This window comes from Triticum aestivum, chromosome 5A (genome assembly GCF_018294505.1).
Source record: "Triticum aestivum cultivar Chinese Spring chromosome 5A, IWGSC CS RefSeq v2.1, whole genome shotgun sequence".
In the NCBI taxonomy this organism is placed as follows: Eukaryota; Viridiplantae; Streptophyta; class Magnoliopsida; order Poales; family Poaceae; genus Triticum; species Triticum aestivum.
The window spans coordinates 67526741-67598829 of record NC_057806.1 but is presented as its reverse complement, the minus strand read 5'-3'; positions in this window follow the sequence as shown (position 1 = coordinate 67598829).

The following is a 72089-nucleotide window of genomic DNA, read 5'->3' as shown; positions in this document are numbered from 1 at the left end:
TGATGTCATTTGATGAAAGATATAAATGATGTGATGGACAAGCCCCATCCATTAGCTCAATGATGTGATGGACAAGCCCCATCCGTTAGCTTAGCATAATGATCGTTAAGTTTCATTGCTATTGCTTTCTTCATGACTTATACATATTCCTCTGACTATGAGATTATGCAACTCCCTAATACTGGAGGAACACCTTGTGTGCTATCAAACGTCACAACGTAACTGGGTGATTATAAAGATGCTCTATAGGTGTCTCCGAAGGTGTTTGTTGGGTTGGCACAGATCAAGATTACGATTTGTCACTCCGAGTATCGGAGAGGTATCTCTGGGCCCTCTCGATAAAGCACATCACTATAAGCCTTGCAAGCAATGTGACTAATGAGTTAGTTACGGGATGATGCACTATGCAACGAGTAAAGAGACTTGCCGGTAACGAGATTGAACTAGGTATAAGGATACCGACGATCGAATCTCGGGCAAGTAACATACCGATGACAAAGGGAATAATGTATGTTGTTGTGCGGTTTGACAAATAAAGATCTTCGTAGACTATGTAGGAGCCAATATGAGCATCCAGGTTCCTCTATTAGTTATTGACCAGACATATGTCTCGGTCATGTCTACATAGTTCTCGAACCCGTAGGGTCCCCACGATTAACGTTCGATGACAATTTGTATTATGAGTTATGTGTTTTGGTGACCGAAGTTTGTTTGGAGTCCCGGATGAGATCACGGACATTACTAGGAGTCTCGAAATGGTCGAGAGGTAAAGATTCATATTTTGGAAGGTTATATTCGGACATCGGAATGGTTTCGAGTGATTCGGGTATTTTTCCGGAGTACTGAGGGGTTACCGGAACCCCCCGGGGAAGTGTTGGGCCAACATGGGCGTAATGGGAGAGAGAGGGAAGCCCGCGTGGGTTGGCCGTGCGCCCCTCTCCTAGGGAGTCCGAATATGATAAGGAGTAGGGGCGTCACCCCCTTCCCTTTCCCTCTCCCTCTCCTTCCTATTCCCTCCGGTGGAGAAAGGAAAAAAAGGGGGGGCGAATCATACTTGGACTAGGAGTCCAAGTAGGAATCCCCCCATGGCGCGCCCCTCCTGACCGCCGGCCTCCTCCTCCCCCCTTTATATACGGGGACAGGGGGGCACCCCAAAGGCACACCAAGAAATATCTTAGCCGTGTGCGGTGCCCCCTCCACAGTTTAAGCCTTCGGTTATATTGTCGTAGTGCTTAGGCGAAGCCCTGCACGGATCACATCGCCATCACCATCACCATGCCGTCGTGCTGTCGGAACTCTCGCTCGACCCTCTATTAGATCAAGAGCTCGAGGGACGTCATCGAGATGAATGTGTGTAAACACGGAGGTGCCATACATTCGGTACTTGGATCGGTTCGATCGTAAAGACATTTGACTACATTAATCGCGTTAACCCAATGCTTCCACTTTCGGTCTACGAGGGTACGTGGACACACTCTCCCCTCTCGTTGCTATGCATCTCCTAGATATATCTTGCATGATCGTAGGATTTTTTTGAAATTGCATGCTATGTTCCCCAACAGTGGCATCGGAGCCAGGACTATGCATAGATGATATGCACGAGTAGAACACAAAGAGTTGTGGGTGATAATAGTCATACTGCTTACCAGCAATATCTTACTTTGATTCGGCGGTATTGTTGGATGAAGTGGCCTGGACCGACATTACATGACCACGTTCATGAGACTGGTTCTACCTACGTGCTTTGCACACAAGTGTCTCGCGGGTGTCTATTTCTCCAACTTTAGTTGAATTGAGTTTGACTACGGCCGGTCCTTGTTAAAGGTTAAAACAACACACTTGATGAAAAATCGTTGTGGTTTTGATGAGTAGGTAAGAATGTTTCTTGCTAAAATCCTGTAGCATCCACGTAAAACTTGCAACAACAAAGTAGAGGACGTCTAACTTGTTTTTGCAGGGCATGTTGTGAGGTGATATGGCCAAGACGTGATGAGATATAAATTGTTGTATGAGATGATCATGTTTTGTAGAAGTTATCGGCAACTGGCAGGAGCCTTATTGTTTTCGCTTTATTATATGAAATGAAATCACCAAGTAATTGCTTTACATTATCACTAAGCGGTAGCGATAGTCATAGAGGCAATAGTTGGCGAGATGACGACGAAGCTACGATGGAGATCAAGGTGTCAAACCGGTGACGATGGAGATCATGACGGTGCTTTGGAGATGGAGATCAAAGGCACAAGATGACGATGGCCATGTCATGTCACATATTTTTATTGCATGTGATGTTTATCCTTTATGCATCTTATTTTGCTTAGTACGGCGGTAGCATTATAAGATGATCCCTCACTAAATTTCAAGGTACATGTGTTCTCCCTGAGTATGCACCATTACTATAGTTCGTCGTGTCGAGACACCACGTGATGATCGAGTGTGATAAGCTCTATGTTCACATACAACAGGTGCAAGCCAGTTTTGCACGTGCAGAATACTCGGGTTAAACTTGACGAGCCTAGCATATGCAGATATGGCCTCGGAATACTAAGACCGATAGGTCGAAAGTGAATCATATAGTAGATATGATCAACATAGAGATGTTCACCATTGAAAACTACTCCATCTCACGTGATGATCGCACATGGTTTAATTGATATGGATCACGTGATCATTTAGATGACTAGAGGGATGTCTATCTAAGTGGGAGTTCTTAAGTAATATGATTAATTGAACTTAAATTTATCATGAACTTAGTACCTCATAGTTTTCGCATATCTATGTTGTAGATCAATAGCTCGCGTATAGCTTCCCTGTTTTATTTTTTATATGTTCCTAGAGAAATCCAAATTGAAAGTTGATAGTAGCGATGATGCGGACTGGGTCCATGATTTGAGGATTATCCTCATTGCTGCACCAAAGAATTATGTCCTTGATGCACCGCTAGGTGACAGACCTATTGCAGGAGCATATGTAGATGTTATGAAAATTTGACAAGCTTGGTATGATGACTACTTGATAGTTTAGTGCACCATACTTTACGGCTTAGAACCGGGACTTCAGAAATGTTTTGGACGCGATGGAGCATATGAGATGTTCCAAGGGCTGAAAATGATATTTCAGACTCATACCCGTGTTAAGAGGTATGAGACCTCTGACAACTACTTTGCCTACAAGATGGAGGAGAATAGCTCACCTAGTGAGCATGTGCTCAGAATGTCTGGGTACTACAATCGCTTGAATCAAGTGGGAGTTAATCTTCCAGATAAGATAGTGTTTGACAGAGTTCTCTAGTCACTATCACCAAGTTACTAGAACTTCATGATGAACTATAATATGCAAGGGATGAGGAAAACAATTCACAAGCTCTTCGCGATGCTGAAATCAGCGAAGGTAGAAATCAAGAAATAGCATCAAGTGTTGATGGTTAACAAGACCACTAGTTTCAAGAAAAAGGGCAAGGGAAAGAAGGGGAACTTCAAGAAGAATAGCAAGCAAGTTGTCACTCCCGTGAAGAATCCCAAAGCTAGGCCTAAGACTGAAACTGAGTGCTTCTACTGCAAAAGGAATGGTCACTAGAAGTGGAACTACCCTAGATACTTGGCGGATAAGAAGGATGGCGAAAGTGAATAAAGGTATATTTTATATACATGTTATTGATGTGTACTTTACTAGTGTTTATAGAAACCCCTCGATATTTGATACTGGTTCAGTTGCTAAGAGTAGTAACTTGAAATAGGAGTTGCAAAATAAACAAAGACTAGTTAAGGGTGAGGTGACGATGTGTGTTGGAAGTGATTCCAAGGTTGATAAGATCACCATCGCACACTCCCTTTACCATCGGGATTAGTGTTGAACCTAAAATAATTGTTATTTGGTGTTTGCGTTGAGCATGAATATGATTGGATCATATTTATTGCGATACAGTTATTCATTTAAGTTAGAGAATAATTGTTGTTCTGTTTACATGAATAAAACCTTCTATGGTCATACTCCCAATGTAAATGGTTTATTGAATCTCGATCGTAGTGATACACATATTCCTAATATTGATGCCAAAAGATACAAAGTTGATAATGATAGTGCAACCTATTTGTGGCACTACCGTTTAGGTCATATTGGTGTAAAGCGCATGAAGAAACTCCATGTAGATGGACTTTTGGAATCACTTGATTGTGAATCATTTGATACTTGCAAACCATGCCTCATGGGCAAGATGACTAAAACTCTGTTCTTCAGAACAATGGATCAAGCCACTGACTTATTGGAAATAATACATACCGATGTATGCGGTCCGACGAGTGTTGAGGCTCGCGGCGGGTATTGTTAATTTCTAACCTTCATAGATGATTTGAGAAGATATGGGTATATCTACTTAATGAAACACTGGTCTGAAACATTTCAAAAGTTCAAAGAATTTCAGAGTGAAGTGGAGAATCATAGTAACAAGAAAATAAAGTTTCTACTATCTGATCGCGGAGGTGAATATTTGAGTTACGAGTTTGGCCTTCATTTAAAACAATGTGGAATAGTTTCACAACTCACACCACCTGGAACACCACAGCGTAATGGTGTGTCCGAACATCGTAACCGTACTTTATTAGATATGGTGCGATCTACGATGTCTGTTATCGATTTACCACTATTGTTTTGGGGTTATGCATTAGAGACAACTGCATTCATGTTAAATATTGCACCATCTAAATCCGTTGAGACAACGCCATATGAACTATGGCTTAGCAAGAAACCTAAGCTATCGTTTCTTAAAGTTTGGGGTTGCGATGCTTATGTGAAAAAACTTCAGCCTGATAAGCTCGAACCCAAATCGAACAAATACGTCTTCATAGGATACCCAAAAGAAACTGTGGGGTACACCTTCTATCATAGATCCGAAGGCAAGATCTTTGTTGCTAAGAATGGATCCTTTCTAGAGAATGAGTTTCTCTCGAAAGAAGTGAGTGGGAGGAAAGTAGAACTTGATAAGGTAGTTGTACTTTCTCCCGAATTGGAAAATAGTTCATCACAAAAATCAGTTCCAGTGATGCCTACACCAATTAGTGAGGAAGCTAATGATGATCATGAAACTTCAGATCGAGTTACTACCGAACCTCGTAGGTCAACCAGAGTGCGTTATGCACCAGAATGGTGCGGTAATCCTGTTCTGGAAGTCATGTTACTAGACCATGACGAACCGACGAACTATGAAGAAGCGATGATGAGCCCAGATTCCATGAAATGGCTTGAGGACATGAAATCTGAGATGGGATCCATGTATGAGAACAAAGTATGGACTTTGATTGACTTGCCCGATGATCGGCGAGCCATTGAGAATAAATGGATCTTCAAGAGGAAGACAGACGCTGATAGTAGTGTTACTATCTACAAAGCTCGAATTGTCACAAAAGGTTTTCGACAAGTTCAAGGTGTTGACTACGATGAGATTTTCTCACTCCTAGTGAGGCTTAAGTCTGTCCGAATCATGTTAGCAATTGCCACATTTTATGAAATATGGCAAATGGATGTCAAACCAGTATCCCTTAATGTATTTCTTAAAAAGAGTTGTATATGATGCAACCAGAAGGTTTTGTCAATCCTAAAGATGCTAACAAAGTGTGCAAGCTCTAGGGATCCATCTATGGAATGGTGCAAGCATCTCAGAGTTGGAATATACGCTTTGATGAGTTGATCAAAGCATATAGTTTTATACAACCTTGTGGTGAAGCTTGTATCTACAAGAAAGTGAGTGGGAGCACTACATCCTTTCTGATAAGTATATGTGAATGATATATTGTTGATCAGAAATGATGTAGAATTTCTGGAAAGCATAAAGGTGTGTTTGAAAGGAGTTTTTCAAAGAAAGACCTAGGTGAAGCTGCTTACATATTGAGCATCAAGATCTAGGTCAAGACGCTTGATAAGATTTTTTAATGAGTATATACCTTGACAAGATTTTGAATTAGTTCAAAATGGAACAATCAAAGAAGGAGTTCTTGCTTGTGTTGGAAGGTGCGAAGTTGAGTAAGACTCCAAACCTGACCACGGCAGAAAATAGAAAGAGAATGGAAGTCATTCCCTATGCCTCAGTCATAGGTTCTATAAAGTATGCTATGTTGTGTACCTGGCCTATTGTGTACCTTGCCATGAGTTGGCAAGGGGGTACGGTAGTAATCCAGGAGTGGATCACTGGACAACAGTCAAAGTTATCCTTAGTTACCTAAAAGGACTAAGAAAATATTTCTCGGTTATGGAGGTGATAAAGAGTTCGTCGTAAAGAGTTACGTCGATGCAAGCTTTTACACCGATCCAGATGACTCTGAGTCTCAATCTGGATACATATTGAAAGTGGGAGCAATTAGCTAGAGTAGCTCCATGCAGAGCATTGTACACATAGAAAATTCGCAAAAATACATACGGCACTGAATGTGGCAGACATGTTAATCACAAGCAAAACATGATCACACCTTAGTACCCTTTGGGTGTTAATCACATGGTTATGTGAACTATTGGTGTTAAATCACATGGCGATGTGAACTAGATTATTGACTCTAGTGCAAGTGGGAGACTGAAGGAAATCTTCCCTAGAGGCAATAATAAAACTGTTATTTTATATTTCCTTATATCATGATAAATGTTTATTATTCATGCTAGAATTGTATTAACCGGAAACTTGATACATGTGTGAATACATAGACAAAACAAAGTGTCCCTACACTACTGCAGGATGGTACTAACGCGACACTTCGATCAGAGACCCTTCGAGAAACTATGTGCAATGCCATAATCGCAAACGGTGTTGTATGAAAACCGTCAGAAATGTATAAAACGTTTGCGATGACGGATGCATCAAACACGATTCAGGTTTTAGTTGTGTGTGCGATGAAGGGCATACGGTTCAGTTCAATTAACTTTTTGCGATGAGGTGGAACAAATGAAACGGGCAGCTAGATGAAGGCGTGTGCGATACACAACATACGGTTCACTCGGATGAACTATTTGTGATTAGGCAACACAAAAGAAACGGGCAGCCAGATGAAGGTGTGTGCGATATACAGCATACGGTTCACTTGGATAAACTGTTTGTGATTAGGCAACACAAAAGAAATGGTCAGCCAGATTAAGGTGTGAGGGATATACGGCATGTGGTTCACTTGGATGAACTGTTTGCGTTGACACAAGAGTACATAAACGGTTCAACTTAACAAGACGTGTGTGTTGTGCGATGGGATTGCATGCAGTTCACTCAGCCCTTGTCGTCAGTGTGTGACCTCTATGGCAATCGTTCGCTCCCCAGGCGCATCTTCATGTACTGTGGCAACCGTCCACCGACTCTTCGCCTTGCCCTCTCGATTTGGAATTGCTGTTGCACGCTAGCTCTTCCTCCTTCCTCCATTTTCCTTCACCCTTCCTTCTGCCATTGTTTGATCGTCTTCTCCATGGAGGGAACAAGCCGGAAATGACCCCGTTATTCTTGACCCGATCTGAATGATGACAGGATGGAGGAACTCATTGATCGGTGTGACATCATCACCTCGGCTAGCATGGCAGGTTCGTTCAAGACCATTCTCGACTCAACTAATAACATCATTACAAGGAACTGAAGGGTCCAGGAGCGGTTAGATCTCCCCTATCTTCTACACCGTGACCCTATTGACTGGTGCGGGGATGAGGGAAGCCTCGCCTGGTGTAAGTTGATGCCACTTGATAATGATACGTATGATGTTCAGATGCCAACGCTTGAGGGCATGGCTTGGGCAGGCGCAAATGGAGATTGGGTTGTTTATATTGGGTACGACTGCAAGTGGGAACTTGTGAATGTGTACACTCGTCACCGGGTTCCACTTCCAAAAATCTCAGACTGCCTGGAGGTTGAGCACACAGATGGTCTACGTGGTTCAAATACGATCATGGTAACTGCCGTCTATGAAAGATGGCAATTTGTCGAGTTCCCAACCGCTCTTGGGATTACACGAACTATGAAGTTGTTGCTATCTTCGACAAGCTTGTTACCTTCCTTACTTCCACGCCTCGATGGATATTGCTCAAAAATCAGTTTCTATACACGGATGAGTACTGTGATGCAATTCAATACAAGGATCCTGTGTTTGCTGCCACCACTCGTGGCACTGTTTTTGCATGGAATCCACATGATTTCGGTACGTTTGTCTTCCATCATAATTATAATTGTTTCGTCCACATGCATGAGGGTTACCTAGTTTCCCTTTATTCATTAAACTTCTTGTGTTTCCAAGGTCCTGTGGACATTCCACCACCTATACTTGAAAATTTTATTCACGAGCATGAGGACGAGCAGGACCCATATACTTAGTGGCGCTTGGCAACTTATTCCGACGGATCACCTCTTCTTGTCTGTATACGGGGCACTGCTGATGTTACTAAGGAAGTAGGTGTTGTCTCGTATGGTTGCACTCTCAGGACCTATTCCAACATCCGTTGCAGGGTATTCAGGATGGATACTGGTGTACTAGCGCCAACACCTTCTCCCTGGTTCAGTATTGAAAGTCTTGGAGGAAACTCGCTCTTTCTTGGACAAAACTATCCAATGATGGTGGAAGGCGATCCAGCTGCTGTTGACACAACATTACTACCATTTATGAGAAGCAATTGTATCTATACCTCGGACATTACTATGCTTCCCTACCATCCGAATTTGGGTATTGAAATAGGCCGCTTCAGCCTGGATGATCAGTCCTACGTTGGTCTCGAGATTGACAGTAGTTGGCCCTTCCCAGAGAATCACTTTTGGTTCAAAGCAAGCGTTTCCAACACTGACGAGTGGTTGAGATGAAGTTCATTTCATCGCTTTGTTATTTGTTGTGTGAGAAAAACTTGACTAGAATGTTTTGTTGGAAATGATCTATAATCCAACGTGTATCCTCGTTGTCGTTGTGGGTTGATGAGTTGTTGTATGTAATCAATTGTACATTTGCATATGCGTCCATGAACTCACGCCTGCTAGTGGTGTCCATATGAACAGTGCTAGTGATTTTAGTTGCAAAAATTAGATAGTGCTAGTGATTTGTAGCTGTATATTTTGACAAATCGCAGTGTTACAAGGTTGACAAATGGCAATGTTACTAGATAAACAAATGTCAATCTTTCCAGTTTGAGAAATGGCAACATACCCAAAATGACAGATATGCAAATCTTACCCAATTGTTTGTACGTGGTTGCACACGGGTCATGCAAAACAACCGTTTGCATTGAAGGGATGCAGAAATCTTGCTTGGCACATTTTCCCTTGGCTTCCTGGGGAAGCTGTCGGTTTGCATACGAGTGTTCTAACTAAAATGTTTGCGATGAGTGTTTTATATTTAAAAACCGTTGAGGTTTTTTTCAAAAGAAAATCGTTTCATAAGTCTGTACATTAAGAGAGAAAAACACAAGTTCATTCAAATCATATCTTTCATTCAGTCACACTGCGATTTTATATTCATATGATCGAGAATTCGAGATACAATATTAAAGCCCAAAAAAACTATTCCCGGCGGCGGCGGAGGCGGTGTTCCATGCCATCATTGTTGTTGTTGTCCTCCGGGGCGCCGTTGTTGAAGTCTTCAAGGCAGCACAAAATGTTCTTCACTTGTAAATCAAACATCATGTCATTGCGCGATCGACGAGCGGGGCACGGGAGGATGACAACTGGTGCCCCTGAGAGGTAGCGTCGACGGCAGCGTCCCATGCCGCTGAGGGGGGCGCGCACGGGCACGGGCACGAGCGCGGCGGGTGCAGCCAAATGCATGGGGACCGGCGCCGTGGTGGGTCGAGGGGCGCGCATGGGCATGGTGGATGCAGCCAAACACATGGGTGCCGGCGGCACGGTGGGTGGAGGGGCGCACACGGGCATGGGCACGGACGCTGGCGCTGGCATGTACACGAGCTCGCGCGGGTCCGCGGAGACCTCGCTGACGCCGGTGGCTTCCAACTTAGCGAAATTGCTCAGCGACCAGCCCGTCAATGCTATGGGGATGGTCGCTGGCGCAGGCGCGTGGATGGGAGTTGGGACGGGAACGGGGGCAGCAACCGCCGCGGCCAGCTCATTCTGGGCCATGTCCATGAGGCGCCATTCCTCCTTATTTTCTATCTCCTCCGGCTCGGAGTCGACTTCACCAAACTTGAAGACTAGTGGCAGATGATCATTCTGCGCCATGGCGGTGGAGGTCTGCGGGGGGGGGGGGATGGGAGGAAAACAGTAAGGCCGCCCATATTAAACAGCGGCACGGGCACCATTAATGGAGAGGAAGGCGGGCGGCGATGGAAGTCAAAGGGCTCGCTTCCCAATGATCCTGCGCAGCGTAAAGCTCGCACGCTTCCCGGTGAGCCTGCGCATTAGAGGACAGCTTGCATGCTTCTTGGTCAGCCTGCGCACCGGACTATGTTCGCACGCCTCCTCTCAGTCAAGGTCAAGCAGCTGTCCGCACGACACCTCCTGCAGCCATTAAAATAAATACACGTGGTGTCACGTGAATGGTTAACAGAACGCACACGCTTTGAATTATACAAACGTTTGAGATATTAAGTGGTAGCTATTTTTTGAAAATGCCTTTGTTGGCTGTCATTATTCGAGTGCGCGTTCTCTCAAAATGGACGCGAAAAATACCACATCATGTCGGGTGCCATTCCATGATAGCATGCCAAGTTTCATGAATTTCAGACGAGCTTTGGATTTACTAGAATTTAAAAACCAGGCATCTCAATGTATTGTCAGCAATCAACGGTGCCCCGGTGTTTGAAATTCATTCCCATTTATTGCACGGGACCTAAGCATGCACCCAAGGACACAGATATGATTTTTCAATCAATTTATATGCACTGGAGCATGTGCATGTAGTTCAAATTTGAATTATGCACACAAATGCATTGAAAACTCAGTTAATGCATAAAAATGTCCAAAAGAACACCGAAAAATCACAAAAATTGACACAACACTCCTGTTGTTCTATGTTGACATGAGAATATTTTTGGAAGCAATAAGAGGCAGTGGATATCGTTTCGTCCCCAAAGTTGGGACATTCCCTACCGAAACCATGATGCTTGTTGTGACAAACTTTGGTTTATGAGAAGCATATACCCAAACCTGCCCCAAACGGGACAAATTTTTTCCCACGACATGTTGATGCCGCTCCATGAAAGCATGCCAAGCTTCATGAATTTCAGACGAGTTTTGGATTTACTAGAATTTAAAAACGAGGCATCTCATTGTTTTGCCGACAATCAATGGTGCCCTGGTGTTTGAAATTCATTCCCATTTCTTGCATGGGATCTAAGCATGGACCCAAGGACACATATTTGATTTTCGACCAATTTATATGCACTGTAGTATGTGCATGTAGTTGAAATTTGAATTATGCACATAAATGCATTGAAAACTCAGTTAATGCATAAAAATGTCCAAACAAACCCCGAAAAATCCCAAAAATTGACACAGAACTCCTGTTGTTCTATGTTGACACAAGAAATTTTTTGAAAGAAATAAGACACAATGGATATCGTTTTGTCCCCAAAGGTGGGACATTCCCTACCGAAACCATCATGCTTGTTGTGAGAAGCTCTGATTTGTGAGAAGCATATACCCGAACCTACCCCAAATGGGCCAATTTTTTAACACAACATGTTGATGCCACTCCATGATAGCATGCCAAGTTTCATGAATTTCAGACAAGTTTTGGATTTACTAGAATTTAAAAACGAGGCATCTCAATGTTTTGCCGGCAATCAATGGTGCACTGGTGTTTGAAATTCATTCCCATTTCTTGCATGGGACCAAAGCATGCATCCAAGGACACAGATTTGATTTTTGAACCAATTTATATGCACTCAAGCATGTGCATGTAGTTCAAATTTGAATTATACATAGTAATGCATTGAAAACTCAGTTAATGCATAAAAATATCCAAACGAACCCGAAAAATCCCAAAAATTGAAACAACACTCCTGTTGTTCTATGTTGAAACGAGAAATTTTTTGAAAGCAATAAGAGGTAATGGATATCATCCCGTCACCAAAGGTGGTACGTTCCCTATCAAAACCATCATGCTTGTTGTGAGAAGCTTATACCCGAACCTTTCCCAAATGGGAAAAAAATTCACCACGGCATGTTCATGCCGCTCCATGATAGCATGCCAAGTTTCATGAATTTCAGACGAGTTTTGGATTTACTAGAATTTAAAAACCAAGCATCTCAACATTTTGCCGGCAATCAACAGTGCCATGGTGTTTGAATTTCATTCCCATCTCTTGCATGGGACCTACAAATTCACCCAATGCCACACATGTGATTTTTCATCCAACTTTGGTGCATTGGAGCATGTGCTTGTAGTTCAAATTTGAATTATGCACATAAAATGCCTAGAAAACCCAGTTAATACATAAAAATGTCCAAATGGACCCCGAAACATCCCAAAAATTGACACAACACTCATGTTGTTCTATGTTGACACAAGAAATTTTTTGAAAGCAATAAGAGGCAACGGATATCATTTCGTCCCCAAAGGTGGGATGTTCCCTACCGAAACCATGCTTGTTGTGAGAAGCTCTGGTTTGTGAGAAGCATATACCCGAACCTGCCCCAAATGGGACAATTTTTTTAGCACAGGATGTTGATGCCGCTCCATGATATCATGCCAAGTTTCATGAATTTCAGATGAGTTTTGGATTTACTAGAATTTAAAAACCAGGCATCTCAACATTTTGCCAGCAATCAATAGTGCCATGGTGTTTGAAATTCATCCCCATCTCTTGCATGGGACCTAGAAATTCACCCAAGGACACACATATGATTTTTCAACCAACTTTTGTGCATTGGAGCATGTGCTTGTAGTTCAAATTTGAATTATGCATATAAAATGCCTAGAAAACCCAGTTAATGTATAAAAAGGCCAAACGAACCCCGGAGAATTCCAAGATTGAACACAACACTCCTATTGTTCTATGTTGACACTAGGAATATTTTGAAAGCAATAAGAGGCAACGGATATCGCCTCGTCCCCAAAGGTGGTACGTTCCCTATCGAAACCATCATGCTTCTTGTGAGAAGCTCTGATTTGTGAGAAACTTATACCCAAACCTGCCCAAATGGGGCAAAATTTTCACCACGGCATGTTGATGCCACTCCATGATAGCATGCCAAGTTTCATGAATTTTAGACGAGTTTTGGATTTACTAGAATTTAAAAACGAGGCATCTCAATGTTTTGCCGGCAATCAATGGTGCACTGGTGTTTGAAATTCATTCCCATTTCTTGCATGGGACCTAGAAATTCACTCAAGGACACACATGTGATTTTTCAACCAACTTTGGTGTATTGGAGCATGTGCATGTAGTTCAAATTTGAATTATGCGCATAAATGCATTGAAAACTCAGTTAATGCATAAAAATATATGAACGAACCCGAAAAATCCCAAAAATTGACACAACACTCCTGTTGTCCTATGTTGACATGCGAACTTTTTTGAAAGCAATAAGTGGCAATGGATATCATCCCGTCACCAAAGGTGGTACATTCCCTATCGAAACCATCATGCTTGTTGTGAGAAGCTTATACCCGAACCTGTCCCAAATGGGACAAAATTTTCACCACGGCATGTTCATGCCGCTCCATGATAGCATGCCAAGTTTCATGAATTTCAGACGAGTTTTGGATTTACTAGAATTTAAAAACCAGGCATCTCAACGTTTTGCCGGCAATCAACAGAGCCATGGTGTTTGAATTTCATTCCCATCTCTTGCATGGGACCTAGAAATTCACCCAAGGCCACACATGTGATTTTTCAATCAACTTTGGTGCATTGGAGCATGTGCTTGTAGTTCAAATTTGAATTATGTACATAAAATGCCTAGAAAACCCAGTTAATGCATAAAAATGTCCAAATGAACCCCGAAACATCCCAAAAATTGACACAACACTCCTGTTGTTCTATGTTGACACGAGAAATTTTTTGAAAGCAATAAGAGGCAACGGATATCGTTTCGTCCCCAAAGTGTGGGACGTTCCCTACCGAAACCATCATGCTTGTTGTGAGAAGCTCTGGTTTGTGAGAAGCATATACCCGAACCTGCCCCAAATGGGACAAATTTTTTTAGCGCAGGATGTTGATGCCGCTCGATGATAGCATGCCAAGTTTCATGAATTTTAGACGAGTTTGGGATTTACTAGAATTTAAAAACCAGGCATCTGAACATTTTGCCAGCAATCAACAGTGCCATGGTGTTTGAAATTCATCCCCATCTCTTGCATGGGCCCTAGAAATTCACCCAAGGACACACATGTGATTTTTCAACCAACTTTGGTGCATTGGAGCATGTGCTTGTAGTTCAAATTTGAATTATGCATATAAAATGCCTAGAAAACCCAGTTAATACATAAAAATGTCCAAATGGACCCCGAAACATCCCAAAAATTGACACAACACTCATGTTGTTCTATGTTGACACAAGAAATTTTTTGAAAGCAATAAGAGGCAACGGATATCATTTCGTCCCCAAAGGTGGTACGTTCCCTATCGAAACCATCATGCTTGTTGTGAGAAGCTCTGATTTGTGAGAAACTTATACCCAAACCTGCCCAAATGGGGCAAAATTTTCACCACGGCATGTTGATGCCACTCCATGATAGCATGCCAAGTTTCATGAATTTTAGACGAGTTTTGGTTTTACTAGAATTTAAAAACCAGGCATCTCAACGTTTTGCCGGCAATCAATAGTGCCCTGGTGTTTGAATTTCGTTCCCATCTCTTGCATGGGACCTAGAAATTCACCCAAGGACACACATGTGATTTTCCAACTAACTTTGGTGCATAGGAGCATGTGCTTGTAGTTCAAATTTGAATTATGCGCATAAAATGACTATAAAACCTAGTTAATGTATAAAAAAAGGCCAAACAAACCCCAAAAAAATTCATTCCCATTTCTTCCATGGGACCTAAGCATGCACTGAAGGACACAGATTTGGTTTTTCAACCAATTTGTATGCACCGGAGCATGTGCATGTAGTTTAATTTTGAATTGTGCACCTGAAATGGCTAGAAAACCGATTTAATGTATGAAATGTCCAAACGAACCCTAAATAATTCCAATTCTGTTACGACACACATACAGTTGCATGTTCACTGCAAATAAAAGGTATAGCAATTCAAACACCATCCATTGCCACTGTGACCCCATTATGTAATTCAAATCAAGATGAAAAATCAAGTAGATCGCACACAGTTTATTATCAGCAACCATGTGAAATGTAGTACAAAATATCTTGGAGCACCGTCGGTGTATAGTACACCTATGGCTTACGCGAGAAGGTGCGTCGGCTACAGTCCATAGCCGGTGTGTCAAGCACACTAGATCGCTCCCCCAAAACTCCCGCCTCTGCATCCCTCTCTGCTTCAGTCCCTTGATTCAAATTTCCAATAGCCCCGGCATTTTACTCCCGCCTCTGCATTCCTCGCAATCTCAAAAATATCTGCTCGCCCTTGATCCAAATTTTCAGTAGCCCCGCCTTGTTACTCCCGCCTAGTAAAATTTTCAGTTGCCGCAATATTTCCTCAAACATAACCTTCGCTCACACAGACACACACAACCCTCGAAACCATTGGTAGGTCGCCGCCATCGTTGGCGCCTCCATCCTCAACCTCTGCCTGTGTGCCGGGGAGCTCGAGTAGCCAATGTCCAAAAAGAGGTTTATCGCGGCCTTTTCGCCCGATGCCGGCGAGGTGGCCGCCGAGGAGTCCCCGTCATCATCCGCGGGCCCGATCCGCCGTCACCGGTCCCTCGATCCGCCCGCCGCCATGCCCCTACGCCAGATCGAGGACTTCTCTGTCCTCCCCCGGACCTGGCAGCCGACAAAGTCCTACCTCGGGGTCCGGCAGCGGCGGTGGGGGACGTGGGTCGCCGAGATTACAAATCTAGAGACCCACACCTGCCGGTGGCTCGGTAGCTTCCACACGGCTGAGCTCGCGGCCATGGAGTACGACCGCTGGCAGGTCCACTACCACGGCGTGGCGGCTAGGCTCAATTTCCCCTTCGGCACACGTCCGGTCCACCTCGTTCCGTCAGAGCCAGGGGTGGTGAGCTCGGCTATGGCGTGGGAGGACCGTGAGGCGTGGGAGCGTCTTGAGGCCGAGGCCGCCAACGAGGCCTACATTAAAGAGCTCCGCCGGCAGCACCTGGAGCTCGTGGAGACGGAGCGGGCGATCTTTGCCGGCGCGAAGGGTGGTGAGGTTATCGCGCTCTCCTCCGAATACGAGGTCGAAGGCGGCGAGGATGGCGGCACGGAGGGCAGCAAGGTTATCGCGCTCTCCTCTGATGGCGAGGTCAAAGGCGACGGCGACGACGGCGCGGAGGGCGCCGAGGTGGGCCCCCAGGACGAGGAGATCGACATCGACGAGTGGAGGAGTGCCTTCCCCAATGACCCCGACAACGGTACTGGCCCGGACCCAGCTCGCGGCACACCGTACATGACAAGGAAGGATTGGCTCGACCTCTACTTCGACCGGAAGTAGTTTAGCTTAGTTTAAATTTATGTTTTATGTTCGGTTATGCAAACCTATCTGTGTTTATGTTTGAATGCATGCTACTTTCGGTTGAACCTGCTTTGAACTTGATCAAATTGAAGTTTACAACCTTAAGTTTAGGGGATCGACTAGAAAAGGCCAAAAATTGCTGGAGTATATATATATCCACTAAGGGTTTTAGTCCTTTAACTTTTTAAGGATCTCCTAGAGATGTCCTTATCCACTAATTGAAGCTATTTGTTGTGCAGTTCAATTTCATCAATAACAGTTTCAACAATACCACTATGAATTACGATATTTGGTTGCTGTTAAGGATATTGCACTTAACATGCCTTTTCGTTTTTCAATTGTTGTTTAGCAACATGCATTGTACTGAATGACTAAATATGCAATCCCAGGCTACATAGCAACAAGGAAGAGTGCTACCTTAATGTTCTGATGATGTCTAGATATACATGTAATAAAATCTTATATAATGGGATGAATGGAATGTTGTACTACATTATTTTTCAATTGTTGTTTAGCTTCTAATATTAACTTGGTGCTTTTAGGTACATATATCATTGCCAAAGATCCACACTTCGACCCTTTCTGCGCATGGGGCAAAGAGATATTCATGAACCAGCATCAAGTGAGGAAACTGATAAAGATTTTTACTAAAATGTGTAAAAAGATGTCAATCAAACTATTTGTTTACACTTTATGCAAGACAACAGTGAACTGCAGGATGGTAAGTAAGAACCCTGTAGCCTTCTTTTTACTGCCCGTAATGAGTTGTGTTAGATGACAATATCTGAATCTTTTTTCTTTTGCAGTGCATCCTGAAGCAGTTTACTCAAGATTACCTCTCAAACTACATGATTGGCAGCCGGCCATCACAAGGGGTTGGACTAGAGTCCTGCATGCCTTCTGCATCCAGGAGAGCACAATAGGGCCATTCTGCTTCACCTTGTTCAGCAAATGGAATGTCTGTCGCCTCTTTCTTTACCATCTGTAATAGTACAATTATAGAACCCTAGTACATCATTCTTTATTTGGTGCTTCTGTAATTCTTAAATATATGTACCTGTGAATCGAATAATGCATTGGTTGTTTGAACCTGATGGATGTGAATAAAGCTATATCCTACTTTCAAGTTTAAATTAGGTACAATTTTAAATAGCAGTAATTAAATTAGGGTGAAATTACGTTGTGCAGGTCATTACAGCACACACGGTTGGTAAAACACAAACTTTTGTGATATACACCATAATCCGAGATGGTTCATAGAGAGGAAACGTGTTCAAGCTTGCACACAGTTGCCATTCGCAAAGCATGTGTGATGTCAGACACTATCACATACGGTGCCAGAAAACTAAATGTGTGTGATTTTCTACCTATTGTACACGGTTTATAATCATGAACTGTTTGTGATGTGCCAGTCATCGTAAATATCCCGTGCCTGGAATCTGCCTAGAATCTGCCTGGAAAGCTCCCGTGCTTAGAATCTGCCTAGTTTTAGGCAGAACCACAAAACTCCGACTGCGATGGCAATGCGAGAACAAACGAGTAGCAAGGATGAAGCGTTTGGGATATTCGAGATGTCGGAAACGGTTATATATAGGGACAACTGTATGCATCAAGGCTCCCTATCCCCGACGGTTTCTGGGACGTGTGGGAAGGACCCCCCTATCGCCCACACTCACTTGGAGACGGTTCCATATGCCGTCGCGGAAAGGGGTTAAAAACCGTTTGTTTAGGACCGACGCGCACCGGTGCTAGTATGCCTTTACTTGACTAGCTTGTTAATCAAAGATGGCTAAGTTTCCTAACCATAGACATGTGATGTCATTTGATGAATGGGATCACATCATTGGGAGAATGATGTGATGGGCAAGACCCATCCGTTAGCTTAGCATAATGATCGTTAAGTTTTATTGCTATTGCTTTCTTCATGACTTATACATATGCCTCTAACTATGAGATTATGCAACTACCGAATACTGGAGGAACACCCTGTGTGCTATCAAATGTCACAACATAACTGGGTGATTATAAACATGCTCTACAGGTGTCTCCGAAGGTGTTTGTTGGGTTGGCATAGATCAAGATTAGGATTTATCACTTCGAGTTTTGGAGAGGTATTTCTGGGACCTCTCGGTAATGCATATCACTATAAGCCTTGCAAGCAATGTGACTAATGAGTTAGTTACGGGATGATGCACTATGGAACGAGTAAAGAGACTTGTCGGTAACGAGATTGAACTAGGTATAAGGATACCGACGATCGAATCTCGGCCAAGTAACATACCAATGACAAAGGGAATAACGTATGTTATTATGCGGTTTGACCGGTACAGATCTTCGTAGAATATGTAGGAACCAATATGAGCATCCAGGTTCCTCTATTGGTTATTGACCGGAGATATGTCTCGGTCATGTCTAAATAGGTCTCGAACCCATAGGGTCCGCACGCTTAACGTTCGATGACGATTTATATTATGAGTTATGTGTTCTGGTGACCCAAGATTGTTCTGAGTCCTGGATGAGGTCACGGACATGACGAGGAGTCTCGAAATGGTCGAGAGGTAAAGATTCATATATTGGAAGGTTATATTCAGACATCGGAATGGTTCTGAGTGATTTGGGTATTTTTTTCAGAGAACCGAGGGGCTACCGGAACCCCCGGGGAAGTGTTGGGCCCACATGGGACTAAAGGGAGAGAGAGGGAAGCCCGTGGGGGTTGGCCGCATGCCCCCTCCTAGGGAGTCCGAATAGGACAAGGAGGAGGGGGCGGCACCCCCTTCCCTTTCCCTCTCCCTCTCCTTCCTATTCCCTCCGGTGGAGAAAGGAAAAGGATGGGGGAATCCTACTTGGACTAGGAGTCCAAGTAGGAATCCCCCATGGTGCGCCCCTCCTGGCCACCGGCCTCCTCCTCCAACCTTTATATACAGGGGCGGGGGGGGGGCACACCAAGAAATCTCTTAGCCGTGTGCGGTGCCCCCTCCACAGTTTACTCCTCCGGTCATATTGTCGTAGTGCTTAGGCGAAGCCTTGCGCGGATCACATCACCATCACCGTCACCACGCCGTCGTGCTATCGGAACTCTCCCTCGACGCTCTACTGGATCAAGAGCTCGAGGGACGTCATCGAGCTGAACATGTACTAAACACGAAGGTGCCATACGTTCGGTACTTGGATCAGTTGGATCGTGAAGATGTTCGACTAGATCAATCACGTTAACCTAACGCTTCCGCTTTCGGTCTACAAGGGTACGTGGACACACTCTCCCCTCTCGTTGCTATGCATCTCTAGATAGATCTTGCGTGATCGTAGGAATTTTTTTGAAATTGCATGCTACGTTCCCCAACAAAGTAAGGGGTGGTTCAACATGGGCAAAGATGCCATTTCCACTTCTACCACTAGACCAAGGAACTTTATCACTAGTAGCTTCCCCCTTGTCGGAGTTAGCATCCGTCACCTTGTTAGAGGGATCACCCACTTTCATTGGTGCGGTGGATAATTTAAGACCTTCTAAAAACTTGTTGAACATGCCTTCTACCTCGGTCGTCATGGAGGTTTTCAATGTGTCCAAAGCCGCATTGAACTCCTCACGAGATACCGAGGATCCCCCATCGGCCATAGACGAGGACGGAATCACACCGGGGTGCTCCTCCCCACCGTTTACGGTGTCAATCATACTCTTCGTACGGTAAAGTCCTTAATAAAGAGATGAGGCTCTGATACCAATTGAAAGGATCAATATAGTTGACTAGAGGGGGGGTGAATAGGCAACTAACAATTTTTAGCTTTTCTTTACCAAATTAAACATTGCATCAAAGTAGGTTGTCTAGATATGCAACTAAGTGAGCAACCTATATAATGCAACAATAACAAGCTCAAAAGCAAGCAAGGGATACAACACAATATAAGCTTGCAAAAGTAAAGGTGAGTGATAAACAAGAGTGGAACCCGGTGGAGACGAGGGTGTGTTACCGAAGTTCCTTCCCTTTGAGAGGAAGTACATCTCTGTTGGAGTGGTGTGGAGGCACAATGCTCCCCAAGAAGCCACTAGGGCCACCGTATTCTCCTCACGCCGTCACACAATGTGAGATGCTGTGTTTCCACTATTGGTGCCCTTGGAGGCGGCGACCGAACCTTTACAAACAAGGTTGGGGCAATCTCCACAACTTAATTGGAGGCTCCCAACGACACCACGAAGCTTCACCACAATGGAATATGGCTCCGCGGTGACCTCAACCATCTAGGGTGCTCAAACACCCAAGAGTAACAAGATCCGCAAGGAATTAGTGGGGGGATCAAATTTCTCTTAGTGGAGCTGTAGATCGGGGCCTTCTCAACCAATCCCTAGAAAATTAACAAGTTTGATTGGCTAGGGAGAGAGATCGGGCGAAAACGGAGCTTTGAGCAACAATGGAGCTTGGGAGGGAAGAGGTCAACTCTAGGAGGAAGAAGCACCCCCCTTTATATAGGGGACCCAAAATCCAATTGTTTTCTTCCCATCCCGCAGCTAAGCAGTACTACCACTTAGGCGGTACAACTCTGCACAGGCGTAAGACTACACAGAGTGTATCTATGGTAGTGCCGCCACAGGGGTACTACCGCTGACCCGGGCAGTACTACCGCCTTGGGTCTTAGTCCTGGAGAGGCAGCGGTAGTAGAGGGTGCCAGGTGCGGCAGTACCATGCCAAGTGGTACTACCGTCCTAGTGCCACTCTACTACCGCTTGAGTCAGAGTGGGAGTAGAACCTTGCATATATGGAAACCCCGCAAGCGGTAGTACGGGTTGTAGTACCGCCAAATGGTACTACTGCCCTACTACCATGAATTACAAACAGGCAGCCAAAAGTTGCACGCTCGGGGAAGCCCTAAGCGGTACTACCAAGGAAGTAGCGGCGTTACTACCGCACAAGCGGTACTACCGCTGGCAAGATGTTGAAAAGACCACATAAAACATAGGAAAGGCTTGGGAGATGGGAAGGAGGCTTGGGTGCATATGGGGTTGTGTACATGTTGATTCCACCCATACCTTTCTGAAGCGGACCCCCTCTTAATAGTACAGATTTCCTACGACTCAAATCCATCGAAAAGAAACGAAGAAAAAATGTCGTCTTCGAAAGGCTCTGAGGGGCATCGAATCGTCTAGTGCCTAGACATGAGATATCTAAAATGCTCAATGCACACGATTAGTCTGCAAATGCATTTTCATCAATCACCAAAACCACTTAGGGAGAAATATGCCCTCACACCCAGGATTAAGGTCAAATGCTACCACCAAAGTATGAGAAGAAAGTTGGTAGCCTGGAAAGAAGAGAAAGAAGAACCCACTAGAGGAAGACAATGGAACTAGGATGGGGAGACATGGCATTATTGGACAACCGTCTTCCTGTGGCGCTTCAGGGTAGACGAGCTAGCGGTGGAGGACATGATGGCGATGGCCACGGCGCCAAAGAGAGGGAGAGAGAAAGTAGAAGATCTAGGGATTGTGGAATAAGGAAAGTATAAACTCCCGGGGCCACATTTCTTAAATTCTCAACCGCAAGCCACGGGAAATCTCCCGCGTGGGCCCTCGATTCGATGTGGCGGAGGTCAAAGCGCCACGCGAGCTGGTCAACGGCGGTGAGATGAAAAAGGACCTCGCATGAACAACTTAGAAAGATTTAGGACCCAGGTATGCATTTTGAAAGAATTAGGCCCAGCCGACACTTTTGCGAAAGAATTAGGACCGCGCTTACTCATATTTATATTTGAATTATTATTGCATTGACCTCTTTCAATTATTGTAGAATTGTGATTTGTATGTTGAATTATTTTTAGTAATCCATGCATACAAAAAATGAGCAGAGGAATTTGGACGCCCATGATTGGGTGGCCGGCGCTCTGCCCGCTGTCCGCGGACACGTCTGGACGTGTTGGTGGACATTTGACGATGTCCATTTGGAGATCCGCGTTGAAGTTTCCCTAAGGACGCCTAATAAGTAAAGTAATAGGTCATCGGTGATGGAGCAAGCTGTCTGGAATATGTATTCACATCCTAGGAATGCAGCGATGAGGCTCTCCTTGTCCAACAGGGCCACCTAAAAGAGGGTCTACCGCCCTTGTCGGCGTCCTGGGAATGGGGGTACCAGACTTGCCTGCCTGCGGCCCAGGGCGTGGCTCCAACAGCGGCCTGATACGACCCATCTTCCTCAACAAACACTCAAGACCCTCGCGAGGCGGATGACACCAAGACCTCCTCAGGGGCAGCCTCACTAGGCTGGCTCACGAGGAGTGGAGAGAACAAGCGAGGGGCACCTCGTGAGGTTTCCGTGACGTGAGCCATGACGACCAAGGCCAGGCGGGCGCCGGCGCGTGCAGAGTACCAGTTGCCTCTTTGGTGCTAAAGAGGCAGGCGTAGGCGAGGAGTCCCGAGGCATCAGGCAAAGGTTTCCATATCGGTGCAATGAGACCAAGACTGGCAGGACTGCAGGACGAAGGTCATCACGGAGCCCACAACGGCGTCACCACCAGAGCCTTTGGCAGGCGAAGACCACCTTTTGTCAGGATAACTTGTACTAGTTGTCCCCCTTCAAATTAGACGTTATGGGATCCCTTCCCGCCTAATATTTGGGAAGAGGACCCGGGCCTCCATAAATAGGACTAGCCACCACCTTAGGAGGGGGACTCATCTTGGACCGGATCCATTCCACCAAGGCAACCACACAAGATCATCGAGCTCGAGAACACCTCTCCTCAGGAGGCTGTTCTTCCCTTGTACTTGTTCATCCCCAGCCTACAAGGCAATCCACCACACCACACGGGAGTAGGGTATTACACCGCAATGGTGGCCCGAACCAGTATAAACTCTTGTGTCTCTTGTTCCTTGGGTTCAGCGAGCTATGCTTTGAGATCGTGGCGAGAGCGTGAGCTAGGGGGAGAGAGATCTTTGTGCGCACCCCAGAGTTCAAACCTCAAGGGTTTTGCTGGAACCCATAATCTGACATTTGGTGCGCCAGGTAGGGGTGCGCTGAAGCCTCTCTTCCGTCAGCTAATCCGCCAACACCCTGCGGTCTCGATGTCTGGTGACCTGAGGACCAACGCCGACTAGTGGGCTGCTAGGCCTATCAGGGAGGCACCGTCCGCCCAAGGAGACCTCAACTGTGTGTTCCAGGCGGCCCGCACACCGCCGAACACAGCGGGACGCGGGCGGCGTGGACCGACGCCTTCCACCCTCACACCGCGGCATGCGCGGGCCGCCGCAAGATCCTCAAGCTACGCAACAGCGATGGCACCACACACCCGACCGGAACAGGCGAACATGCGAGCCGTGCTCATGGTGGCGCGGGAGCTGCTGCGGTGCCGTCTGATGGAGAGCGGCCGCGACGCGTTGCTGGAACGCATCGCCGAGCTGCTGGATGCTGCCGCCAGGGGTACGCCGCCTTTCTGCTCCCTACTTACATCTCAGGTTGTGGCCAGGTCGCACAACGGGCCTCATTGCGCCCGCGTGCTCCCAGGTGCACCAGGAGGGCTCTCCAGCGTCAGCACAACCACCGGTGCCAGACATACGGTCACTCCCTTGCCTCCCCCGGGTGGCGTAGGTATGGGCGTTGCTCCTCACGGTCCCAATCGAGCGCCACCTTACAGCCACCAGGGAGGCGCACCATGCTCGGCGGCATGGGGCATAGGGGGCCTCGGCGGAGGTTCCGGAGAGGCAGCTCAGGAAGCCTATGTGCCCTACATGGTGGATCAGGAGTACACGCCAGAGGACGACCCCTGCACGTTCCTCGAGCCGGGCTGGGAAGAAGAGATTTTGGAAGCCGAGGCCTTCCATGAGACACCTAGGAGCCTCGCCAACCCCGCCAACAACAACCACCACAAGTTACCATTGATATCTCAGGAGCAGGCTTATCCTAACCACGGGTCGCAGGTGGACCAGGCCGTAGCGGTGGACGGCGACGCAAGCGTGGCAGCCCCACTTGTCGGTGTCAAAACCGGCGGATCTCAGGTAGGGGGTCCCAAACTTTGCGTCTAAGGATGATGGTAACAGGAGGCGGGGGACACAATGTTTACCCAGGTTCGGGCCCTCACGATGGAGGTAATACCCTACTTCCTGCTTGATTGATCATGATGATATGAGTATTACAAGAGTTGATCTACCACGAGATCTTAGAGGCTAAACCATAGAAGCTAGCCTATGATTATGATTGTTGTTGTCCTACGGACTAAACCCTCCGGTTTATATAGACACCGGAGGGGGCTAGGGTTACACAGAGTCGATTACAAGGGAGGAGATCTACATATCCGAATTGCCAAGCTTGCCTTCCACGCAAAAGAGAGTCCCACCTGGACACGGGACGAAGTCTTCAATCTTGCATCTTCATAGTCCAACAGTCCAGCCAAAGTATATAGTCCGGCTGTCCGAGGACCCCCTAATCCAGGACTCCCTCAGTAGCCCCTGAACCAGGCTTCAATGACGATGAGTCCGGCACGCAGATCGTCTTCGGCATTGCAAGGCGGGTTCTTCTCCAAATCTTGAGTACCTGTCGGAATGAGTGGTGTCCAGCTTCCCATGAATGTTCCACTCCTCGACTTCTGTGCTTTAATAATGGCTATCTTCCACGTGTCGAGCGAATGGGAGAAGTCGGGGCATTTTTACATTTGCCATCCTAACCATGTGAATAGATCATCTATTTAAAGAATCGAGTATCCATCGGAGCGCGCCCGGAAAAGTACATCCTATCATGGCCGGCCATCGCAGCTCCTCCTCTCGCTCCCGTAGCACTAAGCCAGGCAATTGGGAGAAGTGTTCCGTCCCCCACAGCCAATTAGTAGAGTTACAGACCCAGGGGTTTCTCCCTCCTGCGTATATGGTCCCCGTCCGAGTCAGACTAGCCACTTATAACGGCGGGGAGCAACCGGAGAGCTTTCCCAACCCATCCATGGGGAGCGGGTATGCCTTGTCCCTTACTTACTGAGGGGACTCGGATTTCCAATACATCCGTTCCTCCGCAGGCTCCTGGAGTTCTACGACCTCCAGCTGCATAACTTTACTCCCGCCTCCATATTACACATCACCGGCTACGTCGCCCTTTGCGAGCTGTTTCTGGGCTGCGAAGCTCATTTCTAGCTATGGAAGAGGCTATTCTGCCTCGTACCCCGTACATAGGAGGGATCAATATATCAAGTGGGCGGAGCCGAAATATGGCGCATCGCCAGGATCGGATACCTGTCCGGTACTCCGAAGAAGTCATCCGAAGACTGGCCTTCGGAGTGGTTTTATATGGAGGATGTCCCCCTTCCGGACCCTATTCGGATGGGCCTCCCTGAGTTTAATAATGCCCCTTTGAAGAAACGCCGCAGCTGGCGCCCTCGGAGCCCCCAGGAGGAAGATAACAGAGAGGTCCTTTACCTGATGGGCAGGATAAAAACGTTGGCCAAATCAAGACTGACAACAATCGAGGTTATGTCAGTATGTATAATGCGGGGGGTGTAGCCACTTTAGTATCGGGGGAAACCCATGTGGAACTTCAATGGAGAAGACGATGCCACGCACTGCGGCCGTAAAGGTCTGGACTCCGTTGCTGCTCTAGCGAAAATATTGTCCGATTTATTCAAAGGAGAGGAAGAGGAGTTCATCTGCATTAAGCCACGGGACGGATTCTCCATGTACAACCCCCCAAACAGGGCGAGCTTCTACTTTTACTCCAGACCTTCCCGCATTCTTCATCATAAATATTTATCTTGCTATTTTATAGCAGGAAATGCGAAAAGCTGTGAGGGAGGTCCACAGCCCGTCTCCACAGCCAGAGGAGCCTGACCGGGCCCTCGACCCCGGACTCGAAGAAGATCCGGATATATTTATGGAGCTTACCAACAGGACGTTCTATCAGTTAAGCTGTGACGGTGCCTTGGTGGCCATCATAGCCGATTATCTTGGCCTGCTCCCCACATCGCATGTAAGTAAAACCAGAGTCCCAACTTCCGAGAAGGATCCCTTTTTTGCACTTCACCCACCGCACACATATGGTGTCTTACTGGGAAGGCCCTCGGGACGCCATGCCGAACCCGCGGTGGCTCACCAACGTGGGGTGTCGAAGCCGGATAGGCTGAAAAGAAAGGCGGTCAGTATTGAGACGCCGTCGCAGAGGTATGAAAAAAGAACCCTGCTCCGTGGTTATCGTCTTTAAAATATAATAACATCCATGGTTCTTGGTAGAAAAATGCTCGCTAGACCGTGTTCGGAGAGCCTGCCGGCCATGCCTCCACCAGCCGGACTCCAGAGCCGGTCTTAGGGGCTAACGTGGGGACAACACCGGATGTTCCTCCTACAGAGGATGCTGATAGACTGTCCGTTACGAATTCCGATGTGGAGAGTGCCATGAATCACAGGCGTCGCCGGGCCATACTCCGCGACCCTGGTTTCTCCGAAGAGGCGTTCGATGCCTTCAACTCGGGAGACACGTACATCCGAGCAGCTCAAAATGGTCTTGCCAGAGCCATGGACCAGTATGTAAAGGATATACGGGTAAGAAAATCTGATAATTATCTATATCAGTAGCCCCTGAGACTTGAAACAGAGCACAACTGATTTCAGGATTATTATATGTGTTGGTTCTTACGGAGAAGAATACCCAGTTATCTCAAGAGCTGGAGGAGTGCAAAGCCCAGCTATGGGCTGCAGTTGCCGAAATGAAGGAGTCCAAGAAGGCCCCATCTGGTAACACTTGTTCTGCTCAAAAAGAATGAAATGATATGTACCAGTTAGTATTTGGCATGCATGCAAATCTAATAGTTGATTCTACAGATGATCCCGAAGTAAATCTGAAGGTCGTCCGAGGGGATGAGCAACATTCTCAACGACAGCTAGAGGCTGGCGAGCGGGTGTTTACACGGGTTAGGCAGGAGAAAAACGATCACCAAGATGCCAATATCCAGCTGGGCGTTGAACTAAAAGATGTTCGGGCCCAGCTAGCTGACTCCGTAAAGGAGAATAAGGAGCTTCGACGTGGCATTTTTAGTAAGTGCTCAAACGAACTTTTATGTAGTACAACGAAGAAACTAGCTAACAGAGTTATATCTATAGGTATGCTGACGGGTTGTACCGAAGAGGAGATGCCCGGGTCTGCGGGCGATCTTCTGCCAGAGCTCTCACAACTGCATGAACAAGTTCGCCAGGTGATGCAGGACATTGCCCAGGCCTTGTGGCCATTCGCCTCCCTGCCAGGAGGCATGGGGGATCTCGTAGAGATGCTCAAGGGAGCGCGGCGGCGCTTCCGATTATAGAAGATATCTGCCTGCTGACAAGGTGCAAGGGAAGCATGGGCCATGGTGAAGACACGATATACCAAGGCTGACCCGAACCACATGACCGAGGTCGGACCTGTGGGGTATGATGGGAAAGAGATCCCCGTTAGTCTGGTGTATGACCAGGTAGAATTAGCCGCAAAGTATTCCCAACAGGATTGTAGGCTAGACAGCCTGTTGGATGGTATAGAAGAAGAATTTAGTCAGTCTAAGTGACTGTGTACTTCAAGTGGCATATATTGTCCCTAGCCGGATTGTAAATCGTTTGTCATGGCGGACCTTTTCGCTTCGACCTCCGGACTCTATAGTCCGGAGTGTATCCGAATACCCGCATAGTTATGTAAAAACCGGGGTACGCGTGGAAACCAGGCATAGGGGTCATAAGAGCTTGAACAAACAAGTACCCAACTAGCTATGTTATATTACATGGATAGTAAGAAACATCTTCCAGGGAGAATAGTTCCGTTAAGGGTTCCTTTCCCTGGGTACGCATGCATTAATGTGCATGTTCGAACTGCGAAATGAGACGCAGGATATAAACATCTGGGGGCATGTATTGCAATAAGTAAAAGTCATCTTTTGTTCACTGTCCGAATATTCCCTTAAGAACGCTAGCTTTCGGCTTCACCCAGTCTGAGGTACACATCTGGCTGACCCGGCAGTAACAATGTCAGAGGTGCTCCCCTTATGCCCTAGCCGAAATAATGGGAACGTAGGGCATAAACACAAGAGCCAGGCAACCCAGCTTGGCCAAAACTTAAGTCATATCGACGCATATAATGGCGAAGAAAAGGTACATGTGGAAAAGTAACACATGTGCAGGGAGCATAGAGCCCGGAATGTAATTATATTGAGCTTCTATATAAGAAGCCCCCAGGTATAATGAGCACGCATGGCGCGTCAAGATTGTGTAGTCAAGACACATTTTATCCTTTTAAGGCCATGAAGAAAAAGGGACGAAGGAAAGAAAGAAAAACAGATAGCGGATATATATATATATAAGGGCGGAGGTAAGGAGACGAACACAGAGTCTGGCACTAGGCGTAGAACCTTCGGAGTCTGGCCGCGTTCCATGGGTTTGGCTCGAGTCGATTGTCCGGTGCATCCCGTAGACGGTACGCTCCACCGGTTAGAACTTTGTCAATGACGAAGGGACCTTCCCATTTGGGCTTGAGCTTGTCCTTTTTCTTCTCTGGTAGGCGTAGAACGAGTTCGCCAATGTTATAAGTTTTGGCCCGTACTTCTCTGCTTTGATACCGTCGAGCCTGTTGCTGATAGAATGCGGAGCGGGCTTTTGCAACATCACACTCCTGCTCCAGGGCGTCTAAACTATCCTGCCGATCAAGCTCGGCTTCTTTCTCTTGGTACATGCGCACTCGAGGTGACTCATGAATGATGTCGTAGGGCAGTACCGCCTCTACGCCGTACACCATAAAAAATGGTGTGTATCCGGTAGAGCGGTTCGGTGTGGTCCGCAGCCCCCATAGTACGGAGTCGAGATCCTCAACCCAGTGTGTATCTGATTCCTTCAAGGATCGCACTAATCTGGGTTTAATGCCGCTCATAATAAGACCATTTTCTCGTTCGACTTGACCGTTTGTTTGGGGGCGATAGACGGAGGCATAATCGAGCTTAATGCCCATGTTGCCACACCAAGTTTTTACCTCGTCAGCTGTGAAGTTCAAGCCATTATCGGTGATGATGTTGTGGGGGACACCATAACGGGGTATAACCCTGGATATGGAGTCTATCATTGGTCCGGACTCGGCCATTGTAACTGGTTTGGCTTCTATCCATTTGGTGAATTTATCCACCATGACCAATAGGTACTTTTTCTTATGGCTTCCTCCTTTAAGGGGTCCAACCATATCAAGCCCCAGACCGCAAAGGGCCAAGTGATGGGGATTGTTTGGAGAGTAGTAGGTGGCATGTGGCTTTGGTTTGCAAAGATCTGGCAACCCACGCAATGTTGGACGAGGTCCTGTGCGTCTGCTCAGGCTGTCGGCCAGTAGAAACCTGTACGGAAGGCCCTACTTATAAGGGCCCAAGCTGCGGCGTGATGGCCGCCGAGTCCAGCATGAATTTCTGCCAAAAGTTGCCATCCTTATTCTTCGGAGATGCACCTTTGAAGTACTCCGGTAGCGCTTTTCTTATAAAGCTCTCCCTCATGGACCTTGTGGGCTATAGACCGCCGCACAAAGCAACGCGCCTTGTTTGGGTCCTCAGGGAGTTCTTACCTATTTAGGTAAGCCAAGAAGAGTTCTGTCCACAAGGCGATGAAAACCATAATCACGTGGTCCGAAGGTGTTATTTCGGTGGCGGAGCCCCCGATTACGTCAGAGTGTTCGGGATCTGGTGTTGTGGTCGGATCCGGGCTGTTGTTGCCCGTCTCCCCTTCCGACACCACAGATGGCTTAAACAACCTTTCCAAGAAGATATTAGGTGGGACGGGGTCGCGCTTAGCGCCAATGCGGGCGAGGATATCCGCCGCTTGATTGTTTTCTCGGACCACATGGTGGAATTCGAGCCCCTCGAACTGAGCTGACATTTTGAGGACGGCATTGCGGTAAGCCGCCATTTTTGAGTCCTTGGCATCAAAGTCTCCATTTATTTGAGATATTGCGAGGTTTGAATCCCCACACACCTCTAGGCGTTGAATGCCCTTGGAGACTGCCATCCGTAGACCATGCAAGAGGGTCTCATATTCTGCTGCATTTTTGGAGTCTGTGTATAATATTTGGAGTACGTATTGGACTGTATCTCCGGTGGGGGATGTCAGAACGATGCCCGCCCCTAGACCAGCCAGCATCTTAGAGCCGTCGAAGTGCATGATCCAATTGGAGTACGCACCATACTCTTTAGGGAGTTCGGCTTCTGTCCATTCGGCAACGAAATCAGCCAGTACTTGCGACTTCATGGCTTGCCGTGGTTTGTATATTATGTCGAACGGGAGGAGCTCAATAGACCATTTAGCAATCCGGCCCGTGGCATCGCAGTTATTTATTATGTCGTTGAGTGGTACCTTAGAGGCCACCATAATTAAACACTCTTGAAAGTAGTGTCATAGTTTTCGGGATGCCATGAAGACCGCGTATGCTATCTTTTGATAATGTGGGTACCGTGATTTGCATGGAGTGAGGATAGTGGATACGTAGTATACTAGCTTTTGAAGTGGGAACCTATGTCCCTCCGTCTCTCGTTCAACGACGAGCACTGCGCTTACAACCTGGTGTGTTGCCGCTATATATAACAACATTGGTTCGCCGACATTTGGCGCGGCCAAGATTGGGTTGCTGGCCAAGAGGGATTTTATTTCTTCCAATCCGGTTGTGGCCACATCTGTCCACTCGAAGTGTTCAGTGCGCCGAAGAAGGCGATAAAGAGGTAATGCCTTTTCTCCCAGTCGGGAGATAAAGTGGCTTAAGGCAGCCACGCATCCAATTAATTTCTGGATTTGCTTGAGGTCTATTGGGGTAGCCAACTATGACAGAGCTGGGATTTTAGCCGGATTTGCTTCAATTCCTCTATTGGAAACGATGAAGCCCAAGAGCTTTCCGGCGGGCATGCTGAAAATGCATTTTTCCGGATTGAGCTTGATGTCATATGTTCGGAGATTGTCGAACGTAAGCCTTAAGTCGTCTATTAAGGATTCGACATGTCTGGTTTTAATGACCACATCGTCTACGTATGCCTCCACTGTTTTGCCGATTTGTGCTTCCAGGCATGTCTGAATCATGCGTTGATAGGTTGCACCGGCATTTTTGAGCCCGAAAGGCATGGTGGTAAAACAGAAGGGGTCGTATGGGGTGATGAATGCCGTTGCGGCTTGATTGGACTCCGCCATCTTAATTTGATGGTATCCGGAGTATGCGTCGCGGAAACACAATGAGTCGTGTCCTGCGGTAGCGTCAATAATTTGATCGATGCGGGGGAGGGGGAAGGGATCCTTGGGGCAAGCCTTGTTAAGGTCCTTGAAATCGACACATAGGCGCCAGGATTTGTCCTTCTTTGGTACCATCACCAGGTTCGCTAGCCAGTCCGGGTGTTTTATTTCTCTAATGAATCCGTCCTCGAGTAACTTGGCTAGCTCTTCTCCCATGGCCTGTCGCTTAGGCTCTGAGAAACGCCGAAGAGTCTGTTTGACCGGCTTGAATCCCTTTAGAATGTTTAGGCTATGCTTGGCCAGCCTGCGTGGGATTCATAGCATGTCTGAAGGATTCCAGGCGAAGATGTCCCAATTCTTGCGCAAGAACTCCCGTAGTGTGGCATCTGTTGTGGGGGTCAGCTGTGCTCCAATGGATGTTGTTTTTGTAGGGTCCGTTGGGTGGACCTGGAATTTCACTGTTTCGTCCGCTGGTTTAAAAGAGGTGGATTTGGGTCTTTTGTCGAGTATCACGTCGTCCCTGTCCACTGTGGAGTGCAGCGCAGTTAATTCTTTGGCCGCAAGGGCTTCGGATAATGCCTCGAGGGCCAGTGCAGCAGTTTTATTTTCGGCGCGGAGTGCTATGTACGGATCACTAGCTAGAGTGATGATTCCATTTGGCCCGGGCTTCTTGAGCTTCATGTACCCGTAATGGGGTATAGCTTGGAAGATCGTGAATGCCTCCTGCCCTAAAAGGGCGTGGTATTCGCTACTAAACGGGGCCACTTGGAATGTAATTTCTTTGGACCTATAATTCTCCGGCGTGCCGAATACCACATCTAGTGTGATTTTTCCCGCACATCGTGCCTCCCGACTAGGGATTATTCCTCTGAAGGTCGTGCTGCTTTGCTCAATGCGGCAATTGTCTACTTAAATTTGCGAAGAGTCTCCTCGTAGATGAGGCTTAATCCACTGCCGCCATCCATGAGCACTTTAGTAAGCCGGAAGCCGTCCACAATTGGACTAAGGACCAAAGCGGTTGGTGCTCGGGCTGTTCAGAATTGAGGTTCATCACTGGCATTGAAGGTTATAGCTGTGTCGTTCCATGGATTTATTGTTGCAACATGGCATACTTCGGCGAGGCTGCGGAGTGCTCGCTTGCGCTTATTATTTGAGGTGAAAGTCTCGAAGACTCTCAGTAATGTATTGTTATTTTCCATGGGATGGTGCTCTGTGGTATGGTTGATGAGGAGGTCCTCGCCGCGCTTGGCCAGCTGCAGGAGTATCCAACACGCTCTAAGGCTATGTGTTGGTATGGTATCCGGTGTACTATGAATTTTGCATGGTCCATTGAGCCATCCCTCCAATACGGTTCCTCGCCCTATAGTGGGCTTTGGTTTCTTTGTAATTGGATCGGGTGACTTACGAGAGTACACCCTTTTAGCTCGGACGGAGGGTTTAGTGAGAGCCGGAGGATCCCAGAATTTTATTTGGGTTTTCCTAGCACTTTCCATCACACAGTACTTCTGTACTAGGGCCGCCAAGTCAGCGAAGTGTACTATGTCACAGCGACTTATGGCGTTGAGGATTCCCCTTTCCGTGCAATTTTTGCAAAAGAATGAAATTGTTTCTTCCTCGCGACAGTCCTTGACCTTGCTCATTACAAGGAGGAACCTGGCCCAATAGTGATGTACTATCTCTTGGGGCTCTTGTCTAATGTGGGAAAGATCACTTATGTGAGGGTCGGTGGGTAGATTTTAGTCCAAACCCTGACCCGATCAAAGACCCAGGGGCAGAGGAGTTTCCGAGCTTGGCAGTTCGGGCTCCGGGACGTTGCCCCGTAGTTCTGGCCTGCTACTCGATTCTAGGTTCGGAGCTTGGGCCCTGTCCTCCCGTAGACGGGTATCCGGCTCGGAGAGCTCGGGAATCCGAACATAGTTTGTCCTCAAAATTGAGGAAAAATCACTGCATCGCTCCTCCACCACCGCTATCTGATGGGTGACCGGCGGAGAGTTAATCTCCCTTTGGTCGGGTTTAAGCCTGATCCGATCATAGTCCGTAGTGACTCCCAAGGCAGCGATGCGATCCAAGACCTCGTTCAAGGAAGAGAGCTCCATTGGATCTATCTGCTCGGTGAATCCCGAGTCGACGTGGAGGCCGAATGGGCGCGACAGCCGAACGGGCGGTCATGACGAAGCCGCCTAGTCGAAGAGTTTGGCCTACAGCCAGGGCTCCCCAGAGGTAATGTTGTCCTTGAGAACCAAACGAGCCATCAGGCCTTATTGTGACGGCATAGTGGAACTCTCAATGAAAGCACCAATGTCGGTGTCAAAACCGGCAGATCTTGGGTAGGGGGTCCCGAACTATGCATCTAAGGCTGATGGTAACAGGAGGCGGGGGACACAATGTTTACCCAGGTTCGGGCCCTCACGTTGGAGGTAAAACCCTGCTTCCTGCTTTATTGATCTTGATGATATGAGTATTACAAGAGTTGATCTACCACGAGATCTTAGAGGCTAAACCCTAGAAGCTAGCATATGATTATGATTGTTGTTGTCCTACGGACTAAACCCTCCGGTTTATAGACACTGGAGGGGGCTAGGGTTACACAGAGTCGGTTACAAGGGAGGAGATCTACGTATCCGAATTGCCAAGCTTGCCTTCCATGCAAAAGAGAGTCCCACCCGGACACGGGACGGAGTCTTCAATCTTGTATCTTCATAGTCCAACAGTCCGGCCAAAGTATATAGTCCGGCTGTCCGAGGACCCCCTAATCCAGGACTCCCTCACCACTCCAGCCAGGGGCAGCCCACTGGGGGCTGCACGGAAGGGGTTCGGAGCAAGGCCCTTGCACATGTCGTGCGGGGCAAGGTGTCTCCTGAAGGTAGGTCCTCTACCGGAGAGGCGCCGACGAGCCCTCCCCCCGGCAGAGGGCCCGTGGTCGCCGAGGGTGCCGCTAGCTGATACATCTCCAACGTATCTATAATTTTTGATTGCTCCATGATATATTACCTACTGTTTTGGACTATATTGTGCTTTGCTTTCCACTTTTATATTATTTTTGGGACTAACCTATTAACCGGAGGCCCATCCCAGAATTGCTGTTTTTTTGCCTATTTCGGTGTTTCGAAGAAACAGAATATCAAACGGAGTCCAAACAGAAAAATCCTTTTTGGAACGTGATTTTCTTCTCGGATAAGACTAGGAGACTTGGACCCTACTCCAAGAAGTACCGGAGGCGGTCACGAGGGTAGGGCCCCCCCCCCTACAGGGCACGCCCCCTGCCTCGTGGGCCCCTCAGTGCTCCACCAACGTACTCCTTCCTCCTATATATACCCACGTACCCCCAAATGATCAGAACAGGAGCCAAAAACCTAATTCCACTGCCGCAACTTTCTGTATCCACGAGATCCCATCTTGGGGCCTGTTTCGGAGCTCCGCCGGAGAGGGCCGTCATCACGGAGGGCTTCTACATCATCATAGCCCCTCCGATGAAGTGTGAGTAATTTACCTCAGACCTTCGGGTCCATAGTTAGTAGCTAGATGGCTTCTTCTCTCTTTTTGGATCTCAATACAATGTTCTCCCCCTCTCTTGTGGAGATCTATTCGATGTAATCTTCTTCTTTTGCGGTGTGTTTGTTGAGACCGATGAATTGTGGGTTTATGATCAAGTCTATCTATGAACAATATTTGAATCTTCTCTGAAATCTTTTATTTATGATTGGTTATCTTTGCAAGTCTCTTCGAATTATCCGTTTGGTTGGCCAACTAGATTGGTAGTACTTGCCATGGGAGAAGTGCTTAGCTTTGGGTTCGATCTTGCGGTGTTCTTTCCCAGTGACAGAAGGGGCAGCAAGACACGTATTGTATCATTGCCATCGAGGATAACAGGATGGGGTTTATTTCATAGTGCATGAATTTATCTCTCTACATCATGTCATCTTGCTTAAAGCGTTACTCTGTTTTTAACTTAATACTCTAGATGCATGCTGGATAGCGGTCGATGAGTGGAGTAATAGTAGTAGATGCAGAATCGTTTCGATCTACTTGTCATGGATGTGATGCCTATGTACATGATCATGCCTAGATATTCTCATAACTATGCTCAATTCTATCAATTGCTCAGCAGTAATTTGTTCACCCACCGTAGAAAACTTATGTTCTTGAGAGAAGCCACTAGTGAAATCTATGGCCCCTTGGTCTATTCTCATCATATCAGTCTCCATCACTTTTATACTGTTTTGCTATTTACTTTGCTTTTACTTTTTACTTTGCATCTTTATATCAAAAATACCAAAAATATTCTATCTATCAGATCTCACTCTCGTAAGTGACCGTGAAGGGCTTGACAACCCCTAATCGCGTTGGTTGCGGGTAGCTATCGCTTTGTGCGGGTACAAGGGACTTGAGCGTGGGTTCCTACTGGATTGATACCTTGGTTCTCAAAAACTGAGGGAAATACTTACACTACTCTGCTGCATCATCCCTTCCTCTTCGGCGAAAACCAACGCAAGCTCAAGACGTAGCAAGAAGGATTTATGGCGCCGTTGCCGGGGAGTCTACGCAAAAAGTCAACATACCAAGTACCCATCACAACCCCTATCTCTCGCATTACATTATTTTTCCATTTGCCTCTCGTTTTCCTCTCCCCCCAATTCACCCTTGCCGTTTTATTCGCCCTCTCTATCTCCTTCTCCTTCTTCTCCTCTCTTTTCCGCTTGCCTTTTTGTTTGCTCGTATGGTTGGAATAGTCGTTTATTTATTACTAAATAGAGTACCTAAGATCTATAGATCCTCATCCACTTGCTAATCTTTTTAAGAGGTCCAATTATGATAAACCAATTGCTAGTGAGTTTTGGTGCACTAGATTATCTTTATGAAGTTTTGCTTGAAATTCGTGAATCTAAAAAGTGTGATGAATTACCTCATGAAGCGATTCACGATAGATCTTTGAATAGAAAGCCTGATTGCAATTATTCTATTATAAATTCTATTAATTTCAATTGTGCTAATAATATGCAAAACCCTAAGCTTGGGGATTCTAGTTTTGCTATGTCCTCTACTTGTTGCAATGATCATGATTGGGGTGATTCTTCTTTCGATCTTGAAAATTTATTTAAACCCCATGATGAATATGAGATTGATTATAATGTTTGCAATAATATTGAAAGTGGGTTTGGAAGAATGTCAACTTTAGATCCCACATATTTGGAGAATGTTCAATCTTATGAAGTTTTTAATAAAAGTGGGTTTGGAAAGGTCATGACTTTAGTTAATGTTAATCCCACTATTTGGGAAGAGTGTCAACTTTGCATGCATGAGGATCATGTTGAAAATATTTTATGTGATAGCTATTTTGTTGAATTTTATTATGATCCTACATGTAATTATTATGAGAGAGGAAAATATGGTGGTAGAAATTTTCATGTTACTAAATTACCTCTCGTTATGTTGAGATTGCTATTGTTTCTTTCCGTTTCCTTGCATATGCTAGTTTTTGCTTGCCTTGCTAATTTGTTTGTCTATAAGATGCCTATGCATAGGAAGTATGTTAGACTTAGATGTGTTTGTCATGTGTTTTATGATGCTCTCTTTGTGCTTCAATTCTTGTCTTTCATGTGAGCACCATTAAATATTATGCCTAGCTATAAGGCTTTAAAGAAAAGCGCTTGTTGGGAGTCAACCCAATATTTATCCTTGCTGTTATTTAATTAATAAATTATTTAGCCTCTGTTTTGGTTGTGTTTTTTGTGTTTAATTAGTGTTTGTGCCAAGTAGAACCGTTGGGAAGACTTGGGGAAAGTCTTATTGAACTTGCTGTAAAAAATAGAAACTTTAGCGCTCACGAGAACTACTGTAATTTTTATTTGAAGAGTGCTATTGTAACGCCCTCGATGCGGCTATATCTCCCACGTGTCGAAGCACGACTTAGAGGCATAACCGCATTGAAAGCAATTCCACAAGTGAGGTAATCTTCACACAACTCATGTAATATATAAGGGACAGAGATACATAGTTGGCTTACACTCGCCACTTCACACAATTACATGAATAAAGCATTACATCATCCAAATACCATCAAGGCCCAACTACGAAGCCAAAATAAAAGAAGACTACCCCAAATGCTACACAGATCCCCGATCGTCCCGACTGGGCTCCACTACTGATCAACTAGAACGAAACAACACAAAGGACAAGATCTTCATCGAGCTCCTCCTTGAGCTTGGTTGCGTCACCTGCACAGTTCAACGGCACCTACAAACTTGTTTTGGAAGTATCTGTGAGTCACGGGGACTCAGCAATCTCGCACCCTCTCAATCAAGACTATTTAAGCTTATGGGTAAGGTAAAGGTATGAGGTGGAGCTGCAACAAGCGACTAGCATATATGGTGGCTAACCTATTCGCAAAAGAGAGCGAGAAGAGAAGGCAAAAGCATGGTCGAACAACTATGATCAAGAAGTGATCCTAGAGCAACCTATGTCAAGCGTAACTCCAACACCGTGTTCACTTCCCGGACTCCACCGGAAAGAGACCGTCACGGTTACACACGCGGTTGATGTATTTTAATTAAGGTCAACTTCAGGTTTTCTACAACCGGACATTAACAAATTCCCATCTGCCCATAACCGCGGGCACGGCTTTCGAAAGTTCATAACCCTGCAGGGGTGTCCCAACTTAGCCCATCACAAGCTCTCACGGTCAACGAAGGATATTCCTTCTAGCGGGAAGACCCGATCAGACTTGGAATCCCGGTTACAAGACATTTCGACAATGATAAAACAAGCCCAGCAACACCACCCGAATGTATCGACAAATCCCGATAGGAGATGCACATATCTCGTTCTCAGGGCACACTCAGATTGTCTAAACTTCCGGTAGGCCAGCCCAGAGTTGCCCCTGGTGGCCACCGGCGGCTGATGAGGTGGACCAACACTCAGAGGAGCATTGGCCTGGGGGTTAAATAAAGATGACCCTTGAGTCCGCGGAACCCAAGGGAAAAAGAGGCTAGGTGGCAAATGGTAAAACCAATGTTGGGCATTGCTGGAAGAGTTTTATTCAAGGCGAACTGTCAAGGGGTTCCCATTATTACCCAACCGCGTAAGGAACGCAAAATCCGGGAACATAACACCGATATGACGGAAACTAGGGCGGCAAGAGTGGAACAAAACACCAGGCATAAGGCCGATCCTTCCACCCTTTACCAAGTATATAGATGCATTAATTAAATAAGAGATATTATGATATCCCAACAAGTAAACATGTTCCAACAAGGAACAACATCTCCATGTTCCAACAAGGAACAAACTTCAATCTTCACCTGCAACTAACAACGCTATAAGAGGGGCTGAGCAAAGCGGAAACATAGCCAAACAACGGTTTGCTAGGACAAGGTGGGTTAGAGGCTTGGTTCAACAATATGGAAGGCATGATAAGCAAGTGGTAGGTATCGCAGCATAGGCATAGCAAAAGAGCGAGCAACTAGCAAGCAAACATAGAAGTGATTTCGAGGGTATGGTCATCTTGCCTGAAATCCCGCAAGGAAGAAGAACGAGTCCATGAAGAAGATAAACAGACGTAGTCGAACGGTTCCTCACAAACGCGACATTATCGGAACCAACCCGAAGAAGCAACACCGGAAATAAGCACACAACATAGTAAACAACCAACACATAGACATGGCATGATGCACAAACAATTATGATGCATGTCCAGTCTAATGAAGCATGGCATGGCAAAGTGCACAAACAATCCTACAAATTAAGTGGAGCTCATTATGCAACGGAGTGGCATATTGAAGAAAACACCACATGACTTATTTAGTTCTCTCTCGTTATGTACCCAACAATATTAAATGTTGTTAAACATGGCAAGAGGGTGAAGCAAATGAAAACTACCTATCTAGGCAAGTGTAAATGAGGCCGGAACAACAAAACAACAAGTCCAGAAAATCCTCATATGCATAAATTAGGTTTGGTACTGTTCTGCCCTAAACACAATTTTAGATTTGTTAAACATGCAAATCAAGTACACCATGTAAATCTAGGCATTTTTCTACCCCATTTACATATAAAGTTTATTAAATTCCGAGTTACAGTTATTTAGATATGAATTAAATCATTTTAACATGGCATAGGGACAAACTTAATCAAACATCATTTTAAACATTTCAAACATAGATGAAAGTGGCATATTATTAAACTAGACAAAATTCTAAGCAAGTTTCATATATAACTTATTTTGATATGATGCGCCGTTTGTGAGTTGTTAAATGCATGATCTAGAGGCACTTTTTTGCAAAACAGGAATTCGCTGGAAAAGGAAGAAAAAAACGTTCAGGCAGGAAAAAAATAGAACTGGGCCGAATCTGGTGCGCTGCTCACACTGGTCCCAGAGGAGAAGATGGGCCGGCTCGGTTTGGTGGAGGGGGAGGCTGGAAGAGGCACTAGGCCTACATGCTGCAGACCATCGATGACAAGTCAACAAGGAAGGAACGGGCGAGCGGGCAAGCGGGCACCTTGCCCTGTTCTCGTTAGAAAACAGAGCCATGGCAGGGACTCGACGACGGCGGCACGACGAGGGACTTGCACGGGCGAGGGCGAGCAGGAACCGGCCGGATCTGAGGCTTGGTGGCGGTGGAGCTCCGTTCTGAGGGCAGCCCGCGGCAGATCGGCGCGCAGACAAGGCTGGGCTTGCCGTCTTCGACAGTCATAACAACGGCAGCAGCAGGGAAGCAGGCGAGGTCCTCGCTCGAGGCCTCGAGCGCGTGGACGAGGATGGCTGCGGCGCTGCTGGTGGCTTGCTCGCCGGGGATGGCGCGGGCCGCGGCAGTGAAGGCAAGGGTGCGACGGCGTAGCCACTACAGCTTGGTGGCGGCTGACTTGGAGAAGAGGACGGTCATGGCATCGAGGCGGAGCTCCTATGGGCTTCCTGGAGAAGACAAGGAGCAGGTGAGAGAGGGAACCAGAGGGAATGGGAGAATAAGAAGGGAAGGAGAAGCAGCGAGTGGGCCGGAGCAGTGATCGGAGTTGGAGATGAGGTGGAGCGGCGCTGATCTCCGACGAGGTGGAACTCCGGCGTGGCATGCGAAGACGACGGTGAGGCAGAGGACGCGTGGATGTGGGGATTCTCGCCGGTCGTCTCGATCCAGTCGGGCGCGGGGACCTAGTGCCCTAGCGACTGCTGCGCTCGTGCAGCTCGCGTAGCAAGGCGCGGTGGCAAGGAGGGTCTTGGTGGGGATCGGGAGGAGATCCCGATGTGGGAGAGGAGTGGCGGCGGGGAGGGACAAGCCTCCTAGGTTTTAGGGTTAGGCTAGATTTGGTAGGTGGTGGTCTATTAATATAAGGAAAAGAGGGAGTTTGGATCCTCTGATCGAAATCGGACGGTTCAGAAAGAATAGGCTAGGGAGTCTAAATAATAAAACGGTGATATTTTGTAGACGTTAGGGGATGATCCGTACACAACGGTAGAGACAGCCCGGGTCGGGTCCGGGAAAATTTTCGGACGCGCGCGCGAGGAGGGCCGCGGGCTGACGAGAGAGGTTAGGTTGGACCTGGCGGTAGGTAGTGGGCTGTGTAGACGGTCTCGAGCTAAGAGAAGAGAAGAGAGGGAGGCCCGACGACTGTTTCCGGAGACCGAAAACGTCCGACGTTAGACCGACTATAATGTCGCTATAGTTATCCGTTGGGCTATCAAATGAACTCCGAATGCGATGAAACTTGGCAGGCGGCCTACCTACCACATAACAACACCACATGCCAACTTTCAACCCATTCCGAGAACATTTCCCGGCCACTTAGAAAATAATATTTCAGACGTGCTGCGGGCGCGTGCAAGTGTGTCTGGGCTCAGAACGGACAACGGACGGAACTGGGGGAACCCGGGCGGATGCAAGTTTTGAAAACATGATGATGCAATGCACATGATGACATGACAAGATGCAACACGCAAGCAAATGACATGGAAACGACGGCGAATAACTGGGAGACAACTGGCACAACGGTCTCGGGGCGTTACAGCTATTTAGTTAATTCTTTTTGCAGATGATTAATAGATAAATTTCTCACGTCCAGCAATTTATTTTAGAATTTTTGGGGTTCCAGATCTTGCGCTAGCTACAGATTACTACAGACTATTCTGTTTTTGACAGATTCTCTTTTTCGTGTGTTGTTTGCTTATTTTGATGAATCTATGGCTAGTAAAATAGTTTATAATCCATAGAGAAGTTGGAATACAGTAGGTTTAACACCAATACAAATAAAGAATGAGTTCATTACAGTACCTTGAAGTGGTGTTTTGTTTTCTTTCGCTAACGGAGCTCACGAGTTTTCTATTTTGAGTTTTGTGTTGTGAAGTTTTCAAGTTTTGGGTGAATTCTTTTGATGGATCATGGAACAAGGAGTGGCAAGAGCCTAAGCTTGGGGATGCCCATGGCATCCCCAAGATAATCTAAGGACACCAAAAAGTCAAAGCTTGGGGATGCCCCAGAAGGCATCCCCTCTTTCGTCCACTTCCATCGGTAATTTACTTGGAGCTATATTTTTATTCACCAACATGATATGTGTTTTTCTTGGAGCGTCTTGTATTATTTGTGTCTTTGTTTGTTAGTATGCTACAATCATCCTTGCTGTACACACCTTTTTAGAGAGCCATACTTGAATTGAAATTTGATAGAATACTCTATGTGCTTCACTTAAATCTTTTGAGCTATGTAGTTTTGCTCTATGCACTTCACTTATATCTTTTGAGCGTTATAATCTTGCTCTATGTGCTTCACTTAGATCTTTTAGAGCACAGTGGTGGTTTGTTTTAAAGAAACTATTGATCTCTAATGCTTCACTTAAATTATTTTGAGAGTCTTAATAGCATGGTAATTTGCTTAATATAAATATGCTTGGTGTTCAAGATATGTGAAATTTTCTTTTGAATGCGTTGAATACTAAGAGAAGATTGAAGCATGATAATTGTTTTGAGATATGGAGGTGATAATATTAGAGTTATGCTAGTTTAGTAGTTGTGAATTTAAAGAATACTTGTGTTAAAGTTTGTGATTCCCGTAGCATGCACGTATGGTGAACCGTTATGTGATGAAGTCAGAGCATAATTTATTTATTGATTGTCTTCCTTATGAGTGGCGGTCGGGGATGAGCGATGGTCTTTTTCCTACCAATCTATCCCCCTAGGAGCATGCGCATAATACTTTGCTTTGATAACTTCTAGATTTTTGCAATAAGTATATGAGTTCTTTATGATTAATGTTGAGTCCATTGATTATATGCACTTTTTCCCATCCTTCCACCATTGCTTGCCTCTCTAATACCGCACACCTTTCGCCAGTATCATACACCCACCATATACCTTCCTCAAAACAGCCACCATACCTACCAATCATGGCATTTCCATAGCCATTCCGAGATATATTGCCATGCAACTTTCCACCGTTCCGTTTATTATGACACGCTCCATCATTGTCATATAGCTAGCATGATCATGTAGTTGACATCGTATTTGTGGCAAAGCCACCATTCATAATTCTTTCATACATGTCACTCTTGATTCATTGCATATCCCGGTACATCGCCGGAGGCATTCATATAGAGTCATATTTGTTCTAAGTATCGAGTTGTAATTGTTGAGTTGTAAGAAAAATAAAAGTGTGATGATCATCATTTTCTAGAGCATTGTCCCAAGTGAGGAAAGGATGATGGAGACTATGATTCCCCCATAAGTCGGGATGAGACTCCGGACGAAAAAAAAGAGGCCATAAAAAAAAGAGAAAAGGCCCAAATAAAAAAATGAGAGAAAAAGAGAGAAGGGACAATGTTACTATCCTTTTACCACACTTGTGCTTGAAAGTAGCACCATGATCTTCATGATAGAGAGTCTCTCATTATGTCACTTTCATATACTAGTGGGAATTTTTCATTACAGAACATGGCTTGTATATTCCAATGATGGGCTTCCTCAAATTGCCCTAGGTCTTCGTGAGCAAGCGAGTTGGATGCACATCCACTTAGTTTCTTTTGATGAGCTTTCATATAATTATAGCTCTAGTGCATTCATTGCATGGCAATCCCTACTCACTCACATTGATATCTATTGATGGGCATCTCCATAGCCCGTTGATACGCCTAGTTGAAGTGAGACTATCTTCCCCTCTTTTTGTCTTCCCCACAACCAGCCTTCTATTCCACATAGTGCTATGTCAATGGCTCACGCTCATGTATTGCATGAAGATTGAAAAAGTTTTGAAAAAGTTAGAGTATGAAAGAGTTGCTTGGCTTGTCATCGGGGTTGTGCATGATTTAAATACTTTGTGTGGTGAAGATAGAGCATAGCCAGACTATTTGATTTTGTAGGGATAACTTTCTTTGGCCATGTTATTTTGAGAAGACATAATTACTTTATTAGTATGTTTGAAGTGTTATTATTCTTTATGTCAATATGAACTTTTGTCTTGAATCTTTCTAATCTGAATATCCATACCACAATTAAGAAATTTTGCATTGAAATTATGCCAAGTAGCACTCCGCATCAAAAATTCTCTTTTTATCATTTACCTACTCGAGGACGAGCAGGAATTAAGCTTGGGGATGCCTGATACGTCTCCAACGTATCTATAATTTTTGATTGCTCCATGCTATATTATCTACTGTTTTGGACTATATTGGGCTTTATTTTCCACTTTTATATTATTTTTGGGACTAACCTATTAACCGGAGGCACAGCCCAGAATTGCTGTTTTTTTGCCTATTTCAGTGTTTCGAAGAAACAGAATATCAAACGGAGTCCAAAAAGAAAAATCCTTTTTGGAACGTGATTTTCTTCTCGGATAAGTCCCAGGAGACTTGGACCCTACTCCAAGAAGTACCGGAGGCGGTCACGAGGGTCGGGGGCGCCCCCCCTACAGGGCGCGCCCCCCTACCTCGTGGGCCCCTCGGTGCTCCACCGACGTACTCCTTCCTCCTATATATACCCACGTACCCCCAAACGATCAGAACAGGAGCCAAAAACCTAATTCCACCACCGCAACTTTCTGTATCCATGAGATCCCATCTTGGGGCCTGTTCCGGAGCTCCGCCGGAGAGGGCCGTCATCACGGAGGGCTTCTACATCATCATAGCCCCTCCGATGAAGTATGAGTAGTTTACCTCAGACCTTCGGGTCCATAGTTAGTAGCTAGATGGCTTCTTCTCTTTTTTTGGATCTCAATACAATGTTCTCCCCGTCTCTTGTGGAGATCTATTCGATGTAATCTTCTTCTTTTGCGGTGTGTTTGTTGAGACCGATGAATTGTGGGTTTATGATCAAGTCTATCTATGAACAATATTTGAATCTTCTCTAAATTCTTTTATGTATGATTGGTTATCTTTGCAAGTCTCTTCAAATTATCCATCTGGTTTGGCCAACTAGATTTGTAGTTCTTGCCATGGGAGAAGTGCTTAGCTTTGGGTTCAATCTTGCGGTGTTCATTCCCAGTGACAGAAGGGGCAGCAAGACACGTATTGTATCGTTACCATCGAGGATAACAAGATGGGGTTTATTTCATAGTGTATGAATTTATCTCTCTACATCATGTCATCTTGCTTAAAGCATTACTCTGTTTTTAACTTAATACTCTAGATGCATGCTGGATAGCGGTCGATGAGTGGAGTAATAGTAGTAGATGCAGAATCATTTCGATCTACTTGTCATGGACGTGATGCCTATATACATGATCATGCCTAGATATTCTCATAACTATGCTCAATTCTATCAATTGCTCAACAGTAATTTGTTCACCCATCGTAGAAAACTTATGTTCTCGAGAGAAGCCACTAGTGAAACCTATGGCCCCCGGGTCTATTCTCATCATATCAATATCCATCACTTTTATATTGTTTTGCTATTTACTTTGCTTTTACTTTTTACTTTGCATCTTTATATCAAAAATACCAAAAATATTCTATCTATCAGATATCACTCTCGTAAGTGACCATGAAGGGCTTGACAACCCCTAATCGTGTTGGTTGCGGGTAGCTATCGCTTTGTGCAGGTACGAGGGACTTGAGCGTGGGCTCCTACTGGATTGATACCTTTGTTCTCAAAAACTAAGGGAAATACTTACGCTACTCTACTGCATCATCCCTTCCTCTTCGGGGAAAACCAACGCAAGCTCAAGACGTAGCACTAGCGTCCCCTTTTCCCCTTGGCATCGTCCTGGTTTACGGACGCCCCAACGGTGGTCGAGGGTGGCGCAAGGCGGGGCCCTCGTCTGGCGATATGAAGCAAGGCTCGCACCTGTGAAGGTCTCCGCCCGTGACACTCTCAGATAATAATGAGTGGGGTTGTACATGCCCCGGAGTCTCTGGAGAACCGGCCTCGGGCCTCGGGGGCTCCCGCCCACATCCTAGTGGAAGCACCGTGCTCAGCGCTGGCCGTCAACATTGTCCCCTGATATGTCTCCGTCGTATCTACTTTTCCAAACACTTTTTCCCTTGTTTTGGACTCTAACTTGCATGATTTGAATGGAACTAACCCGGACTGACGCTATTTTTTCAGCAGAATTACCATGGTGTTATTTATGTGCAGAAACAAAAGTTCTCGGAATGACCTGAAACTTCACGGAACATCTTTTCGGAAAAAATAAAAAATCCCTGTAGAAGATGAAGACCAGGGGGCCCACCACCTGTCCACTAGGGTGGGGGCGCGCCTGCCCCCCTAGGGCGCGCCCCCTACCTCGTGGGCCCCCTGGAGTTCCTCCGACCTCAACTCCAACTCTATATATTTGGTTTCGGAGAGAAAAAAAACAAAGAAGAAGGGTTCATTTCGTTTTACGATATGGAGCCGCGCCAAGCCCTAAAACCTCTTGGGAGGGCTGATCTGGATTCCGTTCGGGGCTCCGGAGAGGGGAATCCGTCACTATCGCCATCATCAACCTTCCTCCATCACCAATTTCATGATGCTCACCGCCGTGCGTGAGTAATTCCATCATAGGCTTGCTGGACGGTGATGGGTTGGATGAGATTTATCATGTAATCGAGTTAGATTTGTTAGGGTTTGATCCCTAATATCCACTATGTTCTAAGATTGATGTTGCTATGACTTTGCTATGCTTAATGCCTGTCACTAGGGCCCGAGTGCCATGATTTCAGATCTGAACCTATTATGTTTTCATCAATATATGAGAGTTCTTGATCCTATCTTGCAAGTCTAAAGTCACCTATTATGTGTTATGATCCGTTAACCCCAAAGTGACAATAATCGGGATACTTACCGGTGATGGCCATAGTTTGAGGAGTTCATGTATTCACTATGTGTTAATGCTTTGGTCTGCTACTCTATTAAAAGGAGGCCTTTGTAACACCCCGGATATGATTTACCCAATATGTACTCCAACTCTTGCCGTTTCCGGCGTTAAGTTATTTTATTTTCTCGGGTTCGGGTTTTTGTCTCCGTGTGTTGTTGTCATTGTCATGCATCTCATATCATGTCATCATGTGCATTGCATTTGCATACGTGTTCATCTCATGCATTTGAGCATTTTCCCCGTTGTCCGTTTTGCATTCCGGCGCTCCGTTCTCCTCCGGTGGTCATTTCTACCTTTCTTTCGTGTGTGGGGATTAAACATTTCCGGATTGGACCGAGACTTGCCAAGCGGCCTTGGTTTACCACCGGTAGACCGCCTGTCAAGTTTCGTACCATTTGGACTTCGTTTGATGCTCCAACGGTTAACCGAGGGACCGAGAAGGCCTCGTGTGTGTTGCAGCCCAACACCCCTCCATTTTGGCCCAAAACCCACCAAAACCCTCTCCATCATCTAGAGTGTTCGATCACGATCGCGTGGCCGAAAACCGCACCTCATTTGGACTCTCCTAGCTCCCTCTATGCCTATATATACACCCCCCCTCCAAAAATTCGCGGTGCAAACCTACCCTAACTCATCATCGCGCGCCGTCGGACACAACCGCCACCGACGGACACGTCCGGATCCGCCCCGCCGCCGCCACGTGGCGCTCCGCCATTCGCCCGCGCCCTCGCGCCCACATCGCCGCCGGTCGGCCCGCCTGGGCCCGTGCGTGGCCCTCCCCGGCCCGGAGCGCAGCGCCGCCCCGCGCCCTCCTCCTTCCCCGCGCCCGGCGGTCCTCGGTTCCCGCAACCTCAGATCCAGATCTGGAAACCCTAGGGGTTGTTGTTTCCCTAAGTCCCTAAATATTTTGCCCTTGTTCATCGCATCGTAACTCCGCATCCGTAGCTCCGTTTTGGGCATATGGCATATCAAAATCATTTCATCTAGAGAGTACATCATTTCATCTCATTGCATCATTTTCATTTGAGTTCATCTTGATGCCCGAAATGCTGTTGGAAGAGTGCTATTTGGGATAATTGTCAGATCTGCTGCTCCATTTAGATATTTGTCATTTTTGCCGTGATTATTGTGTGCATGATATGCCCCTGAGCTCTACATTAGTTTTGTTATATGTTTGGCCATCTATCCAGAGGTGCAACCCATGTATTTTTGTGATGTGTGTGGTGACTAGCACAAGCTTGCAAAGTGGTGCATTCGTTAATGCTGATTTCAGGGACTTAGTAATTCCACTAAGTCCTTGACCTGTTTATCTCAATATGTCATATGTTCATGTTGTTTCCTAGTGATCCGTGCCTCTTTTGAGGATGATCAGTAAGGATGTTTTGTTAATCTTGTAGTGCTCTATCGATCCATGTCTTTGTTTGAAATTATGGAGTAACCTAGCTTGAGTCAATCGAGCTCTACTTTTGCCATTTCATGAATCTAGGCAGATTGTCTACTTGTTAGCGATTTTGCCGAGGATGTTGTAGTTGATCCGTGCATTCTATGTTATTGTTCTTGCCATGTATAGCTTGTATAATGTGCATTCTTTATGGGTGTATTCTTATATTGTCATGACATGCTCTGTAGTGAGTGCATCGAGCTCGTAAACATGCCTACTTGATATCTGTTTTGCATGTTCCAGTTTTCACCATGTCTGAGAACTGATTATGTTTTTGCCATGTTCACATGCTTGCAAATGTATTTTATGATCCCTTTTGGCTCAAGGTAACTAAGGGACTTTTGTTAAGCTCTTTGAGTAGCTCCATTCCATGCTTTACTTTGCCATGTTCAGGTCCTGTAGCATATAGTTTTCATGCCCCAAAGTGTGCTACCTGATCTGAAATTCCAGACAAGTGTTAATTTCACTAAGTCTGAAATCTGTTTACCAAATGCATTTTTGCCATGCTTGTTTGAACCTGTTAATGGATGAATTGGTCGTAGCTCAGTGTTCCTCTTTTGTTAAGCATCATGAATGGATCCCTGCCCTGTATTTTGTTGCCATGTTTGGGTGATGTAGCATGTCCATCTTGTTGCATTTAGATGGCTACTTGATGTATATCGCAGACCGGTGCCATATTTGAATTGCTTGCCATCTCCAAACCGTGACTCCGATTCCGGCGTTCTTTATATTGTTTTCAAGCAATTTCATCTCACCTTTCCAGTGGCACACTTGGATTTCCATGTTGAGTCCAGGTTCATTTATTCCTTGTCAAATCTTGCATATGCATCACATATCGCATCCCGCATAGCATACCATCTTTGCATCATATTGTTTGAGCTTTGCACGTGGTTGATTGTGTCCTTGTTGCTTGTTTGTCTTGTTTGGGTAGAGCCGGGAGACGAGTTCGCTAATGAGGAGCCCGTTGAGTTTTCTTTCGAGGATCCAGTCAACTCTGACAACTTTGCAGGCAGGATGATCATACCCTCGAAGTGACTACTATCTTTGCTTTGCTAGATGCTCGCTCTTTTGCTATGCCTATGCTACGATGCCTACCACTTGCTTATCATGCCTCCTAAATTGCCATGTCAAACCTCTAACCCACCATGTCCTAGCAAACCGTTGATTGGCTATGTTACCGCTTTGCTCAGCCCCTCTTATAGCGTTGCTAGTTGTAGGTAAAGATTGGAGACCGTTCCTTGTTGGAACATTATTTACTTGTTGGGATATCATTGTATTGCCTTGTTATCTTAATGCATCTATATACTTGGTAAAGGGTGGAAGGCTCGGCCTCTCGCCTAGTGTTTTGTTCCACTCTTGCCGCCCTAGTTTCCGTCATATCGGTGTTATGTTCCCGGATTTTGTGTTCTTTACGCGGTTGGGTTATAATGGGAACCCCTTGATAGTTCGCCTTGAATAAAGCTTTTCCAGCAATGCCCAGCCTTGGTTTTACCATTTGCCACCTAGCCTCTTTTTCCCTTGGGTTTCCGGAGCCCGAGGGTCATCTTATTTAAGCCCCCTGGGCCAGTGCTCCTCTGAGTGTTGGTCCAAACTAGAGTCCTGTGCAGCGCCCCCTCGGGGAAACTAGAGGTTTGGTTTTAGTTGTATGGAGAGCTCATCTGAGTGTGCCCCGAGAACGAGATATGTGCAGCTCCTATCAGGATTTGTCGGCACATTCGGGCGGTGTTGCTGGATTTGTTTTAACTTGTCGAAGTGTCTTGTAGAACCGGGATACCGAGTCTGATCGGAATGTCTCGGGAGAAGGTCTATTCCTTCGTTGACCGTGAGAGCTTGTCATGGGCTAAGTTGGGACTCCCCTGTAGGGATTTGAACTTTCGAAAGCCATGCCCGCGGTTATGGGCAGATGGGAATTTGTTAATGTCCGGTTGTAGATAACTTGAACCTAAACTTAACTAAAATGAATCAACTGTGTGAGTTACCGTGATGGTCTCTTCTCGGCGGAGTCCGGGAAGTGAACACGGTGTTGGAGTAATGCTTGCTGCAGGTTGTCCTCTAGTTATCCGTTCGCGCTTTGCCTTCTCTTCTCGCTCTCTTTTGCGAACAGGTTAGCCACCATATATGCTAGTCGCTTGCTGCAGCTCCACATATTGTACCTTGCCTTACCTATAAGCTTAAATAGTCTTGATCGCGACGGTGCGAGATTGCTGAGTCCCTGTGGCTCACAGATTACATCCAAACTAGATGCAGGGCCTGATGATTCCGTTCCAGATGACGCGCTTGAGCTCAAGTGGGAGTTCGACAAGGACTCACGCCGTTACTATGTGTCTTTCCCTGATGATCAGTAGTGGTGCCCAGTTGGGGCGATCGGGACCGTGTCGCATGTTGGGTTTATCTTTTCTTTTGGCGCCGTAGTCGGGCCATGAGTGATTGGTTGATGTAATGCTATTTATGTACTTTGATTGACGTGGCGAGTGTAAGCCAACTATGTATCTACCCTTTTATTATCTATATTACATGGGATGTTGTGAAGATTGCCTAACTTGCGACATTGCTTTCAATGCAGTTATGCCTCTAAGTCGTGCCTCAACACGTGGGAGATATAGCCACATCGAGGGCGTTATAGCCTTAATATCCCTTAGTTTCCAATAGGACCCCGCTGCCACGGGAGGGTAGGACAAAAGATGTCATGCAAGTTCTTTTCCATAAGCACGTATGACTATATTCGGAATACATGCCTACATTACATCGATGAATTGGAGCTAGTTCTGTCTCACCCTAGGTTTATGACTGTTACATGATGAACCGCATCCGATATAATTCTCTATCACCCATCCATTGCCTACAAGCTTTCCATATATTGTTCTTCGCTTATTTACTTTTCCATTGCTGTTGTTACAATCACTACAAAATACCAAAAACATTAATTTTGCTATCATTACCTTTTGCTACCGTTACCACTACTATCATATTACCTTGCTACTAAATACTTTGCTGCATATATTAAGTTTCCAGGTGTGGTTGAATTGACAACTCAGCTGCTAATACTTGAGAATATTCTTTGGATCCCCTTGTGTCGAATCAATAAATTTGGGTTGAATACTCTACCCTCGAAAACTGTTGCGATCCCCTATACTTGTGGGTTATCAAGACTATTTTCTGGCGCCGTTGCCGAGGAGCATAGCTCTATTCTTTGAGTCACTTGGGATTTATATCTACTTATCATTATGAAGAACTTGAGAGATCCAAAAACTAAGATTTATCCCTCAACTACGAGGGGAGGTAAGGAACTGCCATCTAGCTCTGCACTTGATTCACCTTCTGTTTTGAGTAAGCTTGCGACACCTAAAGCTGCTTCTGCTATTCGTTCTGATATGTCACATGTTATTGATCATGCCACTTCTGCTATGCATGATACTTATGGTGAAACTACTTCTACACTTGATACTACTGTGCCACTTGGTGAATTTCTTGATCAACAACTTGCTAGGGTTAGAGAGAATGAAATTATTGAAACTGATTATATTGAAGATAGTGATGATGAAGACTCTCCCCCTAATACTTATGAATTGCATGTTGTTCCTGAGGGTTATGTTCTGGATGAAGAATCTGCTAGAGCTATTCTTGCTTGTCATAATAGAAGTGATCTTAAGAAACTATTAGCTAAATGGAAGCAGAAATCTCTTAATGCTAGAATGAAACCTGACCCTGCTTTTGCTACTTCACCTATCTGTGTTACTGATAAGGATTATGAATTCTTTGTTGATCCTGATATAATTACTTTGGTTGAATCTGATCCTTTTCATGGCTATGAATCTGAAACTGTTGTGGCGCATCTTACTAAATTAAATGATATAGCCACCCTGTTCACTAATGATGAGAGAACTCGCTACTTTTATATCCTTAAAATATTTTCGTTCTCATTATATGGTGATGCTAAGATATGGTTTAATTCTCTTGATCCTGGTTGTGTGCGTAGTCCCCAGGATATGATTTATTACTTCTCTGCTAAATATTTCCCTGCTCATAAGAAACAAGCTGCTTTAAGGGATATATATAATTTTGAGCAAATTGAAGAAGAGTGTCTCCCACAAGCTTGGGGGAGGCTTCTCCAATTACTTAATGCTTTGCCTGATCATCCTCTTAAGAAAAATGAAATACTTGATATCTTTTATAATGGACTAACGATGCTTCTAGAGATTACCTGGATAGTTGTGCTGGTTCTGTTTTCAAGGAAAGAACACCGGATGAAGCTAAAATTCTATTGAATAATATGTTGACAAATGAAAATAATTGGAAACCTCCTGAGCCTATCCCTAAACCAACTCCGAAGAAGAGAGGTGTTCTATTTCTCAGTCCTAAAGATATGCAAGAGGCAAAGAAATCTATGGAAGAAAAAGGTATTAAAGATGAAGATGTTAAGAATTTACCTCCTATTGAAGAAATACATGGTCTTAATTTACCGCTTGTTGAAGAAACATATGACCTTAATCCATTACCTATTGAAGAAACTCATGGTCTTGATATCCCGACACAGGTAGTAAAGGTAAATTCTCTCTATAGATATGATAAAGCTGAAATCCCATTTACTAAGTTTGCTAGCCCATGCTTAGATGAGTTTGATAAATTTATGGTTAAGCAAGAAGACTTCAATGATTATTTTGGTAGAAAATTGAAATACAATTCAAATATGCTTGAACACTTGGGTGATTACATGGCTAATGTTAAAGGTGAACTTAAACTTATTAGTAGACATGCTTCTATGGTTACCACTCAAGTAGAACAAGTACTTAAAGCTCAAAATGGTTTGCTCAATGAATTTAATAGTAAGAATAATGATTATGCTGTTAGAGTGGCTACTATAACTGGTAGAATGACTCAGGAACCTCTGTATCCTGAAGGCCATCCTAAGAGAATTGAGCAAGATTCTCAGAGAAATAATATAGATGCACCTAGTCCTTCTAAAAGGAAGAAAAAGAAAAATGATAGGACTTTGCATGCTTCTAGTGAACCTATTGCTCAACCACCTGAGAATCCAAATGATATTTCTATTTCTGATGCTGAAACACAATATGGTAATGAACCTGAAACTAGTGATAATGTTAATGATAATGTTCATGATGATGCTCAACCTAGTAATGATAATGATATAGAATTGAACCTGCTATTGATCTTGATAACCCACAATCAAAGAATCAACGTTATGATAAGAAAGACTTTGTTGCTATGAAACATGGTAAAGAAAGAGAACCATGGGTTCAGAAACCCATGCCTTTTCCTCCCAAACCATCCAAGAAAAAGGATGATGAGGATTTTGAGCGCTTTGTTGAGATGATTAGACCTATCTTTTTGCGTATGCGATTAACTGATATGCTTAAAATGAATCCTTATGCTAAGTACATGAAAGAAATTGTCACCAATAAAACAAAGATACCGGAAGCTGAAATTTCCACCATGCTAGCTAATTATACTTTTAAGGGTGGAATACCAAAGAAACTTGGAGATCCAGGAGTACCCACTATACCATGCTCCATTAAAAGAAACTATGTTAAAACTGCTTTATGTGATCTTGGAGCCGGTGTTAGTGTTATGCCTCTCTCTTTATATCGTAGACCTGATTTGAATAAGTTGACACCTACTGAAATATCTTTGCAAATGGCTGATAAATCAACTGCTATACCTGTCGGTATTTGTGAGGATGTGCCTGTTGTAGTTGCAAACGTTACTATTTTAACGGACTTTGTTATTCTTGATATTCCCGAGGACGATAGTACGTCTATTATTCTTGGAAGACCCTTTTTGAATACTGCAGGGGCTGTTATTGATTGCACTAAAGGCAATGTCACTTTTCATGTTAATGGTAATGAGCATACGGTACACTTTCCGAGGAAATTACCTCAAGTTCATAGTATCAACTCTATTGGAAAAATTCCATCGATTATATTTGGAGGTTTTGAATTTCCTCTTCGTACTGTCAAGAAGAAATATGATATTCTTATTGTTGGGGATGTGCATATCCCCGTTGAGGTAACATAGTGTTATTCGAAATTTCTCCGCTTCCAAGTTATTCGGAATGAGTTCGTTAACAAGAGTTGATCAACCTTGTCAGTGGATTCCTTTTGATAAGCATGAATTGGATGAAACTAGAAGGCACAACCTTCTGTACCCCACTTTTACTTTCTGTTATTTATATTAAATAAAATAAAAATAGTATTTTCTGTCTGTTATCTGAATTATCCGTGCAATATAAAAATACCTCAAAAATAAAAGTTCTCCAAATGCCCTGAAATTTAAATATGATTTTTTTGGAATATTTGAGAATATTTGGCAGTGAGAACACAGCAGGAGGAGCTGGCACCTGGCCACGAGGGTCAGGGGTGCGCCCTACCCCCTGGGTGCGCCCCCTGCCTCGTGGGCCCATGGTGGCCCTCCTCCACTTATCCTTGCACCCACACACTCCTTCTTCCTCCCACAAACACGAATATCCTGCTCAAACCCGAGTCCAAGCTCATTTTACTACCATTTTCGATCTCCTTGCTCAAAGCACCTCTCACAAAACTGCTTGGGGAGATTGTTCCTTGATATGTGACTCCTCCATTGGTCCAATTAGTTTTTGTTCTAGTGCTTTATTCATTGCAAATTTGTGCTGCCTAGGTGACCATGTTCTTGAGCTTGCATGTCAAATTTATATGGTTCCAAGTAGTTTTGATGCATGATATAGGCTCTAGGCACTTGTAGGAGTAGCTGCTATCAATTTTGTTGAGTTTGGTTCACTTTTATTTTGAAGTTACTAAAAAAATTCAGAATTTTTCAGAGAATAATGAAGAGATTTTTTAGGGGCTCATCGAGCCGAAGCTTGAAGGAAAAGCAAAATGAAGAAGCAATGAAGCCCAAATATAATTTGCCTCGCGCCGCGGAGGTTAGGCCGTGTGAATGGCCCTCCGATGAATTCTTGAGAGCAACCTGGATTTATGAGGATTTTCATGAACTGGCTAAGAATGCAGGCCTCACCGACTTCCTCCGGGGCCAACGCGAACAGTATCTCTTACTCACCAATACATTTGTGCAAAACTTCTACTATTATCCTAGGGAATCACCTCCTTTAGTAGAGTTTCATTTATACGATGTGGTTAAGAAGATGTCACTTTATGATTTTTGTCGGGTTTGTTTGATCCCTTTTGAGGGCAAAATAGAAGAACCACATCGTGACGATGTGGACGGGTTTATTGATACCATCACTGTAGGGGAAACGAGGAAGTTTTCCGATGCACGAATCACTAGCATACATTTTCCTGTTTTACACTACTTTGCAATATTTGCTAGTCGTTGCTTAATTGGCCGCGGAAACTGTGGAAACCTTAGTGTTCCTGATATTATTATTTTGTTCCACGGTTTATTCTGTGATAACTCTGTTAGTATGGGCGGTATTATTGCTAAACGATTAAGTCTGAACCATACAAAGGGCCCCATCTTTGGAGGCATCTATGCTTCACGCCTAGCTGCACATTTTAACATACCTATTTGGCATTATGAGAAGGAAGAAAAATTGCCGCCTCGTGTTTATTTAGATTATAAGAGTATGGTAGCAAATGATTTCATTATAAAGAATAGGGAAGGGGAGCTTAAATACAAATTGTTCTTTGATAAACATCATACAGAGACTATTACCTTGCCTGCTCCTTCCTTGTTTGATTTATCTGTAGGCCAGTACCTCGTCTCGCCGGAGGATATTCACGCTTACCGGAACCCTGCATCGGCCGCAGAGCCAGAGTCGGAACCACAAGTTGATCCTCCATGATAGTCTAATTACCAGTGGGATCCGGTGATGATTGCCAACCAGTGGCAATCAGAGTCTTCTTCTTCGCAGTACAACCCCAGCTATTACTGTGGATATCTGCCAGGCCAGCCGTGGCCATAGACCAACTTAGGCCAAAAGCCTAAGCTTGGAGGAGTACGTATTTCTCACCGACATTATATTTATGTTCACACACTCATTGCTAGATGTCGGTGCTCATCCTTTTTCATTGTATCATCCATGCTAGTTTATTTCCTTTTTATGCTTTCTTCTTATCTGTTTAATAAAGCTTAAGAAAAACCAAAACAATTAGTTGTAGCTTTTAATTAGTTTACTTTCCATGCTTGTAGTAGTAATTAAAAAGAAAAACCCAAAAAGATTTCCTGTTCTTCTTTTGCTTGTTGGGAGCCTTCCCGTGTAAATAGTTTTATTTCTTTTCTTTTCTTTGGGGGTCAATAGGAGAAGACCATGATTGAATTGTTGAAGTGGATCTTATATGCATTATTGTTGATCTGAGAAAAGAGCCCATATTGCCTTGTCTTCTCCTGTTTATTGAATTCTTGCAGATTCCAGCTTAGTCCAATGCATGTGCACTATTATTATTATCCACATCATTCGGTCGTGCAAGTGAAAGGCAATTATGACGATATATGATGGACTGACTGAGATGAGAAAAGATGGTATGAACTCGACCTCTTTTGTTTTTGTAAATACGATTAGTTCATCATTCCTGATTCAGCCTATTATGAATAAACATGTTTGCAATGACAACTAGAGATCATAGTTTCTTGTGCCATGCTTGATTAGCTAGGAGCTTATCATGGTTTACCTTGCGTGTCGACATGCTATTAAAATGGTTGTGATGTGGTATGATAGGGTGGTATCCTCCTCTGAATGATTTAAGTGACTTGACTTGGTGCATGTTCACGCATGTAGTTGAAACAAAATCAACATAGCCTTCACGATATTTATGTTCATAGTGGATTATATCCTACTCATGCTTGCATTCAGTGTTGATTAATTTTAATGCATGTTCATGACTGTTGTCGCTCTCTAGCTGGTCGCTTCCTAGTCTTTTTCTAGCCTTCACCTGTACTAAGCAGGAATACTGCTTGTGCATCCAACTCCATAAACCCCAAAGTTATTCCATATGAGTCCACCTTACCTACCTATATATGGTATCTACCTGCCGTTCCAAGTAAATTTGTATGTGCCAAACTCTAAACCTTCAAATAAATATCATGTTTTGTATGCTCGAATAGCTCATGTATCAACTAGGGCTGTCCTTACCTTCCATGTTAGGCGGGTTATTCTCAAGAGGAGTGGACTCCGCTCCTCACTCACGAGAAAAGGGCTGGTCATCAGGATGCCCAGTCCCATGCTTTATGCAAATAAAATCAAAATAATTGCAAACAAAACTCCCCCTGGGACTCTTGTTAGTTGGAGGCACTCGTTGTTTCAAGCAAGCCATGGATTGATGCTTGTTGGTGGAGGGGGAGTATAAACTTTACCATTCTGTTTGGGAACCGCCTATAATGTGTGTAGCATGGAAGATATCGCCATATCTTGGTTGTTATGTTGACAATGAAAGTATACCGCTCAAAATATTATTCACCTCTATTTCAGAACCGAGCTCTGGCACCTCTACAAATCCCTGCTTCCCTCTGCGAAGGGCCTATCTATTTACTTTCATGTTGAGTCATCATCCTCTTACTAAAAAGCACCAGTTGAAGAGCATCGCTGTCATTTGCATTCATTACTGTTAGTTTACATTGAGTATGACTTGAATGGATCTCTTTTACCATGAATTACAATGTCTAGTCAGTCCTTGATCTTTAAAGGTGCTCTGCATTTATGTTTTGCGGTCTCAGAAAGGGCTAGTGAGATACCATCTTTTATATCATATTATGATTGTTTTGAGAAAGTGTTGTCATCCGAGATTTATTATTATTGCTCGCTAGTTGATTATGCCATTGATATGAGTAAACACGAGACCTATGCGTTATTGTGAATATGGTTAGTTCATAATCTTTGCTGAAAACTTGAATGCTGGCTTTACATATTTACAACAACAAGAGAAAACAGAGTTTGTAAAAGTTTTTCTTTATCACTTTCAGTTTGTCAACTGAATTGCTTGAGGACAAGCAAAGGTTTAAGCTTGGGGGAGTTGATACGTCTCCGTTGTATCTACTTTTCCAAACACTTTTGGCCTTGTTTTGGACTCTAACTTGCATGATTTGAATGTAACTAACCCGGACCGACGCTGTTTTCACCAGAATTACCATGGTGTTATTTATGTGCAGAAAAAAGCTCTCGGAATGACCTAAAACTTCACGGAACATCTTTTCGGAAATAATAAAAAATCCCTGCAAAAGATGAAGACCAGGGGGGCCACCACCTGTCCACGAGGGTGGGGGCGCGCCCCCTACCTCGTGGGCCCCCTGGAGCTCCTCCGACCTCAACTCCAACTCTATATGTTTGGTTTCAGAGAGAAAAAATAAAGAAGAAGGATTCATTACGCCTTACGATATGGAGCCGCCGCCAAGCCCTAAAACCTCTCGGGAGGGCTAATCTGGAGTCCGTTCGGGGCTTCGGAGAGGGGAATCCGTCGCCATCGTCATCATCAACCTTCCTCCATCACCAATTTCATGATGCTCACCGCCATGCGTGAGTAATTCCATCGTAGGCTTGCTGGACAGTGATGGGTTGGATGAGATTTATCATGTAATCGAGTTAGTTTTGTTAGGGTTTGATCCCTAGTATCCACTATGTTCTGAGATTGATGTTGCTATAACTTTGATATGCTTAATGCTTGTCACTAGGGCCCGAGTACCATGATTTCAGATCTGAACCTATTATGTTTTCATCATTATATGAGAGTTCTTGATCCTATCTTGCAAGTCTATAGTCACCTATTATGTGTTATGATCCGTTAACCCCGAAGTCACAATAATCGGGATACTTACCGGTGATGATCACAGTTTGAGGAGTTCATGTATTCACAATGTGTTAATGCTTTGGTCCGGTACTCTATTAAAAGGAGGCCTTAATATCCCTTAGTTTCCGCTAGGACCTCGCTTCCACGGGAGGGTAGGACAAAAGATGTCATGCAAGTTCTTTTCCATAAGCACGAATGAATATATTCGGAATACATGCCTACATTACATCGATGAATTGGAGCTAGTTCTGTGTCACCCTAGGTTATGCCTGTTACATGATGAACCGCATCCGGCATAATTCTCTATCACCGATCCATTGCCTACGAGCTTTCCATATATTGTTCTTCGCTTATTTACTTTTCCGTTGCTATTGTTACAATCACTACAAAATACCAAAAATATTACTTTTGCTATCATTACCTTTTGCTACCGTTACCACTACTATCATATTACCTTGCTACTAAATACTTTGCTGAAGATATAAAGTTTCAGATGTGGTTGAATTGACAACTCAGCTGGTAATACTTGAGAATATTATTTGGCTCCCCTTGTGTCGAATTAATAAATTTGGGTTGAATACTCTACCCTTGAAAACTGTTGCGATCCCCTATACTTGTGGGTTATCATCCCCCAATGGCTATGCTCACGGCTAGCGAAAGCACTAGGCTCCGCGCTGGTGAGAAAACAAGAAGACTAGCTAGGTGCCGTACGCGGCCATTTTCTTTCAACCCATTTTTTGTAGCTTGATTTGCCGCCTTTTGGATTTGAACTCACAGTCGTATTTTCATTAGCAAGCATGGGGCATCTTTTCTCGTTCATGTTGATTTCTTGAGTTTTCTGGCTCCGTGCCTTGTTTTGAGGCTAGCGCCTACTGCCCCTCCCTTACGAGCGCCTCACGAGCAGGGGCTAGGCGTGGTATGCGCGCGCATCTCACCATGATCTAACACTCGTCTCTCGCAAGGCCCTCTTGGGAGGACCAGCGGGCTCCTCAGAAGCCGGAAACCTCGCGAGCCCATAGAGGACTCCCCTGGGGAGAACTACACATCGACAACTACAAGGCCGGTCTGAGGCCCGCCTAGACTGAGGTAAGTTACTGCAGCAAGCTTGCGGAGGAACTTGAGAACTCACAAAAACATGCCTTAAGTCTGGCTTAGGGAATAAAACAATAGTCGGATTACATGAGGGGCTCCCCCTCCCCAAAATGCACTTACATCTTTGGGGGCCATGCCCAAGCTTTTCGTGCGCAGGTTTAAAACAAGGAGAGTAGGCTCAATCGGACATGTCGCTCGCAGCATCTTCCGAATCACTCCCGGACTTGCTACTGGAGTCGTCGCCAGCGTCATTTTCACCATCATCGACCACGTCGCCTTCATTCGCCATGACCACCACTTCGTTTTCATCAGAAGCGAAAGATCTGACCAGAGCATCCACGTTATCATCCACCCAGCGCGCCAGGTTGTCCCGAATAGCTCCGGGCACTGGGGCGATGGCGGCATCGAAGTCGAAGTTGGGGCCGGCATTCTGAAGATGGCTAAAGACGCGGGAAAACACGCACCCAAGGAGGCCACGATTGTTTTCGTCAACGAGCTCGCGAGCCCTCTCGGCCCGGTCCACCAGGCGGGTTACGACATCAGTGAAGAAGCGGAGGTGGCCGGCATAGTCTTCTGCGTGGGGGTGAGGGGCGTGTTCATCACAAAAAGCGCCTAGTTCCTTGATAACCCACAAGTATAGGGGATCGTAATAGTTTTCGAGGGTAGAGTATTCAACCCAAATTTATTGATTTGACAGAAGGGGAGCCAAAGAATATTCTCAAGTATTAACAGTTGAGTTGTCAATTCAACCGCACCTAAAAGACTTAATATCTGCAGCAAAGTATTTAGTAGCAAAGTAATATGGAAGTAACGGTAACGGTGGCAAAAGTAACAGTATTGGTTTTGTAGTGATTGTAACGGTGACATCGATAAAGTAACTAAGCAAAGATAAATATGTGAAAAGCTCGTACGCATTGGATCAGTGATGGATAATTATGCTGGATGCGATTCCTCATGCAATAGTTATAACATAGGGTGACATAGAACTAGCTCCAGTTCATCAATGTAATGCAGGCATGTATTCCGACTATAGTCATACGTGCGTATGGAAAAGAACTTGCATGACATATTTTGTCCTACCCTCCCGTGGCAGCGGGGTCCTATTGGAAGCTAAGGGATATTAAGGCCTCCTTAATAGAGTACCAAACCAAAGCATTAACACTTAGTGAATACATGAACTCCTCAAACTACGGTCATCACCGGTAAGTATCCCGATTATTGTCACTTCGGGTTTAACGGATCATAACACATAATAGGTGACTATAGACTTGCAAGATAGTATCAAGAACTCACATATATTCATGAAAACATAATAGGTTCAAATCTGAAATCCTGTCACTCGGGCCCTAGTGACAAGCATTAAGCATACAAAGTCATAGCAACATCAATCTCAGAACATAATGGATACTAGGGATCAAACCCTAACAAAACTAACTCGATTACAAGATAAATCTCATCCAACCCATCACCGTCTAGCAAGCCTACGATGGAATTACTCACGCATGGCGGTGAGCATCATGAAATTGGTGATGGAGGAAGGTTGATGATGATGATGGCGACGGATTCCCCTCTCTAGAGCCCCGAACGGACTCCGGATCAGCCCTCCCGAGAGACATTAGGGCTTGGCGACGGCTCCGTATCGTAAAACGCAATGAATCCTTCTCCCTGATTTTTTTCTCCCCGAACATGAATATATAGAGTTGGAGTTGAGGTTGGTGGAGCATCAGGGGGCCCACGAGGCAGGGGGCGCGCCCCCACCCTCGTGGATAGAGTTTAGGCCCCCTAACATTGATTCTTTCGCCAGTATTTTTTATATATTCCAAAAATATTCTCCGTGAAGTTTTAGGTCAATCCGAGAACTTTTATTTCTGCACAAAAATAACACCATGGCAATTCTGCTGAGAACAGCGTCAGTCCGGGTTAGTTCCATTGAAATCATGCTAGTTAGAGTCCAAAACAAGGTCAAAAGTGTTTGGAAAAGTAGATACGATGGAGACGTATCAACTCCCCCAAGCTTAAACATGTGCTTGTCCTCAAGCAATTCAGTTGACAAACTGAAAGTGATAAAGAAAAACTTTTACTAACTTTGTTTGATCTTATTGTTGTAAATATGTACAGCGAGCATTCGAGTTTTCAGCAAATATTACGAACTAACCATATTCACAATAACATTTAGGTCTCATGTTTACTCATATCAATGGCATAATCAACTAGCGAGCAATAATAATAAATCTCGAATGACAACACTTTCTCAAAACAATCATAATATGATATAACAAGATGGTATCTCGCTAGCCCTTTCTGAGACAGCAAAACATAAATGCAAAGCACCTCTGAAGTTCAAGGACTGACTAAACATTGTAATTCATGGTAATAGAGATCCAATCATAGTCATACTCAATGTAAACTAATAGTAATGCATGCAAATGACAGCAGTGCTCTCCAACTTGTGCTTTTTAATAAGAGGGTGATGATGTTGGGGAACGTAGTAATTTCAAAAAAGTTCCTATGCACACGCAAGATCATGGTGATGCATAGCAACGAGAGGGGAGAGTGTTGTCTACATACCCTCGTAGACCGTAAGCAGAAGCGTTATGACAACGTGGTTGATGTAGTCGTACGTCTTCATGATCGACCGATCCTCGGTACCAAACACACGGCACCTCCGTGTTCAACACACGTTCAGCTCGGTGATGTCCCACGAACTCACGATCCAATAGAGCTTAAGGGAAGAGCTTCGTCAGCACGACGGCGTGGTGACGGTGTTGATGAAGCTACCGACGCACGGCTTCGCCTAAGCACCGCTACGATATGATCGAGGTGGATTATGGTGCGGGGGGCACCGCACATGGCTAAGAAAGATCAATGATCAACTTGTGTGTTCTAGGGTGCCCCCTGCCCCCGTATATAAAGGAGCAAGGGGGGAGGCCGACCGGCCCTTGCAGGGCGTGCCAGGAGGAGGAGTCCTCCTCCTAGTAGGAGTAGGACTCCCCTTTCCTACCTCCTACTAGGAGGGGGAAAGGAAGGAGGAGAGGAAGAAGGAAAGGGGGCGCCCCCTTCCCTAGTCCAATTCGGACCGGAGGGGGAGGGGCACGCGACCTTCCCTGGCCGTCCCTCTCTCTCTCCACTAAGGCCCATGTGGCGCAATACTTCTCCTGGGGGGGTGGTTCCGGTAACCCTCCGGCACTCCGGTTTTCTCCGAAATCACCCGGAACACTTCCGGTATCAGAATATAGTTGTCCACTATATCAATCTTTATGTCTCGACCATTTCGAGACTCCTTGTCATGTCCGTGATCACATCCGGGACTCCAAACTACCTTTGGTAAATCAAATCAGATAAACTCATAATACCGATCTTCACAGAACTTTAAGCGTGCGGACCATACGGTTTCGAGAACTATGTAGACATGACCGAGACATGTCTCTGGTCAATAACCAGTAGAGGAACCTGGATGCTCATATTGGTTCCTACATATTCTACGAAGATCTTTATCGGTCAAACCGCATAACAACATACGTTGTTCCCTTTGTCATCGGTATGTTACTTGCCTGAGATTCGATCCTTGGTATCTCAATACCTAGTTCAATCTCGTTACCGGCAAGTCTCTTTACTCGTTCCATAATGCATCATCCCGTAACTAACTCATTAGTCACATTGCTTGCAAGGCTTATAGTAATGTGCATTACCGAGAGAACCCAGAGATACCTCTCCGACAATTGGAGTGACAAATCCTAATCTCGATCTATGCCAACTCAACAAGTACCATTAGAGACACCTGTAGAGCACCTTTATAATCACCCAGTTATGTTGTGATGTTTGGTAGCACACAAAGTGTTCCTCCGGTAATCGGGAGTTACATAATCAAATAGTCATAGGAACATGTATAAGTCATGAAGAAAGCAATAGCAGTAAACTAAAACGATCAAGTGCTAAGCTAATGGAATGGGTCAAGTCAATCACATCATTCTCCTAATGATGTGATCCCGTTTATCAAATGACAACTCATGTCTATGGTTAGGAAACATAACCATCTTTAATCAACGAGCTAGTCAAGTAGAGGCATACTGATGACACTCTGTTTGTCTATGTATTCATACATGTATTATGTTTCCGACTAAAACAATTCTAGCATGAATAATAAACTTTTATCATGAAATAAGGAAATAAATAATAACTTTATTATTGCCTCTAGGGCATATTTCCTTCAGTCTCCCACTTGCACTAGAGTCAATAATCTAGATTACATAGTAATGATTCTAACACCCATGGAGCCTTGGTGCTGATCATGTTTTGCTCATGAGAGAGGCTTAGTCAACGGGCCTGCAACATTCATATCTGTATGTATTTTGCAAATCTCTATGTCTCCCACCTAGACTTGATCGCGGATGGAATTGAAGCGTCCCTTGATGTGTTTGGTTCTCTTGTGAAATCTGGATTCCTTTGCCAAGGCAATTCCACCAGTATTGTCACAAAAGATTTTCATTGGACCCGACGCACTCGGTATGACACCTTGATCGGATATGAATTCCTTCATCCAGACTCCTTCATTTGCTGCTTCCGAAGCCTCTATGTACTCCACTTCACACGTAGATCCTGCCATGACGCTTTGTTTAGAACTTCTCCAACTGACAGCTCCACCGTTCAATATAAACACGTATCCGGTTAGCGATTTAGAATCGTCCGGATCACTGTCAAAGCTTGCATTGACGTACATTTACGACGAGCTCTTTGTCACCTCCATAAACGAGAAACATATCCTTAGTCCTTTTCAGGTATTTCAGGATGTTCTTGACCGTTGTCTAGTGATCCACTCCTGGATTACTTTGGTACCTCCCTGCTAAACTAATAGCAAGGCACACATCAGGTCTGGTACATAGCATTGCATACATGATAGAGCCTATGGCTGAAGCATAGGGAAAACTTTTCATTTTCTCTCTATCTTCTGCAGTGGTTGGGCATTGAGTCTTACTCAACTTCACACCTTGTAACACAGGCAAGAACCCTTTCTTAGCTTGATCCATTTTGAACTTCTTCAAAACTTTATCAAGGTATGTGCTTTGTGAAAGTCCAATTAAGCGTCTTGATCTATCTCTATAGATCTTGATGCCCAATATATAAGCAGCTTCACCGAGGTCTTTCATTGAAAAACTCTTATTCAAGTATCCTTTTATGCTATCCAGAAATTCTATATCATTTCCAATCAACAATATGTCATCCACACATAATATTAGAAATGCTATAGAGCTACCACTCCCTTTCTTGTAAATACAAGCTTCTCCAAAAGTCTGTATAAAACCATATGCTTTGATCACACTATCAAAACGTTTATTCCAACTCCGAGAGGCTTGCACCAGTCCATAAATGGATCGTTGGAGCTTCCACAGTTTGTTAGCACCCTTTGGAACGATAAAACCTTCAGGTTGCATCATATACAACTCTTCTTCCAGAAATCCATTCATGAATGCAGTCTTCACATCCATTTGCCAAATTTCATAATCATAAAATGCGGCAATTGCTAACATGATTCGGACAGACTTAAGCATTGCTACGGGTGAGAAGGTCTCATCGTAGTCAACTCCTTGAACTTGTTGAAAACCTTTCGCAACAAGTTGAGCTTTGTAGATAGTAACGTTACCGTCAGCATCAGTCTTCTTCTTGAAGATCCATTTATTCTCGATGGCTTGATGATCATCGGGCAAGTCCACCAAAGTTCTCATACATGGATCCCATCTCAGATTTCATGGCCTCAAGCCATTTTGCAGAATCTGGGCTCATCATCGCTTCCTCATAGTTCGTAGGTTCTTCATGGTCAAGTAACATGACCTCCAGAACAGGATTACCGTACCACTCTGGTGCGGATCTTACTTTGGTTGACCTACGAGGTTCGGTAGTAACTTGATCTGAAGTTTCATGATCATCATCATTGGCTTCCTCACTAATCGGTGTAGGTGTCACAGGAACCGATTTCTGTGATGGACTACTTTCCAATATGGGAGCAGGTACAATTACCTCATCAAGTTCTACTTTCATCCCACTCACTTCTTTCAAGAGAAACTCCCTCTCTAGAAAGGATCCATTCTTGGCAACAAATGTCTTGCCTTCAGATCTGTCATAGAAGGTGTACCCAACAGTCTCCTTTGGGTATCCTATGAAGACACATATCTCTGATTTGGGTTCGAGCTTATTAGGTTGAAGCTTTTTTACATAAGCATCGCAACCCCAAACTTTAAGAAACAACAACTTTGGTTTCTTGCCAAACCATAGTTCATAAGGCGTCGTCTCAACGGATTTAGCTGGTGCCCTATTTAACGTGAATGCAGCTGTCTGTAAAGAATAATCCCAAAATGATAGCGGTAAATTAGTAAGACACATTATAGATCGCACCATATCTAGTAAAGTACGCTTACAATGTTCGGACACACCATTACGCTGTGGTGTTTTAGGTGGCGTGAGTTGCGAAACTATTCCGCATTGTTTCAAATGAAGAGCAAACTCGTAACTCAAATATTCTCCTCCATGATCAGATCATAGAAACTTTATTTTCTTGTTACGATGATTTTCCACTTCACTCTGAAATTCTTTGAACTTTTCAAATGTTTCAGACTTATGTTTCATTAAGTAGATATACCCATATCTTCTCAAATCATCTGTGAAGGTGAGAAAATAACGATATCCGCTGCGAGCCTCAATATTCATCGGACCACATACATCAGTATGCATGATTTCCAATAAATCTGTTGCTCGCTCCATTATTCCGGAGTACGGCGTTTTAGTCATCTTGCCCATGAGGCATGGTTCACAAGTACCAAGTGATTCATAATCAAGTGATTCCAAAAGTCCATCAGAATGGAGTTTCTTCATGCGCTTTACACCAATATGACCTAAACGGCAGTGCCACAAATAAGTTGCACTATCATTATGAAGTCTTCATCTTTTGGCTTCAACATTATGAATATGTGTATCACTACTATCGAGATTCATTAAAAATAGACCACTATTCAAGGGTGCATGACCATAAAAGATATTACTCATATAAATAGAACAGCCATTATTCTCAGATTTAAATGAATAACCATCTCGCATCAAACAAGATCTAGATATAATGTTCATGCTCAACGCTAGCACCAAATAACAATTATTTAGGTCTAAAACTAATCCCGAAGGTAGATGTAGAGGTAGCGTGCCAACGGCGATCACATCAACTTTGGAACCATTTACCACGCGCATCGTCACCTCGTCCTTAGCCAATCTTCGCTTAATCCGTAGTCCCTGTTTCGAGTTGCAAATATTAGCAACAGAACCAGTATCAAATACCCAGGTGCTACTGCGAGCTTTAGTAAGGTACACATCAATAACATGTATCTCACATATACCTTTGTTCACCTTGCCATCCTTCTTATCCGCCAAATACTTGGGGCAGTTCCGCTTCCAGTGACCAATCCCTTTGCAGTAGAAGCACTCAGTCTCACGCTTAGGTCCAGACTTGGGTTTCTTCTCTTGAGCAGCAACTTGTTTGCTGTTCTTCTTGAAGTTCCCTTTCTCCTTCCCTTTACCCTTTTTCTTGAAACTGGTGGTCTTGTTGACCATCAACACTTGATGCTCCTTCTTGATTTCTACCTCCGCAGCTTTTAGCATTGCGAAGAGCTCGGGAATCGTCTTATCCATCCCTTGCACATTATAGTTCATAACAAAGCTCCTGTAGCTTGGTGGCAGTGATTGAAGAACTCTGTCAATGGCACTATCAACAGGAAGATTAACTCCCAGTTGAGTCAAGTGGTTATGGTACCAAGACATTCTGAGTATATGTTCACTGACATAACTATTCTCCTCCATCTTGCAACTATAGAACTTATTGGAGACTTCATATCTCTCAATCCAGGAATTTGCTTGAAATATTAACTTCAACTCCTGTAACATCTCATAAGCTCCATGACGTTCAAAACATCGTTGAAGTCCCGGTTCTAAGCCTTAAAGCATGGCACACTGAACTATCGAGTAGTCATCAACTTTGCTCTGCCAGACGTTCATAACATCTGGCGTTGCTCCTGCAGCGGGTTTGGCACCCAGCGGTGCTTCTAGGACGTAATTCTTCTGTGCAGCAATGAGGATAATCCTCAAGTTACAGACGTAATTCTCAAGGAACGCATTAAAATTTAATGGTACAACAGCATGGGCCATCTATCTACAAAAACATAGACAAGCAAAATACTATCAGGTACTAAGTTCATGATAAGTTAAAGTTCAATTAATCATATTTAACAACTCCCACTTAGATAGTCATCGCTCTAATCATCTAAGTGATCACGTGATCCATATCAACTAAACCATGTCCGATCATCAGGTGATATGGAGTAGTTTTCAATGGTGAACATCACTATGTTGATCATATCTACTATATGATTCACGCTCGACCTTTCGGTCTCAGTGTTCTGAAGCCATATCTGCATATGCTAGGTTTGTCAAGTTTAACCCGAGTATTTCTGCGTGTGCAAAACTGGCTTGCACCCGTTGTATATGAACGTAGAGCTTATCACACCCGATCATCATGTGGTGTCTCGGCATGATGAACTTTGGCAACGGTGCATACTCAGGGAGAACACTTGTACCTTGAAATTTAGTGAGAGATCATCTTATAATGCTACCGTCAATCAAGCAGAATAAGATGCATAAAGGATAAACATCACATGCAATCAATATAAGTGATATGATATGGCCATCATCATCTTGTGCCTTTGATCTCCATCTCCAAAGCACCATCATGATCACCATCGTCACCGGCGCGACACCTTGATCTCCATCATAGCATCGTTGTCGTCTCGCCAACTATTGCTTCTATGACTATCACTACCGCTTAGTGATAAAGTAAAGCAATTACAGGGCGATTGCATTGCATACAATAAAGCAACAACCATATGGCTCCTGCCAGTTGCCGATAACTCCGTTACAAAACATGATTATCTCATACAATAAAATATAGCATCATGCCTTGACCATATCACATCACAACATGCCCTGCAAAAACAAGTTAGACGTCCTCTACTTTGTTGTTGCAAGTTTTACGTGGCTGCTACGGGCTGAGCAAGAACCATTCTTACCTACGCATCAAAACCACAATGATATTTTGTCAAGTTAGTGTTGTTTTAACCTTCAACAAGGACCGGGCGTAGTCACACTCAGTTCAACTAAAGTTGGAGAAACTGACAACCGCCAGCCACCTGTGTGCAAAGCACGTCAGTAGAACCAGTCTCGCGTAAGCGTACGCGTAATGTCGGTCCGAGCCGCTTCATCCAACAATACCGCCAAACCAAAGTATGACATGCTGGTAAGAAGTATGACTTGTATCACCCACAACTCACTTGTCTTCTACTCGTGCATATAACATCTACGCATAAACCTGACTCTGATGCCACTGTTGGGGAACGTAGTAATTTTAAAAAAATTCCTACGCACACGCAAGATCACGGTGGTGCATACCAACGAGAGGGGAGAGTGTTGTCTACATACCCTCGTAGACCGTAAGCGGAAGCGTTATGACAACATGGTTGATGTAGTCATACGTCTTCATGATCGACCGATCCTCAGTACTGAACGTACGGCACCTCCGCGTTCAGCACACATTCAGCACACACTCCGCTACGATATGACCGAGGTGGATTATACTGGAGGGGGCACCGCACACGGCTAAGAAAGATCAATGATCAACTTGTGTGTTGTAGGGTGCCCCTGCCCCTGTATATAAAGGAGCAAGGGGGGAGGCCGGACGACCCTTCCAGGGCGCTCTAGGAGGAGTCCTCCTCCTAGTAGGAGTAGGACTCCCCTTTCCTACTACTACTAGGAGGGGGAAAGGAAGGAGGAGAGGAAGAAGGAAAGGGGGCGCGGCCCCCTTCCCTAGTCCAATTCTGACCAGACGGGGTGTGACGCCCCCGATTTAATCGTACACTAATCATGCACGCAAATGTGTACGATCAAGATCAGGGACTCACGGGAAGATATCACCACACAACTCTACAAATAAAATAAGTCATACAAGCATCATAATACAAGCCAGGGGCCTCGAGGGCTCGAATACAGGTGCTCGATCATAGACGAGTCAGTGGAAGCAACAATATCTGAGTACAGACATAAGTTAAACAAGTTGCCATTAGATGGCTAGCACAAACTGGGATACAGATCGAAAGAGGCGCAGGCCTCCTGCCTGGGATCCTCCTAACTACTCCTGGTCGTCGCCGTCAGCCTGCACGTAGTAGTAGGCACCTCCAATGTAGTAGTCGTCGTCGACGCTGGCTCCTGGCTCCTGGACTCCAGCATCTGGTTGCGACAACCAGAAAGAAAGGAAAGGGGAAAAAGGGGGAAGAAAGCAACCGTGAGTACTCATCCAAAGTACTCGCAAGCAAGGAGCTACACTACATATGCATGGGTATATGTGTAAGGAGGCCATATCAGTGGACTGAACTGCAGAATGCCAGAATAAGAGGGGGATAGCTAATCCTGTCGAAGACTACGCTTCTGGCAGCCTCCGTCTTGCATCAAGTAGAAGAGAGTAGATTGACGTCCTCCAAGTAGCATCTCCAAGTAGCATCTCCAAGTAGCATCGCATAGCATAAACCTACCCGGCGATCCTCTCCTTGTCGCCCTGCGGAAAAGCGATCACCGGGTTGTCTGTGGAACTTGGAAGGGTGTGTTTTATTAAGTATCCGGTTCTAGTTGTCATAAGGTCAAGGTACAACTCCAAGTCGTCCTGTTACCGAAGATCACGGCTATTCGAATAGATTAACTTCCCTGCAGGGGTGCACCACATAACCCAACACGCTCGATCCCATTTGGCCAGACACACTTTCCTGGGTCATGCCCGGCCTCGGAAGATCAACACGTCGCAGCCCCACCTAGGCACAACAGAGAGGCCAGCACGCCGGTCTAAACCTAAGCGCACAGGGGTCTGGGCCCATCGCCCATAGCACACCTGCACGTTGTGAGGGCGGCCGAAAGCAGACCTAGCCTAGTGGCTTTCCAGTCCAATTCGACGCGCGCCGCTCCGTCGCTGACGTCTGAAGTGCTTCGGCTGATACCACGACGTCGGGATACCCATAACTACTCCCACGTAGATGGTTAGTGCGTAAAGGCTCGTAGCCGACTCAGATCAAATACCAAGATCTCGTTAAGCGTGTTAAGTATCCACGAACGCCGAACAGGGCCAGGCCCACCTCTCTCCTAGGTGGTCTCAACCTGCCCTGTCGCTCCGCCACAAAGTAATAGTCGAGGGCCGTCGGGAACCCAGGCCCACCTCTACCGGGATGGAGCCACCTGTCCTTTCAGCCCCCTCGTCAGGATCACTTGCGGGTACTCAATGAGCTGACCCGACTTTAGTCACCATCTGTATAGTATGTATGTATGTATAGTAAATACCCGTGATCACCTCCCGAGTGATCACGGCCCAATAGTATAGCAAGGCAGACTGACAAGAATGTAGGGCCAATGATGATAAACTAGCATCCTATACTAAGTATTTAGGATTGCAAGTAAGGTATCAACAGATGTAGCAACAATGTCAGGCTATGCATCAGAATAGGATCAACGGAAAGCAGTAACATGCTACACTACTCTAATGCAAGCAGTATAGAGTAGAATAGGCGATATCTGGTGATCAAGGGGGGGGGGGCTTGCCTGGTTGCTCAGACAAGGAGGGGTCGTCGGTGACGTAGTCGTACTCGGTGGCATCAGCGTCGGTCTCGTAGTCTACCGGAGAGAAGAGGGGGAAGAAATAATGAATACAGAGCAAACAAAGCATCACAAAATATAACAAGGCAATACGCGGTGTTCGGTGTGCCCTAACGCGGTAGTAGGTGATACCGGTGAAGGGGGGAAAACATCCG